The 72,089-nt window shown below is 38.2% G+C and overlaps 1 protein-coding gene across 1 annotated transcript; it reads right to left on the bottom strand.

Moving 5' to 3' along the window:
* Positions 1 to 14,271: 14,271 nt before the first annotated feature.
* On the bottom strand, positions 14,272 to 63,504 carry LOC306880652 (cadherin-2-like). Its single transcript, XM_079434331.1, has 16 exons — positions 63,102 to 63,504; positions 60,124 to 60,232; positions 35,498 to 35,706; positions 31,996 to 32,136; positions 31,684 to 31,839; positions 29,731 to 29,875; positions 29,477 to 29,649; positions 28,517 to 28,654; positions 28,244 to 28,429; positions 27,457 to 27,710; positions 25,406 to 25,548; positions 21,112 to 21,345; positions 20,786 to 21,019; positions 19,478 to 19,617; positions 18,082 to 18,246; positions 14,272 to 16,302 (listed from the first exon to the last, which is right to left on the bottom strand). Exons 1-16 carry the CDS (start codon positions 63,147 to 63,149, stop codon positions 16,096 to 16,098), a joined length of 2,682 nt encoding a protein of 893 aa, XP_079290457.1. The 5' UTR covers positions 63,150 to 63,504; the 3' UTR covers positions 14,272 to 16,095.
* Positions 63,505 to 72,089: the final 8,585 nt, after the last annotated feature.

Genomic DNA, 72,089 nt, shown 5'->3' with positions numbered 1-72,089 from the left:
GGCACTTTTTTAAAGTTTTTCAAAGAATGTTGAAAATATTTAAGGTTGAAAATATAGTGCTAATAATGGCCTGTTAGCTGTGTTTTGCTAATGCTAGCTCGAACAGCTTGCCAATTTTCTTTAAAGCCCTGCTGTGTTGCTGCTTGTTTATTCAAGAGGATTATGTGCAATTTTGGGATGAAATTATATTTATTCATCTGTGTGTGACCGATTGTGCGATTGCGCTAGTCAGGCATTGTGCTCATATAAGTGTATGTTTGGTGTGCGGTGCCCATTAGCTAGATGCAAAGGCCTGGTTATTAGCACTCATCCCATGATGATTTCAGTCTCCTACAGCTTTATTCCCCTTCACTGGCTAAATAAATGCTAAAGCTAAAATCTCTCAATAACACCAGCGCAGTCGTAGCAGTGTCTGCTCACAGGCAACTGTGTTCAATTAGCCTCTCGCAAGGGTTTCTCTTATGGAAGCTAATGACATGCAAAGCTGCTCTCTTAAAAAGTTTTCCCCTGATTAGGGAATGCACAGCAAATGCTTCTTTAATTAGTTTTTGTGGCAGCAATCAATGCTCTCTCCAGTGGTCGAGAAGCTAATGCAAGAGTGCTTGTCTGAGGTTAGCGTTCCCTGATGCATATTTCCAATTGTTTTTATAACTCGGCTCGCTTGTAGCAAGGGGTTACGCAGTCATACACACACAGATCAGCGCATCCCGCTTTCTCGCAATCTTATTTGTTCTCTGAAAAGGTTAGCATCTTCCGCTAGAACCAATTACTCGTGAACGCTGCCGTTAACAGAGGCAATCATTAAAACATAACCTTCTGCATACCAACATGTTTATACATTACGGGCTATTTTCAAATAATGGATCCAAATGTACTGTATTTTTGTGTGTGTGTGTGTGTGTGTGGCGTCTCTGAAATAAAACAGAAACCAGGCACTATACCTCTTTTGGAAGCTCAATATTTACAGTCTTCTAAAAGGAACTGAGATGAAAGCCGGCACTGGCCAAGCTTTCCTCGGGGCAGTATAGCAAATGTGGAAGGATCTGAATGCCCCCAGAGCACATGTGCTTTCAGGACAGCAGTTTGCGTGACAAAGGTCAAAGGTCAAACCCATCTCATTAGAATAACAGTTTGCGCTGTGGGGCAGGATAGGAACTTTCAAAATGCTTTTTTAATAATGAGATATATGCAGTCCCATTGGAGATACTTTTATCTTTAACTCTGCTGATTAGAGATCCGGCACGCCGGTCAGGGTTTGGAAACAGAAGGCGAGAGCGCCTGTGGTCACAGCGACCTTAGAGGAGGTTACACAAGATGAGCACGTGCACTACAAGCACTAGAACACGATTCATTTTTTTAGAGTTACAATTATTTATAAAGGACATCATGTACTGAATCAAACTGGAAGGGGATCTCTGTAATTAGGCCTTTCTTCAAGTTTCTAAACATTGTTTGAAGGTCACATTAAACTTGGCATGAAAATAATGAGAAAATGATGTGCATGGATAAATCATTTATAATAAACACCGCAACATGCTTTAGTGAATCTTTCTATCTTGCTATTATCTTACTATTAAAAATAAACCATTATTTGAGATGTAGTGGAAATGTTCATGACTTTCAGAAAATTAAACGCAAAAAAATAAAAAAAGGTGCAAGAATTAATATATACTATTGACATTATTCAGAATTCAGTTTTTATTACCAAGAGTGTTTGTTGTCTGTAAGTGGGTGCTTTGGAAGGTCAAGTGCTCTGGAAGGTCAAGTGCTCTGGATGCGCGCATCACAAATTTATTTGCAATATAATTATAGTATTATGAATATAATTAACTGAAGGAATTAATTCAGATTTCTTCGAGGAACCCCCAGTTTGCTGAAAAATGTTCTGTAATTAGCTGTGTAATTTTTACCAAGGCTGTGTAAGAAATAAACCTACATCTGCGAAACCCCATATTTAACTGACCTCCTCATGGAAAACTAGTCCCGTCCAAATACGGCTTATGCGAGATAAACACTTCCACCACACCAGGGTTGTGCGCTTTAAGCACTTTAGATGCTCAAACTCACCCACATGCTCAAATAAGCATATATTGACATCCACTTAGTCACTCCAATAACTCATCAGGATATCAAGCAAATGAGTTTGAAACTTTTCCCCCCGCTGTGAAATTTTGTGTGTGGTGCGTCAGATGGTAGCAGAACGGACGTGAATCCTGGACTGGACCCAGATGGCTGCTGGGTCAGGGAGGATACTCTCCAGATGGTCAGGTAAGACAGCACACACACGCTGCAAACTGCAAAATATATGAGGAACAAAACAAGTAACAGTGGCTAATTTCAGGAATTAGGACATTTTTAGATGTATCAAACATCAGGCAATTAGACAGAAGCGAATTTGAGTAGCATATTGTGACGTTAATGCACAGATGCACCATTAAAAACCTATCATCCGTGTCTAGCCCCCGGGCTCCTGTTGTGCTCTTCAGACATACTGTCTCCCAGCAGGAGATCCTCTGCTGTATTCTCCCCACAGCCAGATATCCCATAATCACAATCTGAGCTCCAACCCCCAACACTCTGGCAAATGGTGTTTCACATTACCACAAAACAATACATCAGCTTATGCAATGATCTAGATTAGTGTCAAGACGGTGATTCAAACCTAGTAGTCACTACACTGTGCACGGATCGGAGTGGGAAGCCTAGCATTCTTTCAAAACACAAGAAGCTGCCTTCTAAGACAGCATCCCACAAGTGACTGATTTAGTGTACTTCCTATACACTACCCTTCAAAGGTTTGGGGCCAGTAAGAATTTATTTTTTTTTTTTTGACATTTTTTGGAAGTATTAATAATAAATTAATACTTTTATTCAGCAAGGACACATTAAATTGATCAAAGTGACAGTAAAGACTTCTATTTCCTTTGATCTTTCTATTTATCAAAGACACGTTTCTTGAGCACTAAAATCAGCTTATTAGAATGATTTCTGAAGGATCATGTGACACTGAAGACTGGAGTAATGATGCTGAAAATCCAGCTTTTCATCACAAGAATAAAATGACACATTATTACGGTTTTTACTGTATTTTTGATTAAATAAATACAGCCTTGTTCAGCACAAAGAACTTGTTTCAAAAATATAATCTAACCAATCCCAAACTTTTGAACAATAGTGTAGACAGCAACCTTGCAGTTGGGAGGGATACTTTTAAAATGTAATATACAACAGAACATGAAATGTAATTTGTAACATTTTAGTAATAGAAAAAATAAAATAAAAATAATAACAAGCTTGATTTAAGGGTTTATATATATAGAAGAGCAGCCCATCAGAGAGTATTTGGGCTGGTGTCTCAAACACACAGCAAACTGGGTAAGTGCATAATCAAATTCATGAAAATTAAATGATTTTAACATTTAGAACAAATACTTGGTGACTGATACAATGTTTGTCATAGAACACTGGTTTGTCCACAGAATTCACTGTTTCATTCTTTAAGTTATTATTCAGATCTAAGGTAAATTAATTATTGCTTTCATTATGGCTCACACAAGAATGACATATGAATTCAAACCATTTTTTATGCAATAAAACACATATGCACTGGAGATAATAATTGAGCTGTCAGCCATGAAGTTACAGAAATAAAAACCATTCCAAAAATAGAATCCCCATGTCGTGGCTGGTTAGGAAACAATGTGAGCATTTCTTACATGAACATCCTTTATGTTCTATTCTTGTGAAAATACCCAAGGCCATGTTGAGAACATAGACAAACCATATAATGTTTTGACTGGATTTATACTTCACGCTGTACTAATAGAAACATGCAATTATTCCTCTATGAACTCCTAAACCAATTTGCCTATAGGCCTGGCCATTTGTTTAAAAGCCCACCCAAACGCCCCTAATTTCGTTTTGGTTGGTGATGTGTGAACTTGTGCGAGTGACTGTTGGTGCAGCAGTGGAAGGCAAGCGAGTGATGCTAAAACTAGCAGTGCAGAGAAGTGAAGGTATGCTCAATAATGTATGGTCCACCAACTACCCTCTGGGATTTGCCGCAAGATGGAGTCCAACTTCATTGTCTTCTAACTCAAATCCCAGTTTTCCAAAGCCCACAATCAAAAGGAGAGAAAACCCCTGGGGGCAACAAGAGAGCAGAGATGGATAGTGTGAATGAAATAGAAAAGAGAAGGGAGCGGCAGATGGACAATGAAACATCGAGAGAGCAAATTCTATTAACCAGCGCTAATTAAAAGAGTTATTAGATAGTCGCACTGGTCTGTATTGAAGTATTAAATATTCAATGTCCTGATGTGTAGCTGGCTTGCTTCATATTTTTGCTCATTTCTGTCTTTCATTGTCTATGACAAGCTTCAGGGTGGACTGAATGTGTCCATGTCTAGAGCATGTTTCAGTCCCGAACCTGTAGTTTTGCTGTAGCTAGAGGCTTTTTATAGAAGACAGGGTGGAATGAAAGCAACAAACACTGCGTATAAACCCATAAACGCACATAGGCACACAAATCCAGACAGAAGAAAACTGTAATAATGATTGTAATGTAATGTTGGAGCATTAAGACACTCCTCCCCCGTATCTCAGTGGAATAACGTTATAGATAACATGACTAGAGGCTACACTCTAATAAAGAAAGAGAGAGAGAGACATACACACATTACAGCCAGGCTTTACTGGGCACCATTGTACCTTGAAATGAAGGATGAAGAAAAAGGAAGATTTTCATAAAGCCATGCATTTTCATTAACCGTTCAGGCATTTAGCAGTTCAAAAAATATATTTAGATTCTCTTTTTGGTTCTGCATTAATGGGAATTGCTGAATTAAAAAGTATAGGCAATATGAAAAAATAAATGTTTTGTGGGATGGTGGGCTTTACATAGCATAATGGAGCTGTTATAGTCAACAGGGGCTAACAAACACATGCTATCTAGCTAAACCTTGACCTCTTGGCTTAGCTATTCAGCTATTTAGTTGACAGTAGCATTGACTTCCATAGTATGGAAAAATACTATGGAAGTCAATGACTACTGTTGGATGTTGGTTACTGACATTCTTCAAAATATCTTCTTTTGTGTTTAACAGAAGAAAGAAACTCATACAGGTTTGAAACAAGTGGAGGGTGAGTAAATGATGACAGAAATGTCATTTTTGGGTCAACTATCTCTTCAAGTGGTGTCAGAAAAAAATGTAGGTTGGGGACTTGGTTCTCTCCATCATCTGTTGATTGGTTGGAGGCAGAATGCGAGCTTACAATCGATTGGTAGTGGTGGGGTTTAAACAAACAAAGTAATAGTCAAAAGTCGTGCCTAATTCATCAGAAAGAATATTGAGTTAGTTGACATTTTATCAAAAAAAATAAAATCATGGATGAATAATTCACAACAAGATGACATGCATTTAGAAAATAGATTAAATTTAATTTCATACTGACTTTAAGACTTCAATGTAAACTGCCACTGCAATGATGGTTAACAATTTAACATGGGAAATGATCAACGACCCCTTGATTATGCACATGGAACTGATGTCTTTGGAATAGACTTCCTACAGAAATCAGAACCGCCCTTATACTATACATTTTTAAATCCAGGTTAAAAACGTTTTTATTTGAGCTGGCTTATTATTTGTGATTTGCATTTGCTCTGCCCTGTGTCTTTCAGATTTATCTGTGACCTTGTCTTTGTTTTTAATTCTGTTTGTGGTTACTTACTCTGTAAAGGGCACTGGTCAACAGCAGTTGTGTTTAGTTGTGCTTTATACATAAATTGAAATTGAAAGTCAACAAAGTCAAACCAGTATTCTTTAAATATACATATTTATCATTTATAGACTTTCTATGCTTTCATGATAGAGTCATCACAACATTTATGTTATTATGTTGTCAGGACAAATATATTCAAATGAAATCACAATGTGGGCAATTTCAAAACAAGCCATTTTTTTTTTGCAAAGCGAAAACAATAATGGTCCATTTAGACTGGAGAGTTTTTTGGGGTTCTGAAATATATTGTTTATTTTTATAGCAAAAAGGCCACTTACACTAATAATAATAATAATATTCTTATACTTTATTTTACTATATATTTTATTTATAAGCATTTAAAAGGTTAACAAACCAATTTTATATTGAATATGGACAATAACAGGCAACAAATGTCGATTATAGAGCAAAGTTTTCTGTTTTTTGTAATTATAATTTTTGTAATTTCTGTGATGCAAAATCATTCTAATATGCTGGTTTGCTGCTCAAGGAACATTTCTTATTATTATCAATACTGTGCTGCTTAATTTTATTTTATTTGTTTGTGGAAACTGTGATACTTTTTCAGGATGGGAATACATTTTTTTCAGGACTTTTTCAGTAAGATCATAAATGTTTAACATTATACAGTTTCAATGTAGTGTAGAACGGTAGTGTATGTCAAAATATTATGAAATGTTTGATTTCTCCTGACATGACCTAATCAAATGTTAGAAATATAAACAGTTTTTGACATACACTGATAATTAAAGTGATTAAATGATTAAAGTGCCCCTATTATGCCTTTTTGAATATTACCTTTCATGCAGTCTGTCATGTAGCAGTATGCGAACATAAACTTTCTGCAAAGTTGTGAAGCAGAAAGTGCACGATATATAAAGTTATTGCCTATCAAAAAAACAAACAGTCGGCTCGCAATCGCCTAAACGAGTCGTTACGAATTTGAATCTTATTCTGTTACGGCTATACGTCACAAAGTAACACATTTGCATAATGTCCGCCCATGGGCTGTCATTCGCGCTGTACGCGGTAGACCAATCCCAAAGGACTGCGCCATCTGACCAATCACAGCAGCGAGGACTCACGGAAAGGAGGGGTTTAGAGAGACTGATTGTTTGAACAGCTTCACACGAGTCGTTTAGGAATCATTTAGAAATTAGGTAAAATTAAAGCAATTTTTTAGAAAACTAAAGTGTTTTTTTGACCTTGGATGCATGTAAACTTGTTTTAGGAGACTCATAAAACAATATTAGCAACCTTAAAAATGGCATAACAGGGGCACTTTAAGAAAGCAAACAGAGTACAGCTTTAAAGAGTACACTGTTATAATATAAAGAGGGTCAACAGAGTAGGACAGAGAAGAGGAAAACAACCAAGGAACAGAGAAAAATACATGTCATAGGTAATGAAAAGAGACCATCTCTTAGCTAAAGAAGAGAAATGAGAGGAAAAGGCACTAGGTGTGGGCACCAGCGCACATTAAACATCTCTGGCTGAATTATTCAAACACACAGACAAACAAGCATTGCGAAATGTGTAGAACCACAAACATGCTCTTCAATACACTGTCTTCACCTCAGCTGGAACAATAGCATCTGGGAATCTTTCTTGTTCGAAAACAGAATCTGGCTTTAGAGGCGTAAAGCGGTATTCATGCTTTTGTACCGTGGTATATCCCTTTATAAAAGTCCATTATTCTCTAGGAGTATTCACAGACACAAGGCCTTTATTTCCGCTTGCTAGTTTGATGTAGGTCTGCTTTCTTTCCTTTCACTTGCTTTGGGTCTGCTTAATGTAATACCTCCATTGCTGGATTATATCATTATGAACAGTAAGCCACATTTCCCGACCCAGCGGTTTGTTGTAACATGCACACGCCATAAAATTATTCAGCTGTTCACACACACATTTATATGCGTGATGTGGTCACGGAGAGTAAAATTTTATACTGCTCAGAAGCTCTTTAATAGCTCAGTAAAGTGTAATGCAGTTTTCAGTTTTTAAATGCTTCTCTGAAATTCCTTATGAGGATTAAAAAGACACATATGAGACAATTTTGACATACAAAATGAGTATAAAGATAGATAACTGTCTTAAACAATGTCTTCCAAAACTATCAAGAGAAACACCCGAGTTCATACTGAAACCTAATATTTGATTACAGAATTCAGTATCTCACAAAATCTGAGCACTGTTTGTTAATTTTAAACCGCTGTTGAGTCCATAGTAATGCTTAATCCAGTGAACAAACTCCATCCCCTGTTCTCCTCTGACATCAAAATCCACTGACATTTCTGTTATGGGCTGTTTCGGGTTAATCTGTGCATATTTCTCTCCTAATTTAGATTTTTCACTGGAGAAAGAGGACTCATTTTAGCCAGAGATGTTAATTGATGGACTGGGGCCCGTTCTTCGTACCTCGCTTAATATATCTGAGATGATTTGAAAGATGCCAGATCTTCTAATCGTGATAACTGATCTCCGGCTAATTTGGTTCTTCAATTTGCGGATTTGATTAAAATATCTGGATTAAATTGTCTAAGATTACTGCACGTTCTCATGTTCCCCGAAAAGGGCAGATGTATCAATACTTGAAACCACGATCAGCAATGCAGCGTTTGGCTGGCGGCAAGACAGCAATGTAATGACAACATATAATTAAAAAAGACACCTGACGAAAAAATTGACAAATTTCTGGACTTTTATAAGGAAACGGTATAATAGATAAATGAAATGTGCACTGTTTTTATTTTATTTAATTTATTTACATGATTCCCAATTATTTATATTAACAACTTCTAGTATTTGTACATTTTTCAATGTTGCAATTAGCAATTCATTTAATTTTATCTTTGAAACAGATTTGTTACGTGACAGCATTAATTAAAGTTTCTAAAGGGTCAAGATCAAGTTATCTGCATCTCCTGCGCTCCATCAAGCCACACCCATAATAAAGGTCAACCACTCAAATTAACGCATGGCTCAGATAAACTGTATAGCATGTGTAAGACTCTAATACAATTATAAAGTAATTATTTTATCATGAATGAATATTTCAATGAGTAAAACTGTCTATCTATAGTATTATAGACTACACAACATTATTATATTATTTTTCATTTATTATTATTTTAAATTAATGTCCCTGGACCAGTAGGGTACTCTTGTAATAACGTAGCAGTGGCTGGAACAGATTTTAAGTATCAATTCTGCTTAAAAAGATGCAATCTAATCCTGTTTACATGAAATAAGCCTGCTCCACAGCAGGTTTAAGCTTACAGACCTGTTGCTATGACAGCAACTCCGGGATGAGCTTTGAAGAACCAACCAATCCAAGATCAAGCGAAATCATCAACAAACAAATCTAGCTAACTGAGTCAGCCAGGTATGAAGAACGGACCCCTGGAGCCGTGTGAATTACTTTTGGATTATTGTGATGTTTTTATCAGCTGTTTGGACTCTTATTCTGACGGCACCTATTCACTGCAGAGGATCCACTGGTGAGCGTGTGATGTAATGCTAAATTTCTCTAAATCTGTCCCTAAGAAGAAACAATCTCATCTCTTGGATGGTCGGAGGGTAAATTTTCAGCAAATTTTCATTTTTGTAAACTATTCCTTGAGGAAAGAAAAAAAAAATCATTTTCCTTTCGGTGCCCACAAGCATGCAGTTTAAGATATTCTGATGAAAGACTGATTTCAAGAAGCACCTAAACCACCTGAAAACAGGCGGTATGATATATCATCAGAGGACATTTGTCTAAAGCAGCCTCTTTTTGTGACACAGCATGGCAAAGTGCTCTGATTTACTTGGCATTTCAGCAGACTACATCCAAAACGGGACTGAATGCATTATGTGAATGACTCTCTTCCCCAGAGCTGTGGACAGACCCTAACAGTACAACGATATAGCTGGCCCGATCTCCCTCTCATGTCCACTCACATCAGTACAGACAGGGAGAGAGAAGCTCTTGCTGACTCTTCAGGCCATTTCTGTGGACAACAAACCAAAGTAACGTCCTGCTTCATTCTCTTTGTCATGTGATCTTGAACGTCCGAGTATGGGGAAGTAACATCTATGCTGATATCCAGAAATGTAATCAAATTTGAATTGCAAAATGAAGGGTACATTATGATTTCTAGTACATTATGAATCTACACTTAAGTCCTGGACAGGATGTTTCAATTAATCTGATTCATTAATGTAGCAGATATGTGGGAGTGCTCGATATGTGCCAAAACAAAACATGCTACCCTCCTATACTATAATTACAGGAACAATTCAACCAGCAATGACATTTATTGAAAAGTATATTGCAAGTTATTTCAAACTTATATGGCTTTCTTTCTTCCTTGGATGAACACAACAGGAGAATTTTTGAAAGATTATTGGAATATATTTTACAAGAAAATACTATTTATGTTTAAATACAGGTTTAATTCAATTACTTGCGGTTTCTTTGTAATTATTTGTGAAATTTAATAGCAATTTCTGAGTAAATATTGTTTCTACACCATTTTTCCCCTATGTACTTCCAAATGTCATGTTTAATAATGAATGTTAAGTGATGATTCTTTGTTATTATTTGTGAAATTTACTAGCAATTTTTGAGTGAGAATTGTTTCAACACCAATCTTGTACAACATTTTTTCATGAAAGTGAATGAAGACTGGGCTTGTCAAGCTACAAAAATAACAAAAAGTATAAAATTATCATTAAAATAATCCATATGACTCATGTAGTATATTTTAAGCTTTTGAAGCCATATGACAATTTAAAAAAAGAGAGCTAGTGTTCTTGCTATCTATTTTATGAAGTGGTGATTTTGTATGATTGGGGTGTAAGCAGATCATATGAAAACTGAGACTGTAAAAATTCATGTGAATTAATCACAAGTTCACCAAAACATAAAATAATTTGTGTGGGAGTGAGTTTGACCCTGACAGCAATGGCAAAGCAGGAATGTAAAAGGCAGAGTTAAGACCTCGGGAAAGAAACAGCGAGAAAGAGAGAGAGAGTGAGATGGGGGATGAGAGTTGTTCTCCCTGTATCAGTTGATCAATGTCATCTCCATCCTCCAGCCAGCACTAAGTCCTATTTTTAGAGCCTCAAACTCAAACTCCCCTTCACACACTCGTTCCCTTGCATACACATGCAGTCCTCCCTTTCCCTTTACTGGTCCTTTTGTACAACTATACAGTTGTGCTCATAAATTTACATACCCCTTGCAGAATCCCCTTGTAGGATGGCTAACCTACTTGGTTAAAAATAGGAAAGAACATAGAGTGTTCCTGCACTGCTTTTCAGCACCACGATAAAATAAATCATAGCCTATTTACCTTGCGTTGTGAATGGGAGTTCGCAGTCTGTATACTGTGTGATACAAACACCATCTACCGCAAAATAATTTCAAGAAATGACTTAAGCCCTAAACACACTGCACATTTTCGGCTGTCCCAGATGAAAGATTGGCAGCGTGAAACAATCATGGCGATTTCTGTGATCGTGGCTCCTAATCGTTGATCCTGTGTCGTACAGTGAGAGAGGTTCAAAAAGGCCATTGTCATGGTCTTGAGTCCAAAGATAGCCTACGATACAGCGTGATCATCGCACAGTCGGTTTATTTAATAGTTCAAAATGACGACTTGCCTGTTTAAATCAGTGTAATTAATTATTTTCTGAACTGAATCGATCACAGCGGTCCATCAACTGAATCGACACTTGCTTCACTCACAAGTTTTGTGTGTGGTGCTATATGGGCTTCCAGGGCATAGCCTCGAATTTGTATTACTTTTTTTTGTCAGTCACGTAATTTTTGTCAAGTAAAATAATTTGTAGCAGTACTTGTGTTACAGAAGCAGACTCACACGTGAGATGTAGAAAACAGGTAAAGTTTATTTGGCCGGAGAGCAAAGGCAGGTCAACGTGGCGGTGAGTATCTGATGCCGAGTAGATGGACTATGAGATTGGAATCTTACGGAACCGGGCTGTTTGTTGACAGGAGCTCGTGGATGTTCGGGAACCACACACCTCGATGCTTCGTCGTGAAGCTCCAGAGAAGACAGACGGGGATCCAGGACACGGATGGACACAACACTCGAAGGACACACAAGAGGTAAGTTGACAGGCAGGTAATAACAGGTAGGTCTTTGCGATAACTTTCAGGAGTCCACTTCGCATGAACGAGACTGGACATATGACTGTTGTGAGGTGTGTGGTTATATGGGGTGACTTGATGAGGCGATGATGGAGTGCAGGTGTGCTCATTAGAACTCTGGTGATGGTGCTCGCTCTGATTGGCAGGAGTGAGAGCCTGGTCGATCTGTGACAACTTGCTCTATAATTTACAAGTAACAAAGTATTGCAGATAAAATGAGTAAATGATGCATCGAAGAATAGCCTACTCTGCTAACTTAAGAACAAAGATAAAAATTGTCATAACTAGCATACTGCATTTTTTGTAGTGTTCTAAGACTTGATTGATAAAATGTAAATTCTTACTGTAATTCTTTGCAGATCTAAAATTTCACAACATAATTTTTAAAAATATTTTTTCATAGGCCTATAATATTTAAGTATTTAATCAAAAGATGACTCCCTATGTATCTGCAGAGGTGTGGGCTAAGCCTGTCAGCTAAATACTTTTTTTACACATATCTGTAAAAAAAACAAAAACAAAAAAAAAACACTGCACAAAAAATGTACTGGCCAGAAGCTACATAACTGATGTAAATAAATAATAAGCCTACCAAGGGTTTATGTAAAGTTTTTATCAGCATAATTTGTGTAGGCCTATCTGAATATATCTGTTATGTCAAATAAGTTCCTTAGAGCAGTACTTAAAATTAGATTTTTTTTTGTATGATTCCTCTTATTTAAAACATCCAAACAAAAAGATAAAAATGCTCCTACAATGGGTATGTAAATAACAGAAATGTATATTTCATCCCAAATTTTAAATCTCTTTCCCAGTAAATCCCTGCTGCACTCACTGCACACACACACACACACACACACACACACACACACACACCCCTTTGGCGTAACAAAGGTTCAAGTGTTCTACTGGACTGCCCAGACCATTACTGACAAAACCAAGCACAAAAAATTAAACAAAGGACAGAGAAAGAAGGGGATGGAACATGGAGCATAAAATGAAATGGGAAACTCTAAATATAAATTGCAGGAAGGAGTTTTATATGTACATATATACTGTACGTAGAGAGTGTGGAATGAAGGAGATAGCAGCACAGAGAAAAGCTTATTCCCCCTCCTTCATGTGACCTTAAGTGACAAGACTTCCACTTTTTAGCTCTCTTATTCTCTCAGTCACACACAATGGGACATGGGAGGCCAGGCTTTGATGTTGGCACAATAATCTCAGTCCCCGGAGAACGTTAGATAGAGAAGACGGAGCAAAGGATAGCCCTGAAGGTAGTACAGAAATACACAAGTTGGTGTGTGTGTGTGGACTGTAGACTGACTCAAATGATGGAGGCAGGCACGCACAGACCCAGATAATGACCCATCTGCCAGTAATCACTTTTAAGGTCAAGGTATGCAACAGCATTTCCTTTTTCCATTTAATGGAGCCCATTTAGCATGCATATATACAATTACCTCATTCCAAAACCTTGTGAGCTGCATACGTCGGCAGCATTTTAGGGCATCGCAGACACATTTTAGACAAAGGCTGTTACAAATATCGGCTAGTTAATTAAGATACCTAATTTTATCCAAAGGTAGCAGCAGGTGATCTCATAATGCACTGTGAAAAAATAATTTTGAAATGGTGGATAAGGCGAAATGTTATTTGTAGATTAGTATTTTATTCAGTACTGAAAAATGCTGATAAAAATTTGTCTGTGTAATGAAAAATGCATTATTTTACATGCAATGAATGCATTTATGTTTGTTTCATATGTATTTATCATTGTTATCAGTTTGGTACATTTAATATATCAGGTGATAATTTAAAACAGTTGTAGCAAAATATATTACATTTTTATGTTTTTGTTATATTAGTTATATTTCAGCCTAACAAATATGTTAAACTGCACTAATTTAACATCACCGTTTCAGTCAATAATTTCGGCCTTTCAAAATCATTTCAGCTGAAACCAAAAATGCATTTTTTATTTATTTTATTGCAGTTTCAGATGAAATTGATTTAATTATTATTGTTTTTTTTGTGCTGTTTCAACCAAATATTTAATATTTTTGGGTGCTAAAATTTCAATGCATCTTTAATTTTTATGCTTTTAAGATCATAGGATGAAATTTATTAAGAAAGCTTTTAGCTCAGCAACATACTAACATTGAGTCTCCCACATGGAGCGCTATTTGTGATTTGCTTGTCTAAATTGGTCACTAGTGAGGTCCCATGATGCTTAGATTCCTGCCTTAGAAGCCAACTGACTATCTAGGGACTTGCTAGGTTTTGGAACAGAGCTAAAACACCAATAGAGCAAAAGAAAACCAACAAATCAACATTTCCAAAATTAGACTTTTATTGGTCATTTGGGCTGCAATGGGTCATAATATCAACAAGTAATTGCAAACAGAGCCCACAGAACTCAGGACAGCCATCGTTCATTAAAAAGCTGTTAATCATCTTATGGCTGAGCCTCATGAGTTGACTGGCCTCGTAATTCCATCCTGCTCTTTTAATTGGCCCTCTCTGACGGCATCCAGTGATACACACACGCGCACACACACCAACACAGTTCTCTAACAGGCAGAGACGGTTATGATGAGGGCTTCGGTCCACCTTTACAGTTTAGTTCAAACATGAAGATCCCGAAGGACCGTGCATTTAGGAGTATGGCCTCGAACATCTGCTTATCCATGAGAGTGGCCCAGGGGAGAAGACAATGGAAATGCAGAACGCAGCAGAGAAGAACAAAGGAAGCGGAAGGTCAACATGGAATCCTTGACGAAGGACGTCAAGCCATGAAGTCAAAGAACGAGCAAATGGAAGGTCATTAACTGGGCCAAAAGGCCAAACCAAAAAGGAATGTTACGCATTACGAAAGGGGAGGAATGAAAGCAACGGGTATCTGGACCAAACTTCTCTCACTTATTCGCTTTAGTCTCCATTGAGGTGGGCATTTCTTTATTTGTGTGTAAATAAATTTCAGAAAGACTGTTTTATACGGAAAAGATAAAAACATGCAAAAATCCTTTTGTCTGTAGTCCAAATTATACATATACAAGTTCTTCACGCCCTGTTCTTCTTCGTAGACTACATCAAAAGAGGAGAAACAAAACAAAAAACTATGTACACACCATTTAATTTACAGTGGAGTAAAAAAATGAAAGAATACCAGGCATTAAAGAATACCAGGATGACTAAGGCAGATGACATTTGAAAAAAAATAACTAAACAAAAACAGAATGATTTCATTTGCAACATACTAAATCACTTCAAAAAAAAAAAAAAACTGCAGAGAGAGAGAAAAATAAATGAACAAAACAAAAAGTTCTGCTACCAAATAATAACGCTCGTCTCCCATTTTGCAACCGGCTGCATAAGTTAACGTTTTGGTGGAAAAATGGTGAAAATATATATGCAAAAAAAGAAAACGCATCAAAAACGAGAAACTGAAATCTATTTTCTAGCATACTGTACAAAGCTGTTCTCTGTCTAGACGCTCTCACTCTTCCAAAGTCTTTGTTTTGATACGTGACGTGAACGAACAGCGTGACGGTGAGAAACGCAAACAGCATCAACGTTATAAACAGGCTCACGACAAAAAAACACTCCAAAACTCTGAGCCACCAAAGCCATTGAACAGAAAAACAACATCATCAGATCAAATGAACAAAGACCGAAAAAGAAAGGAAAATGTAAAACCAAAACAAAAAAAAATGTACAAAAAGGCACGTAATATCCCAGTGCTTCTGTACTGTGAGATTCAAGTGTAACTTAGCATTCATTTAACGTTCTTTAAGCGTTCCTTCATATGTTTCATACCGTTGAACCTTCAAACGTAGGGCGAAAAATCCTGGACTGAACCAAAACTAGGCAGATTTCCTTCATTAGACCCCCTCCGTCTACAACAGAGGGCCTCAGAGAGACCAGGTTTTGTTGCCATGGTGATCTTCCTTCCACTTTCTTGTCTCTTCGTTTCTCAGTCTTCATTCTGTCTCTCTAGGGTATATTGGTTTCTTCATTGTTTTGATTCTGCACACTGTCCACGTCCCGCGATTAAAAAAAAAGTGCCACACTGTTTTTTTGATGTTTTTTCTTTTAATTTTCCTCCTCCTCCGGATCCTCCTCTTTCTGTGGTCCAGCGGTGATGGCGTAAGCTAGTCGTCGTTGCCTCCGTACATGTCGGCGAGTTTGCGGAAGCGAGGGCCCCAGTCGTTGAGGTAGTCATAGTCCTGGTCGCCCCCGCTGCTGGAGGAGTGAAGGGAGCTGAGCGATCCGGCCGTGGAGCCGCTGCCCTCGTAGTCGAACACCAGCAGGGAGTCATACGGAGGGGCCGTGGGATCGGTGTCGGCTGCCTTTAGACCCTGGGGGAACATGACGAGAACGGATGTGGTTTTAAAATAGACACATTTCAAACGCTGTCTATTAAAACCATTTAAATTACTCATTTGGTATTGCTGTTTAAGCACAGAGGGGGATGGGATGGAGAAAAAGAAGTAGGAACAAAAGAGGAGGAGGGGAGATGGGAGATGGGAGGAGAGGGAAGCAGAGAAGGATTGGGGTCGCCGTGCAAACAGATGCTGGGCTCTGGAACAGGCTAAAGCGTTTATTTATAAGCGGCTGCATTCTGGAAACGGCACAGCTAAGCACAGTCTGAGCTCGCGCAATTAAACAATGAAACACTGAACGCTCTGTCAGCGCACTGGATGAGAAACAACTAAAGTGAGAAGAGGAAGGAAGGAAGGAGGAAGGAGCGACAATACAACTGAAACCCATTAAGTAAAAGTGTGTGCGTCCTATTTCACACTGTTCTGTACCGTTTTGTAATATATGTGGGCAGGTGAATCTGAAAATTTGAATGAACACAAAGACTGTGTACCGACCATTTCCTAGTCTATTCAAAATGAAAAATTGTGGCTGCAGCTAATGTACGTTTTTTTTTTTTAAACCTCGTTAGAAGTTCCTCTGAAGTTTAATCTTTGAACCTTCTCATGATCAAAATGAAGTTATTAGAATACGGTACTTTTCTAACTTTATAAATGCTTATTTATTAACCACTACTCTCATTTTATTTTATTTTATGCATTTTTTTTTTTTGTGGCGTGCGCTTATTTGTATGTCTTGTCTGTAATAATTATAATAACTATACAAAATATAAAAAAATACAAGCAAAGTGTGCAAATACTGAATTATGTACTTAGCCAAAAAAGCCAATGTGTTGAACACGCAACGGTCATAACAGTCACTTTTCTTACAAAGCTAACAATTATAAAGCCATTTCCTTCCAATTGCAAACGAGTAGTACTAAGTGCAGCATTTCGGACACAAATTTAGATGCGAAACGTCACACACAAACTTTCTGTAGACAAAAACGTATGTACAACATTTATGGGCATGGACAAATTCAAATTTGATTTGCATGTGCCCAGCCGATTTTGGTAGTGAATCGAACGCCCAAGTGTACATTCAATTTGAATGTTTAAAATACCCCTAGTGGCCAAAAATGTGGTCTAGGTAGGCAGCTCACTTGGTTTTCAGAGCCTTCCATACTGTATAAATAAAGTTCTATTCTTGGCATAACACTGTCCAGGCAGAGTGCTAACACAGACTAAACACTGTATAGACGTTCAGTTGACATAATTCTGAATCCCGAAGTCACTTGTCCAAACAAATCTTTCTACAGACATAAAACAGCTATAAACCAAACTCGTAAGTGAAAATTTTTGTTGGAATGCTAAAAAACAGAAAAAAATCCTAACTGCCAGGTTTCTTTAAAACACAGTTTGGTCAAACAGATTGGCAAATGCTGCCGTCTACAAAGCCTGCCTGTCTTTTAATCGAGGCTGATTACATTTAGCAGTAATGTTTAATTCATTACCTGATTTAAGCAGTTTCTTGCTAATCTCACACTGCTTTGAGCGCAGTCACATTGCTTAGAGCCTGTGAGGTCTGCATATGTGCGTGGGAGGGCACACATTCACAGACTTTAGCATGAGATATTGAATCCCTGAGCCTGGCTAATGATCAACAAAACTAAAAGGACCATGGTCCAATTAACCAATCAATCACCATTAAGTCTTATCACTGGTGCCATCGAGCCATTTTATATGGCGCGACTTCGGAAGAGCGGACGCATGGCGTACCTCGTGGATGAACTCTCCTATGTCTCCGGGATGGGGTGCGGCCGAGCGGATGGGATAGTTGGGCTCGGAGTGCATTGGTCGCTCGTCCAGCCGGCGGATTCCGACGGGCTTGATCATGTCTGGCTCCAGAGTATCGGGCTGCTGCAGCTGGCTCAGATCATAGTCCTGAAGAATCACAGATAGAGGGAAGAGACAATCACAAATAGGGTTAGAGGTCTGCTCATAGCCTTTGGTTTTCTGGAAACAACAAAGAACGTTCTGACCTTAGAAATTTAATTTAAGTTTGCTTTGTTGCATATGGAGGACATTCATGTGGGTTTTCTTTTCAGAAGTTAGCTTCCTCGTTGAAAATGTCAGAATGCTGGTCTTTTTTATTTATTCTAAAGTTATTTATTTAATTATTATTTACTTGTTTGTTTCTTTTAGGTAAGCAAGTAGTTAAAATGAGTATAAAATAGTTTTTGTATAAAACAGTCAAACTCTTTCCCAAAAGTATTCTTTGATTTCTGATACATACATATACCTTGTGCAGTTGGGCTGCTGTTTTCAAGAATTAGTTGAAAAAGAAAATGCCAATAAAAATAACCATAGTTGAAGATTAAAACAACATAAATGGATATGAAAGGAGGTGAGAATATACCTGCCTTTTACAAGATTTGTTTAAAAGATGACACATGTCTGTAAGTACTCATTGTTTATGGAGTATTACTTAGAAAATGCTAGAACACTAAACCATGTGCAAGATGTAAAAGCAGGTGGAAAAAACACAGCGTACCCCAGGCTTAAGTACTTTACTAATGTTTTTTTTTTAGATTTAATGTTTTAATGAAAATCTAAAAATGCCAAATGGTTCCTGTGGGAGTTAGTTCATATCGTTAACTCATAAAAACCAAAGAAAAGTCTCCAAACTGATAAAATACAAAACTGAGTGTTTTGTGTGTGTGTGTGTGTGTGTGTCAGTTGTGCAAAAACGACCTAGGTTACGTATGTAACCCAGGTTCCCTGAAGGGAACGAGAGCTGCGTCAAAACGCATATGGGAACGCCATCAGCGTTTTGACGCAGCCCGACGTTGCTGGAAGGGAACTAAAGTTTGGCTCAAATGCAAATCTGTGAGTCTCACACATACTCACACCACCAGGCAAAGCAGGAACTGTTTCATCAATTTAAATTTAGTCACTTTATAATCAGCATTACTTGCAAAATGAATGTTGAAAATTAGTCATCAAGATTTTAAACTGCACCACACAGCTCAAATTAAAATCGTGAACATCTAATGACTGGTTAAAATTAAACTTTTAAAAATGTTTTTATTAAACGAGCTAGATTGTCACGAGTAATTCTGAGCTGGAATAACTGTATGCCCAGCAGCAGCAGCAATAGAGTGAGTGCATGTACCTGGTCTTCCTCTCCACCGCCCTCCTCATCGTATTTGAGTATGTTGTCTCGCACATCGTCCTCTGGATCGATCAGCAGCTGCTTGGCCTGTCTCTCTTTATCCCGTCTCTTCATCCACATCACGAACATCAACACCAGCACTGCAGAGAGAGAAAGAAAGTGAGACATAGATCAATATAAAACGAGCAAAATGACTTGAGATCAGACAGTTAAAGGTGCAGTGTGTATTTTTTAGCACCACAAACCGAAATCGATGTTTCGCTAAGTGCTGCCCCCCTCAGTTACTGTTGCTTGCTCAGACAAGCTATATTATCGTGTAATTTTTAAATAAAATGAGCTCATTAGATAGTAAAAATTTGATTCTATTATTCTGTGATATTATTCATGTCAAAGTATTTCATCTGCTGTTTTTTAAGGTTACTGGTAAATTATGTAAGTAAAGTTATTTAGAACTGCAGAGGCTGCGAAACTGAGTTAATCACAAGCTGTTTCCATCCATATTGCAAATTTAATTTAACAAAAAAACAGGTTTTACATCCCATGTGCTTGAGAGAACAAAACTGTCACTTTCACTGAAGTTTGAGCAAAACAGAAATGGAAGTTGTGGCTATTGGGAAAACTACTGTGGCTCTTTTATTAAATGTAATAAATTACTTTAGAGAGCAGAGACAAAACATTCCGAAAAATGCTGTCGCTAGTGAATGACGACAGAAGCCTCATTTTTTAAGGGGCGACGGTGTGTCAAACTGTTTTGTAAGGTGACAGTAGCCAATCGTTTTGACGACTGGCTTTGGCTACAGTGTTTCTTGAAGACCAGAGACAAATTTATGAAATGATATTGGTCTGAAGTGAATTATTCAATCACATGACTCTAAGCACACGAGGCACAATGCATTTCCATCATAGTTTGTTTATGTCTTCTTGCTGAATAAAACATTCATTCACCTCAAGAGAGTTACACGTTTTTTGTTGTTGTTGTTTCACATTTTAGAAATTGGATTTACCTCTTGGTATTTCCATCCAACATTTTATTAAATAAAATATTAAATATTAAATAAAAATCCATTAATGAAAGCCCGGCTACAGTCAACCCGAAAAGAGAAATGCATTGATTTTAATTCAACAGATAACATTGGTGTAAGTGAACAGAACTGTTTCTGTCCTTTCTACAATAGCCTCACTATAAAATCTTTTGTGACTCTATCGCCTCTACAACCAAAAGCAGATCACATGTGCCCGGCAGAAATGTGACCAACTGATAAGAACTCCACTGCCTGGAAGAAACAATCTCTGTCTAGTGTATCTTACCCAGCAGAATGATGATGCAGATAAGTATGGCGATGATGGCTCCGGTGCCCAGCCCAGCTGCCATGATGCGTTCCATGTCCACGCAGTCGCCGTGATGATCACACTGGCACACTTTGATGCGCAGGTAGGTGGTGTTGGACATGGGCAGGTTACCCGAGTCCGTGATGCTGATGGGCAGCTCGTATATCCCGCTTTCCAGGTAACTAATCTTCAGACTTAACTGAGCATGATCGCCTACAAACCAACCACAAAACACATGAGATAAAGTCTGGCAAGAAGAATTAAGTTATTGTTAATCCCAGAGAAATCTTTTCCATGTGGCGTACCACTGATTCGAGTCAGAGTCCAGTTCCTGCGGATGTCAGAGGGTCGGTTGGGCAATTCGAAAGCATAGGGTCCAGCGTTGGGGTTGATATCTCCATCTACGGCTGTGATATTGATGGCATTGGGTTCGGGGCGCTCGCACACTTCCGTTTCTTGAGGGAAGACTCGAGGTGCGTTATCGTTTATGTCCAGCAGGTAGATCTGCAGAGTGCCTGTCCCACTCGCAGGGGGGACACCTGTCGATGGACAGAAGGAAAAAGGGGAAGTCAATACAAGCATAAGCTGTGTCCCAATTCAGAGGCTGCGTCCTTTGAAGGCTGCATTTGAAGACCAAATGCGTCACCAGTTCCAAACCAATTTGAAGACTCCATCAAATGCAGTCTCAGAATGCGTCCTTTGTTTCCCAGGCCATGAAGGATACAACAGATGGATCATTCATGGCCCAGACTATTGCAAGATTCAATGTACGACAGGATTTGAGAGAAAATGTTGGATTACATTGTAAGCATTGCGTTTCAACAATCAAATATCAAACAAAACTTTAAAGTTTTGTTAACAAAATTTTAAAGCGGTTTAAATGTTGACATATCTTAGCAAAATATGATTTTATAGATTTATACATTATGTACAGTACATAAGTGGACCAAGGTGAACAAATTTACAACTTTTAAATCCAGTAGAAACATTAACGCCACTCATCAACGGCAGCTGTCACAGGCTAGGCCGTCCCATTTAACAACACTCAGTTTTACCTTTGTGGTCTCTGAAGTCAATAAATAGTTGATGACTAATTTTAAAAGTTGATTTTTAAAACGTCAAAACACTATTTTCAACATGTATCCTACAAAATGTATCCTACACGACAAGTTGAGGCTAGAAGGGATACAGATACTGATTTTAAGAGATTTTGGTTCAAAAGACTTTGCCACAGTGTAGGCTGATTAGTTAGCAAGTTGTCTTTTTTAACTGTCCATTTAATTTATTTTTATTTTATTTTTTCTTCCTGTCTATCCGACGAGATTTATACGAGCAATATGCATCATGACCGTGAAGGGTTTGTGGCTGTGACATCTGAGCCCAACACTAATAGTTGAAAACTGACGATACAGACGGACTACAGCAGTAAACGACTTTAGACTCCTCTCTTCTGGGTTGCTGGGCATGCTAACTCGTTTATAAACCATAATGCAGTGTCTATAAGATCCAATCAAGCTGCCCACGTCCATGAAATATCTGCGAACAAGAGCCCCAGCACAGACTGGACCATCACTACTTAGAGCTTAGAGCTTAGTTTCTGTTTCAACAAGAGTAAAAAGACCTTTCGACTTCACTGATCTTTAAACAAAGAACAAGAGACGGGCAGTGCAGTGCGGCAGGCTGATGGAGCGGCGGCTTTCTGTTCTACTTCTGGCATTCACAGCACATTTTTAATCTGTTCCAGCCCTGAAAACCCCTAACTCAAGTACAACTAAGTATCCCTAATTTATTGGATCAGGTGTGCGAATCAGCACTGAACTAAATGCGAAAAGGAAAAGGAAGCCCTGCTACTTGCACACAAAGATTCAACTGAACTGAGACAGGAATTCGCGAAGAATGTTAAGCTAGCGTTGTGTATTTGCACACTCTGTCTGCATTATTTTAGCACTTGATTCAACATAATAATTCAAAAAATTAATTAGCTAGTCAAACTGTAGTAACTTTGTTGTATATTCGCTGTTCAAACCATGTTGGTTCAACAATATAGAACTGTTGATACTAACGTCACAAAGGTAATGGAGTAATAACTGCTATTAAAGAATCACTTTGAGATCGAATTAATGGCAGATTATTGCTGTAAATAATAAACTTGACATCTAAGTACTATGCTAATTTTGTTTTGTATTGTTTTCATTTATTTACACTTGTTTGATTCAATCGCAGGCTCCGTCTTACTCCTCTAGGTTACTAAAAAAATGGTACTTTCACTCAAACTAAAAGACGTAGAATGAAATTTGCATGAATGTGCATAAAAGATATACAGTCATGGCCAAAAATATTGGCAAAAATATTTACCCTTGGTAAATATGAAGACTGTGAAAATTAATCTGCATTGTTAATCCTTTTGAACTTTTATTTTAAAAATTCACAAAAATCTAACCTTTCATTGGATAATAACAATTTAAAATGGGGGGGGGGGGGGGGGGGGAATCATTATGAAATAAATGTTTTTTTCTCAAATACACGTTGGACACAATTATTGACACCCCTAGATATTCTTATGAGTAAAATATCTCTGAAGTATATTCCTATTCATAATCACAATTTTGAGCACTCCAGGGTGATTATGAACATGAAATTATCCAGACATGGCTTCCTGTTTCAAAGAATCATCCATCACAATGATAAAAACCAAAGAATATATTTCTGATGTGCAGCAAAAGATAATCGAGCTTCACAAATTAGTGAAGTGGCTTTAAGAAAAGAGCTAGAGCAGTGAAAATGCCCATTTCCACCATCAGGGCAATAATTAAGAATTTCCAATCAACAGAAAATGTTACGAAACTGCCTGGAAGAGGACATGCGTCTATATTGCAGGTGAGGAAGAGAGTTTGAGTGGCTAAAGACTCTCCAAGGACCACAGCTGGAGAATTGCAGAAAATAGTTGAGTCTCGGGGTCAGAAAACCAAAAAAAAAAAACAGCACCTACATCACCACATGTTGTTTGGGAGGGTTTCAAGAAAAATTCTCCTAGCTCATCCAAAAACAAACTCCAGCATATTCAGTTATCAGACACGACTGGAACTTCAAATGGGACTGACTTCTATGGTCAGATGAAACTAAAAACTGAGCTTTTAAGCAGCAAACACTCAAGATGGGTTTGGTGAACACAGGGATAAAAAGTACCACATGTGTACAATGAAACATACTGCTGTACTTTTGATGTTGTGGGCCTATATTTCTGCTGGAGGTCCTGGACATCTTGTTTAGACACATGGCATCATGGATTCTATCAAATACCAATAGATAACAAATAAATAAGTGACTGATTCTGTTAGAAATCTTATAATGGGCCATGTTTGGATCTTCCAACCGTACAATAATCCAAACACAAAAACAACACAAAAATGGGTCACTGAACACAAAACTAAGCTTCTGCTATGGCCATTCCAGTCCTCTGACCTGAACCCTGTAGAAAATGAGTGGGGTGAACTGAATTATTTATGAATTATTATGAACTGAATGATATTTTTGGCCATGACTGTATATTATATTGCATGTTAGCTTGCTTATTTAGCTCAAGAGCATAATCTAGTCTATATGTTGTACTACCAAGAAACTAATCACAGAACTATGGGTTCGGGAAACACTGAATTATTGAACTACATTGGTAACAACGGAATTTGCAACCATAGTTGGCCAATAATTATGTGTGTTTGGTTGTGGTGGATGCAGCAGACGACTGCAATATGAAATACTTTTTAGTAACTGTACAGCATCACTCCACCACTGCAATCCAGACACCTTTTAAATGTAGAAAGTGGACTTGACTGCACCACACAGCTGGATATAACACTAATCTTCATCAATTCACAAATTGCAGCTGCAATTCTCACCGGAAAATTTACATAAACAACCCTTTCAATAAACTATTTATTTATTTATTTTTAAATTAAAATTGCTAAATAAAATTACCCCCTGCTTTCCAGCACAATGATAACTGGCCATGCAGATAGCGTTGAGTTTGCGCAATCTAAGAATGCTGAACTATAACAAACATAAATTACATATAAAAGTGTATTTGTGCTAAAAAGAATGACCATGACTTAATTTACACACATTGCTTTGCTATTTAAGTGGATTTAGTGTCTGGATAAACTGGATTACAGGTAGGTTTTTCTGCTGAAATACCGCGTACAAAAATGGTACAACAGTTTAGTGTTTCTGGAGACAAGCTTTCAAATTTACAGCTTGTGTGTGTGAGAGGGGGTTTGTTTCACAGCGCTGATGCAACGAGAATGTTAAACACCACAGCAGAATAGGGTCTAGCAGACTTCTGTAGACTCTTTCACACAGTGGGTATAGTGTATGTGCATATGTGTATGGTTCAAAGAAAAAACCCAGAGAAAGTGAAGGTATAGATATTCAGAATGAGTTTGCAGTGTTGTTGGTGTGATCATTAACATGGATGTGTGGGCATGTATATATCTCAGTTGCAGTTTGTTCAGGCTGCAATTCCTCCCTAGAGCTAAAATCAATGGAATCACTCAATCTCAACTGCTTCTGCATACATACACATTCAAACACAGTTACTCCTACCGTTATCAGCGGCCATGAATGTGGCGTTGTAGAGGTTGTTTTTGACATATGGAGACTCTCGGTCCAGGACAGCAATGGTGGAAATTCGTCCGTTGTTGGGGTCGATCTCTAGCCAGTTGGCGGGGTCAAACAATTTAGAGTACCTTTAAAACACACCATACAAAGATGGTTAACATTTACTTCATTTGTCAAAATAAAAGGGGTACAACAACTAGGGAATCCCAAAATGCAAACTTGACCTTACATTTCCAGTTATTATTGGTAGAACTATAACTAATATAATGTTTTTGGTAATTCAAAAAATACAAAACCTCTGTATATACAGAAGTTTGAAACTGAGATAAGTTTAAGCTGAAGTAATGAAATTACTAAAGCTGAAACAAAAATAAAGACATAGAAATATTAAAAAAGCACATAAAATAACAAACTTAAATAAATAAAATTTCAATTAAAACCTAACACATACAAATAAAAATAATTAATTTAAAATGATTAAAAAATTACTACAATAATATATAAATAATACTAAAATAACAATCAGTAAGATGCATCAATCAGAAATATTATCCATTTTAACATTTTATTTTAAACTATTTTATTTGACAGCACTGCCAAATGGCACTTTTAGATTAAATTTTATCAATATTTGATAAAAAAAAGCTTATCAATGTTTTTTTTGTGTTTGTGAATAGTCGAAGATTCGATGCTTCAATAGGAGGAGCCTGATTCGACTACCTGTCTCACAGTCGAATATCATGATTATGCCATTTTGGTGCTCAAATGTCTGATTTCACATAGAACTACTGGTTTTCCCCAATAAGTTAATATACAGCATATTAAGATAATGCTGTAAATAAGAATCTGAAAAGGAAGTAGCTTTACTAATATAAATCCAACCACCCCTATAGATTTAAGTTTCACTTAAGTTTCATAATCCGTGACCGACAGAGGAGCATCTTGGCAGCAGGGATTTAAATCTTTAACAAGACTCAAATTGACACAGGTAGAGTAAAAGACTGGATTTTTTCGATCAGTGATTTCAACACATTTCAGCCGGTTTATATATATTGTGTATATATTATTTATCTTGTATAAGATGCATTTTGTTGAATTGCGCTGCAGTAAAGCGCTTCATTGTAGTACTACGGTGATTATCTCATCAAACAACAATGCAGAATATTAATAACTATGACTGGGACTGTCATATACATAACATTATAATGAGAACACTATTATAATAAACGCTGTACATTTTTAGAGTTTAGTTGCCGTGTTTCTGCACGTTGTTGCGTGAAGAATGCGTCCATGAAAAGAGTTCATTCAGAGACGTTCATGTGCATTCAGGGCATTTTGTGCAAATACCCTACAAGTCGTAATATTAACGTTATGTTGTATAAATAATGAAGAGTATTCTATATGGGATAAATGATGAGGTAAATCCTACTGATTAAAAACCTGCTTTCATATGCTTCATTCCACTGGTCAGAACATTAATAATTACTGTCATATACATAACTTTATAATGAGAGCACAACTGTAAAAAATGTTGTGAATTCTTAGGAATTCTGCGAGGCGTCTGTTACACATTTTCCCTGTGTGTTAACGTCAGTGATGACTGTCGAATGTCTGACTTGAATCTTGGTAATGTAAACATTTGATTCGACTATCGGCAAGATTCGAAAATTCCGATTCGACTAAAAAATTTAGTACAGTAGTGTTCAAACATTTATCATTGCATAATGCCTAATATTTTCCTATTGTTTTTAAAAATACTAGCAAGTATACAATTTATACTATACAATATTCAGTAAGCAGTAAGCTAGTGTTCCTCTAGACATTAACAATTAATTTTACATGACTATTTTGCAACCTTTTTTTTTGCTACTGCATTTTTCAGCTTAGTTTCCATAAATGTTCTGGCTGGATTAGCAAGAAAGCTCTGCTTTGGTCTACACAGTGCATCAAACACTTGCTATTTCAAAAAATAATTTCCAAAAATGCATAAATAAAAGCTGGCATATAAATGTACATGCATGTGTGTGTTTAAATACCTAATAGTCTGCTGCATGTATCTGTCTGGATCATGAGCTGTAAAAGTCGCCAGCATCGACCACTGTGGAAGTCCCTCCTCCAGTTTGACCTGTTTGGGGTTGGGTTCAAAATTTGGGCTTTCGTTCACGTCGATGACACGTATGGACACGGTGGATGTAGACTGGCGGGTGCGATGGATCCCACTCGCCAACGGGACCTCATTTTCAGCGACAACCGTCAGCATGAATGATCGATTCATCTCAAAATCAATTGGCTGTACACAAGGACACACAAACAATCAAGTTAACATAGTGTCATAATCTATTCAAAATGATACAATGCATCAAAAATAATACAATGAATGGATTGTGTTGCAATTAAATACACAGAGGAGAAATATTTGAATAGTAATTAATGAATGACTCATTCTCAATTAAGAGACATAAACCATTAACTCCGCTGAACAGCAGGTGGAAGCTGTTTCCATGGAGACCGTCTTTTGCTCCGTATTTGAACCTGTGCCTGAGGGACTCTAGTAAGATTCTAGCGAATAGCAGTGCAACCCAATTACAGCATTTATACAACAATTAGCTCCGGTCCATGAATCTGATTGGTTGAGCAGAGTCCTGGGACTTTTGGCTGTTTGTATCACTCCGCTTCTCTGTTTATGACATTCCAGTATGTAAGCGGAGTACAGTGATTTTCTGCTGCGCCAAGTTCTCTCAAGAAGTGGAACCACTTACGTACTCTGTTCCAGACCATTTGTCAGTATGTTCATTTCTTAATAAGTTTTGTTGTGAGTGTTACCTTGACGACGGTGACGAGGCCTTCGTTGGTAACGGGATCAGTAGGGATGGAGAAGCGTCCGGTTGGATCCCCTGATATGATCCGGTACACTGCATTCCAAGCAGGAGTCCCCGGTTCATCTTTGTCGGTCACGGTGAGATTCGTCACTATCACATTCACACGGTTCTCTGGGACCTCACCGTGGAACTACAGAGACAGGCAGAGAGAGATAATTTTCAGCAAAGATGTCTTTGGCGAGACGCGTGTTTAAGTGTCTGTGTGTGTGTCACTCACAGTCTCTCGGGTGAACTCTGGAGCGTTGTCATTGACATCCAGCAGGCGTATGACAGCAGTGGCTGTGTTGGACAGACCATACATGGGGTTTCCCTCCATGTCGGTAGCCTGAATGATCAGGGTGTACTGAGGCACCTTCTGCTCGGCACCAAAAATGAAACAAGATAAGTTAGGTTGAAAACGCAAGACATAAATGGTTTACAGCAGTGGTCGACAGGATGAGGGAACTGGGAAACATTATGTTTGCATCTTATTACTTCACCCTATCAAAACAGACTGGTGGCACTCCAACTCAACATTTGATAACAGTTTTTTATTGTCAATAACAAAAATGAAATGAAATTTAAATAAAATGGTAATTAAAAGAAATCTGAAATAATACAAAACACATTAAATGAAAAAAGTACACGAAAACAAAAATACGAAATGTTGTTTTAGCAACTAACTGACATAAAATAAGTTGAATTACTAAAACTGATATAAAAATACATAAAAGATAAATAGAAAAAAAATCACATTAATAAATAAAACTTAAACTAAAATGAATAACTAAAAACTGAAAATAAAAAAATAAAATGTAGTTCAAAAATAAAATTAAATGAAAAAAATAATAAACACTATAATAGTATATTAATAATACTAAAATCCAAACCCGTTCACACCAGCTAATAATCACTCTAATTCTATGGCAACGATAAAGACACAGAGAAACAATATTGTTGGAATCACTCTCAAAACAACTTTTTGAACAATTAAATACATTGACAGCCAATCAGAATCCACCTGAGCTCAAGAAATTAAAGCAACCGACAAAGTAACTGCACCTCAGAGTTTTCGTCTATTAGTGTGAACACTAATAGTTATTATTATAGTTATTGCTCTTGGTGTTAACATTGGTTGAGTACCTCTGGTTTACAGTATTGTTGTATATTGTTGATATTAGCACACACATCGTCGTACCTCACGATCTAGACCTGCAGCTACAGTGATGATTTTGCCGGTCTTGTTGTTGATAGTGAACATGTTGGAGGAGGGGCTCTCTGGGGTCTGGGAGAGGATTTTGTATCTGAGCATCCCATTGGCTGTATTTGGGTCATCCTTATCCTGGGAGGTCACTGTCATTACAAATGTACCTAGAGGGCCGAGCAAGAAATGTCAGTTTTCCCTTCATTATAACCACCATTATATCCACATAAATGTGAAGACAGGTGTACCAGGTTTGGCACCCTCATCCACGGTTCCATTCCAGATCTGGTGAGTGAACTCGGGCCGGTTGTCGTTCATATCGATGACATTGATGATGATGTCGATGGGGTTCTCCATCTGGTTCCCATTGATGTCTACAGCATGAGCACGTAGCTGTGAACGCAAGAAGTCAAAAGTTTCAAAATTCTAAAGTTTACGGTCAAACATTTCAACAGCAAGTTTCTTATAGTCAACAAGGCTGCATAATTTGATCAAAATACAGTAAAAACAATAGAATCATTCTAAAATGCAGATTTGGTGCTCAAGAATCATTTCATATTATTAATGTTAAAAATAGTTGTGCTGCTTAATATTTTTGTGGAGTAAAAGGATTTTTTTTTTATAACATTGTAGACGTCTTTACTCTAATTCTTTGATCAGTTTAATGCTTGCTGAATAGAAGCTTTAATTTATCTAAAGAATGTGTGAAGTAAGTTTTGGAGTCCACAGTATTTTTTCCAGTGTCTTTATGCCAGTGCAACATTCAGAAGTTATGACGAATAAATTGTAAAACTGTAACTGCAGTACTGACACACTGTCAGCAGAAAAGAGGCTCTTAACCACACTCATTTACAGCGGTTATTCGCGTTAAGCAGCTGCTGCAGCTGACTTTTTGGTTGCAGTTTGCATGCTAGAGCAGTCTTAGGTCTGCTGCATATATGCATGAGCTGACAGAAAGTAGCCTGATGCTCCACCTTTGGCACCATTAGGAAGCAAATCATTTCATATTCATGTAATCTCTGTATAATTTGAATCTGAATGTGGATTAGGTGGACACTGAGGGAGGTTAACAGCCTCTTGGGTCCAGTAGTGAAGTAAAAGGGTATTGAACCTACCTGGTAAAAGGGTACCAGGCAGGAAAAGTTTGCAACTACTTCCAGGGGAGATTGAGGATTGTTCTTACTTAGGAAAAGCCAGATTTAGGGAATGCCCCCCTGCGAGCACAATGAATGAATGTGTGTGTGTGTGACTTAGTGTTAGGATAAGCTCCTCCGAGTTTAATTTTGTCTGCTCTTCTCCTCATGGTACAGTGGATTAAAGGGATGTCAAAGGTCACATTCTCAGACTGGCTGCCATAGTAACCCTGACACACGTAATTTATTGGGAGTGTTAGAGAGTTTCTCTCTATCCTGGATGGAATGCATGGATCTAAAGAGCAAAGGTCTGATCTTTAAACAATGTGTGCGCTCAAAACGGGCACTGGAAAGTGCATACACCATTTTACACATACATTATTATAAAATAAACTTTAAATTAAATTTAAATAATAAATCAACACTTTTACTGGGTGATTTGGTGACTCTAGTGGCCAAACAATGAACTGAACAATACAAAACTCTTTTCACCTTCATACACCACTTTTAGAATATAAATGCCACTTTTATACTTTTATCATCAAGCAGGACATAAAAATAACATTAATTTTATATAATTACTTGAAAATGCTTTAAAACACAATCTGTAAAAAGGAAAATGTTTTAAAAATACGTTTTAATAAAAATGTACTAAGAAAAATATATTTTTGCCAAGTATAACACATATATTGTCTTGCAAGTATAATACAGACATGCATTGCATTACATATCTGCATGTCAATATGCATATGGAAATTATATGCAGATGAGGTCATGCATAGTAAAACATATGGTATAGTCATTGGGGAATCTTCCACTAAAACTGAATTCTTATGCAGATATTCATGTGGTTTCATATAAAAATGGATCTTGTTTTGAGGATATTTTCTGGAAAGTAACTAAGAATATACTGTATATATATTATTTTAAAAGAAATACCTTACGCATAAACCGACATTCAATTCAAAGGTTTCATAAATCTGAAAAATGTTGCAAACATAAATATTTCTGGATGAAATCTCCAATAAAGTTTTACAACTCAGGATGTGGAGTCATAAACACACTTACATGGAAATTTGGGATGTGTTCTCTGTCCAGCGGTTTGGTGACGGACAGTAGTCCTGAAATGGGGTCGATGATAAACAGGCCGGTGGGGTTCTGGTCGGCTCCTGGTCCGGTCACGCTATAGCGCAGAGTGTTACTCTTGTCCTTATCTGACTGGATCTGAAACACACACATTTTGCAGGGTAAACATAAAAGTGAGTTACTCTGCACTCAAATAACAACCCCATGAATGAATTACCATTTATTTTTATCGTACGTTTTCGAATACACTTCACATGATGAACCAGTGTTGTATTTCTTTGTGTACACACTCACTTTCACAAGCTCTTCAGGGAATTGTTTTCTGGAGTTCTCAAGCACGTTGACAGGAGGAATGACCCAGTCTCTTTTCACGCGATTCACACTGCCGTCGCCCTTGACAACCACACTGTGCCACGGAAACAGTATCTCTGGCACCTGGTAAACCAAAAAAACAGCGAAAAGAACAACAGTTACATTCACAAACACCCACACATTCAATGTACATTAATGAATGCACGCACTTTCAACACATCTGCCCCGGCCCCAAATAATTACAGAATTAATTTTACCCTCTGTAATGGGGTCATAAATATCACTGCAGCTCCATCGTTAAATCCCTCAGCAGTAACACCCACATAGTGAATGTGAGAGTGTGTGTGTCGAGTTTGCAGTATTTTTCCATTTTCTTTCTCCCTGAGCCTTGTTATTCCTGCGCCAAAGGCAGAGAGATATGCTTGACCAGACATTTGCCCTGCTCTTAGTGTTATAGAGAACAAAACCCCTCTGAGTGTTCAGTTAAGAGTTCATGTCCAGCTACCAACCTGTGATAATTTCGTCGACGAAGACGAAAAATATTCGTCAACAATATTTTTTCTGTGACTAAGACGAGACGTTGACGAGCTAAAACTAATATCTGATGATAAAAACTCTGACGAAATTTATGCCACGTCTTCGTTAACAAGACGAGACGGGACTAAAATGTTATTTGAGGACTACCGGACATTCAGAATACATCCTAGGCTAAGTTAACTGTCTTGTCTTTCAAAATGTGCGTCTCTGTCATTGGATAAGGGGCGTTTGCATATGTAGTCTCAGTATGGCAGCCGCAGTGGACGGAAAGGCTACCAAAACGTGAACTAGCGATCAGACAATGGCCTCAGCACCCAAAGGGTTAGGGACTGGGTGACCAGACGTCCCGTTTTTCCCGGGAGTCACAATTTGTTGTCGATTAACTTAAAGTTAGTGAAGGTGCGATAGGCGGAATCGCGCTGATAGAAGTGCTCTCTCTCGCGCACGCTCCACTTCTTCAGTTCTCAGCGCTCAAATACACACACAGCAGTCCACATGTCTATCGTGTAGAGTCAGAGTATCTCACGTAAATACAGTCGGTTATGGCTTAAGTGAGCATAAACAGGTGGGTGAAAACTGAATGTGTGTCAGTATTACCTTCCGTCTTAAATGGACAGCATTCCTAATTATCTGTGTCATCAATGTTAACCAACAAAAGATGTTAAATAAATGTATACTTAAGTAAACCTACTGTATCTGAAAAATGAGTTTAATTTGTATGAAAATGTATTCCAGTTTTTCCTAAATTTAATCCTTGATTCAAATTTCTTATAAGCTTAATTGATTTGGTCTAAAGAGAAGAATTGATGACTATTTTTGTTTGAATACTACATATAAAATAGCTACCAAAATAAATGTTGGTAACTGCAGTTTGACTAAAAGTAATGACTAAAAGTTGACAAAAATGCAATGACTTTTCGTCGACTAAAACTATGAAAGACTCAAATGACTAAAACGTGACTAAGACTATTAAGCATTTTCGTCTCAAATTAAAGACTAAGACTAAATCAAAATTGCCTACCAAAATGAACACTGCTACCAACACGATACAAAGACTTAAATCTTTATGCAAGTGAAGAATCCGTTTATAAGGTGATTCAATATTTCCTCTGAGTTGATATCAACTAAGCGTCCCTTTCTCCTGACCCATCTTCTCTCTCTTCCTCTCGGTGGTGAAATATTGCTGGTATGACAGACACATGGGGGTGGGCGGCAGTTCAGTTCAGCGAGGTAGATACACTCGTTTTTCTCTCTCACTGTTGTGACTCAGGTGATGAGCTAACTCATTACCCCTGTACCTTCTCACAGTCGCACCATCTCTCCAAATGAACTCATCGACAACATAAACATCGACTGAATAGATGGAAAAACATCTTTCACCTCTGTTCCTTCTCCTTAACTTTTCACATCTCACATTTCTCTCTCATTCCACATTTCCCGCCTCTCTCTTTATTGTTATCTCTAGTTGTACAAAACAAGGCTGGGCTTTTAATGATAGCCAATATATACATTCAGAATGTTAAAACAAAAAAAATTACTCTTCAGTCAGGGCAAGGCATTTTTTTCACTATATAAATCCATGAAAGGGTTCCCATACATTCTGGTCAACACATTTCTTTGATATATCCTAGAATTAGTCATTTGTGATTACTTGACAATAATCTTTTATAGAGTTTACACCTTATAAAGTCATCTGTATCTAAAGAGATACTTGATCTTAACTAGAAATATTTAGATTGTCTATGGACCATGACCTTTTAAAATTGTATCATCTTCCATGGAAAGCACACTTTTGATTTTTACAGAACATTGAATTCCCTGATGTTTTTCAAGATCATGATAACCCTGAATGTAATAATTTGCATTCATATGCACCAATAAATCAATACATAATAATAAAAAGTTATATTTATCTACACTACTCTTCAAAGGTTTAGAGTGCAATTTTTTTAAATAATTTAATACTTTTATCCAGCAAGAATGCATTCAACTTATCAAAAGTGACAGTAAAGATGGCAAATATATTGCAATATTACTTTTTTTTTCTTCTTTCAAAAACATTTAAAAAATCTTACCGATCTTTTCAACTTTTGAACAGTAGTGTACATATATTTTACTTAAGTTTAATACACAAAAACATTTAAATCATGACGAATCATTAACTGATTCATTAAAACACGCATTAATCAAACATACCCATTTTAACGTGGCTTTTGCTACTTTAAATCACAGACGCAGTTAAATCTCACAAGAGAAGGAAGGAGACCGTTTGCAAAGCTAGTCTAATGACACGTTCTTTAGAAAACTTAATGGCCAAATTAAAAGCTCATTAAAATCGCAGTGATATTCCCAGTGTTGCTTGGTTTGAATACTGCAGCAAACTCATCGGGAATGCATAAACTCTTCACCCTCTCCTCCTTCCCACCCCCGACCATCTCAGTCTTTATCTCGCCCTTATCTGCTCTCTCCCCCGCTGGCTCCTCTCGTCCTCCTTCCCCTTGGCGGCAGTGTGTGGGCATGTGTGTATCAGTAATAAAGAGTAAATTCTCCTTGTCTCCGAGCAGAAGGCAGGGCTATGAGACATATGCTTAGTGTTCCCAAGCTGAGGGTCCAGATCTCCGCTGTCTAATGTATCCTCCTGCCTTAATGTCTCTTTAGCATCGTTAAACATTAATTACAGCCCTACTATCAACGTGTTAGTACTCTGCTAATTTTCTAATATAGTTTTATTAGAGCTTTGGCTTTGTCACAGAGGGCCTACGGATGAAGAGAGACATTTTTGTGAGCTCACATTCTCACAATGGCTGTTTGATGGTGTAATTGCAGCGTGAGGCTAGTTTAGAAACGCCATGCGCCGTTAGCGATCTGACACAGTTATAATTAGTGCGAATTCGCAGTCACGCAGCCACCGTTCACTGTTAACGTGTGAGAGCGCATGACTTCCTACCTGCTTGGGTTGGGTGAAGTTGACGTGCACCAGCCATTCCTCTTGAGACTTCACGTCCTTGGCCTTAATCTCCAAGCTCTGCCCCTTCCTGTAAGATAGCTGCAGGGTTCGCGCTGCGAAAACCGTCCCGTCGGCCTCTATCCGGAAATCTGCAGGGTCTCCGCTCTCGAAACGCAAGCCAGAACCTCTGCCACAGTCAACGAAATCCACTGCAAAAGAGAGAGAGAGAGAGTGGACTGAGTGCAGGCCTGCTTTGGTATTTAAACTGCAAACATCTTTTTTTTTTTTACAAAAAAACAAGTACACATGAAATCACATTCTGCTCCTCCGCAAGGGAATAACGGTTTTACTTGAAAAGTCAGGACAAGGAGAGCGAGAGATGGAAAGTATGCACTGACAGAGAGAAAGAGAGAGAGATCGTAGGAAAGGAGAGCAGGTACAACTTCTGAGGCTCTCCTGCATTATTCATGCTGAGACATCCCCTGCAGGCCCCCAGGTGTGCTGAGGAACGGAGGAACAGGAGGACGAGGAGACAAAGAGAGAGAGGGATGAGGGGAGGGAAAAAGAGAGAAAACTGAGAAAAAGCCGAGTTGAGAGGTATCTGCAGCACAGCACTGGGGGGAATCGCATTAGAAGTGCAGACATAAACAAATGAATATGCTTTATTTATTATGCCGCAATTAGAGAACACAGACAGACAATTACACGCCCAGAATTGAGAGAGACGCCGGGACGCTCTCCTATCAGGACGCATTTGTTTGTGAGGAGCCTCATATTGACTGGGCTCATTTGTCTGACATTTTTCATCTTTCAAGCAGAACGCCAGCTCTCATTATCTAGCCCAGGTGGACGGCGCACGTGATATCTCGCAGAGCGTTAACGTGACACAGGATAGACGTACGATTACTGACAGGGATTCATTTTACCATTCATCAGTCCTGTCAGGACATGAACTATTAATATAAACACCTGTAAGCACACTAAGGCGGGTTTGATCCTTAAATTTTGGCCGCCTTTATGTAAACAATAAACATGCATAGACCGCTAAATATGTATGATCAATTTGCATATCATTTAACAAGAACGTTTACAAGACTAATCATTGAAATATACATGAAATCTGTCATGTGCAAGCAGATACGAGTCATCCTGCAGGGTTAATTAGCTATTAATAGCGTGTAAAATTTGTAAACAAATGATCATCACAAGACTCATTGCAGTAAATTTTCCAAATTCTCCAAATAAATTTTCTCAGATAATAACATTTAACTTTTCACAAACTTTTAGGGCTGCAGTCCTTGCGTGTTGCATGCAAAAACACTCACAGAAGTTGACCAATGTAGTCCAATTTACAAACGACTCTTATGAACTGAATTTTATTAGTGAATCAAAAATACACAGTGTGACCAGTGAAGTCTGATACCCCAAATTAAAACTCTTATCAGCTGAATCTTTTTCAAACAGACAAATTTCAGATTTAATCAGTCTGAAATACAATACAACAATTATATAAGTATATTTTACAGCATTTTCTTTTATATGTCAGACAAAAATACATCCAAATGAATTGGCATCAAATTGAATCATTGGAATTGAATCGGTATATCTGTATCGATACAAAGCTCTACAAACGACACAATTGGGCCTCAGCCTAGCAGTAACACATTGAATCCTCATGCTCATACAGGAAAGGCTGAGCTCATGTCACTCCCTGAACATTTCCGGCTTTTCTCTACTATCAGTGTCAATAAAAATGGTGCAAAAGCCCATTTTCTATCTCCATGGAAATTTCCATCCTTTCTCTCACAAGGAAACACACATCAGCGAGGACAGGCTACATTTCCTCCTCACAGATGAATTTCACTCTCATAGGTGGCTTTCAACCCATCTGCTTTCAGTGTGTGTATGTGTTGTGTTGTTTTTACAAGTGCGATTCCTCTCACGTATATATGCGAGGTACAATGCTGATATTTGCCGTATAGCAATTAGGGAGGTCCGTAGGTAAATTACAGCTTTCACTCTTGTTAATCACCATTTATTATGTGAGGACCTCTCAGGGAATTACAGTAGGCTAAAATAATCGCTCACTATTATTAGACAAGGCAACCAATGAGACCTTATTACTGATTATTAGATAAAGACCTGATGAAGGGGGTGAGCAATTATTACGTTTATCTGATTGTTAATATTGTTAGTCCCATCGTCCTTGCGTGTTACTTGCGTAAAGCGCCTCCTAATGTTGTTTAATTTTGGATCTACAAAATTAAAAGACTCCTCTTCGTGGCCCCTGGCGCAATGGTACCCATCACGGAGTAATGCGTTTAATGTAACGCGATTGCCCTGATGGCACAAGATGTGCTGCTCGGCAGGTGTGAGGTAGGTGCTTGTGGTGTGTGTGTGTCAGTCTAGCTTGACGAAGTGCACCGAGTACGTTTTATTAGATGGCTGCACCAGTTTCGCCTGCAGCTGCATTTTCTTGTGCAGTTTTCATGAGGACGGGGGGAGGGTGTTGTCGAGCGCTATATGTCTACCGCGCTGTCTCCTTCCATTACAGCGCTGCTCTTCTCACGGATGAAAAAGGGAGAGCAGTGTCTTTGAGTCTTTCTTCTCATCGCAATCTCTTTACGCGTCCCTGCAAACTCGGCTTAATGCGGCGCGTAAAAGCCACATTACTCATCGCATCTCGCAAGTAAACACAGCTACTACGAAAACAGTGGAAAGTGATTTAATTATAAGGGTGATTTAATGTAAGACAGAGCTTGCTTAAAATAATTCATTCATTTACGTCTGAGGTAGCTTGCATGTGTTTTCTCAAAGCCCTCAGCAAATGAGCGTATATATGGGTCTTCAAACCGCAAATTGATTCGGATAAATAGATTTTATTCTACAAACCAGGTTTCTTCAGCTACATTTAATGTGAACCTGAAAAATATTCATCAACCTTGTCCATACTGAAGCATGAAGTGGTGTTATTTGTTAAGTATTGATGTACGACATAAAACATCCAATCCTTTAGCTACAAAATCATGGGGCACACAAGGTCTTGATTTATCTGTAATGAACTGATACACTCTAAATAAGAGGCAATTAAAGAAAAAACATCCATTTTCTGTCACCTTGACCAATGAGATGGAAAATAATTTGTCAAAGTGCTAAATAGAAACAAGGAGGCTTGATATGCGCACGCATGCGTGTCTAAGAATGTGCGAGAAGGTGATCAGACACCACAGACGTGTTTGAGAAGCAAGACAAGAGTTGCTTGCCCTTCACTATGTCTCTTCAAAATCACTTGAATGATTTTTAAGAGGCCGATTGAAGGGGAAGTGAGAATTTATAGCAATTCTGCTATTATTTACTTACATTTACATTTATGCATTTAGCAGACGCTTTTATCCAAAGCGACTTACATTCAAGTTTTTTTTTTTTTTTTACATTTTATCAGCTCTTACCCATCATGTCGTTTCAAATCTGTATGCTGTTATTTCTTCTGAGGAGCACTAAAGTACAAATCTTTGAAGAACTGTTACGCAATTCTTGTCCACTGTATCTTAACCAGAGGCTGTCAAGCTCCAAAAAGGACAAAGTACAATAAAAAGTATCATCCATATGACTTGTGTACTATATTCAACTGTTCTGATGAAACACAACAGCTTTATGTGATGAACAGACTGAAAAGTCGTTATTCAGTCATTTCCCTGAAGCTCTCAACTAGCCAACTTTGTGGACATGGACACAACACAAGACTTTCAGTGAATAATTGGACTGGAACTACTTTTTTGGAAAGTGTTTTTTCCTTTTTGGGGGGTTTGAAAGCCTCTAAACTGGTGCAGTATGACAAGAGCTGCATAAATGTCTATTTTGTGCTTGACAGAAGAAGAAAAAAAGTTTGAAACGACATAAGACATGGTGAATGTTATGTTTTGTTTCCAAAAAAGCACAAATGAAGACCTGGCCACGCGTACACATTGAAGCTGAAGTGCTGATTTGGTGAGCTAGCAGAGGTGTGATGTGCTCCGTAAGCAATCTCTATTTCCCATTAGCATTTAGCATTCAGCACCAACATCACATTTTTACCGCTCAAAACGTCCCCGCTATTCCCTCCCAATGGGACTCTTAGTTCATTTTAATAAGAGCCGGCTTCAACTGGTACAAGCTTTTAGTAACAGCAAGACGATGGGAAATGAGGGAAGTAATGGAAAAATAGTTTTGTTTAGCCCACCACCCCCATGAGAGAGCGTAAAATAGCTGTCTTAATGTCGTCGTTTGGGGTTTCATGGTCTCCGAGACATACTGAGCCTTCCTGTGAAAGAATTCAGATGGATGTGGCACTTAGGACCCCACTCCGAACCGAGCAAAGCTGTCTTTTGTACCGCCTGCCTATAATTGCCCTTTTTCCATGACTTTTCAAAGGGTGAGCTTCCTCTAATGTCCGCATCGCTCAGGCACATCCCTCGGTGGACATGGCAACTTAGGTTTAACTCGTATACACTTCCCTCGCCAAAAATACACACACACACACACACACACACACACACACAAAGACAAACACACCTAAACACAGACTGAGAAAATGCACCAATGGGAATTAAATCAATTCGAAAACCAAAGTGCGCATTAAACTGTTAGAGCTTTTCAGCTCATAAAGGGATTCATTATCTCTTTTGGAAACCAGCACAATATGTAGCTCCTATAATGAGCCAATGGCTATTGATTAGTTGCCAAAATGTTATAATGGTGAGTAACAGCTGCTTTTATGTGTTTCTCTGTTAATGTGAATCATCTGAGTCTTTGATCCAAAAGTACAACTACCAACATTACGTATCTACTCGCCTCGTGCTGTTTCCCCTCAAACAAAGCGAGTAAAACATAGGAAGGGAATATGACATTCCCTCTTAAAACATCCTCTCGTCTCTTTCTTCATTTGTTCAGATTTATACTTTAGATCAAAAGAACATGGTGAACCTCACACTTGATTAAGCTCAATCTCAACCTGTTAAATGACTTGATCACATGCAAAAGCATGCGCACTCAGATAAATACATGTAGAGAGAACAGCCACATTACACTCATTTTCTGCCTCGTACCTTTTTCTCATACTAATGTTATGTCAGTGTAACAGAAGGCTTTATTTAAATCATCCACAGGACTGGGTGATCTGTAGTGTATATAAATGCCACTAACAAAAATAACATTCATTGGCAGCTCAACAGTGAGTTTTCATCATTTTTTTTTACCAGATTTTTTTTTTTCACTAGCTCCACTATTAAAATACACATTTTATTTAATTTTTTGCAATAATGCTGTCATTAAAATATTTGCTGTCATAAAAACTATTGTTAGCAATAACAATAGTTATATTGTATATTTTGTATATTATATGTGACCCTGGACCACAAAGCCATCAATAAGTAGCACGGGTAAATTTTTAGCAATAGCCAACAATACATCGTACGGGTCAAAATTATCAATTTTTCTTTTATTTCAAAAATCATTAGGATATTAAGTAAACATCATGTTCCATGAAGATATTTTGTAAATTTCCTACCGTAAATATATCAAAACTTAATTTTTGATCAGTAAAATGCATTGCTAAGAACTTCATTTGGACAACTTTAAATGTGATTGTCTCAATATTTACATTTTTTGCACCCTCAGATTCCAGATTTTCAAATAATTGTATCTCAGCAAAATATTGTCCTATCCTTACTTTTCATACATCAATGGAAAGGTATTTTATTCAGCTTTTAAATGTTGTATATAAATCTCAGCTTCAAAAAGATGGACCCTTGTGACTGGTTTAGTGGTCCAGGGTCACATACAACTTTAATTGATATGGACACATTCTTACAGATGCTTCTAACTCATTCTTCTCATTCTGGAGCCATGTACCATGTTATTAATGTGTGTTTTTTAAGTACTCTGCAGTACTTGAGGTTAATCTAATGAGTGCCATGTGAATAACATATGGTAATCCAATTACCATCTACCATCACCGCACCATGGTCGCACCACAGTATATTTCTGGACGGGTCATTTGGTTACTCCCTGCTAACAAGTCTTATGTCATCATTTGAATATTTTGGGTTTACATGCAAATGCTATGTTTCCACAAATGCTTTGCTCTAGAAGAAGGTGTGTAGTAATGTTTTGTACAAAACGTAGATGCTAAACATGCCAACAAAACCCAGAATACAACTATACCCCACATTTCACATGCACAGCACTTGTCAGCTTATAACCATAAATGGCAATACAGCAGACACCTCCAAAATAGACACAAATAAAATGTGCGATACTGAATGCTGTGAGGAGAAAAATCATTTTCTAGCATTCAGTGGATAATCCCTGTCACAGACAAACTCAATTATTCATTCTGCATCATAATAGCACTAAGGGCCTCTAGGTTACTTTTTCAATCATAAATTTTTAGTGCGACATTCCAGTTTTGCATGTGTGTTTGTGTATGTACGCATGCTTGTGATGTCATTTTAACCTCTGACCTCGCTAGATTGGTGGTGTCTGCGAGGATTTAGGATTTATGACCGTGCGCAGAGCCACACACACATACACACATGCTAAAGCACACACACACATGCAGCATATGGCAGGGGCGCCACGCCAGCCCGATCCTGAGGACCTAAAACGGGCAGCGCATTCCTTTGCTGTCTGTCTTCACACACTGTTGTTTTACAAAATATACGAACAAAAACTGATGTGTAAGACCTCTGACTAATTGTCAAGCACATGTTGGGCCTTTACAAATGCAAACTCAATATTCCTGCAAGCACATTTCAACACCCTCACCAGAAATTGTGTCTAACACATCAGACCATGTTATAGCAAATGGCTTCATCTTTTCTGAACGAATTCAAACATTAGGCAAATTAATTGCAATAGTATCCATTACAGACTACATAATTCCTATTACATGTTGTTTGAGACTTTCATTCCGTATTTACTCATATAATTGCACTATAACATGGAGCCTATTATAATGTGTGACCAAATGTCCATAACAATTACTATTATTTGGGTTTGAAACCCCAGAAAATTGCATTTATGACAACGCTGCCTGTGGGGACGCTGACTGGGTCACGAAATTTGCCGCGTCGATGAACAGACATTACAGTTGCAACCTTCTTCCCCTGCCTCCTGTACGTTATCATGTCTCCTACACGTGCTTAAAGCACTCGCATTTAATACAGCATGAAAATGTGAGAAATATGTCTTCTTATTAGGGATTCAGAAAAGCATACTTAAAGATAACATAAAACGGTATTCACAACTCATTTAAGTGCGGTAATGAGGGTATTTCAGGGTGAAACAGAACATTCAGCAGGCAATAATGTAGAGCAGGATTATATCTCTTAGTATTTGATTGGGTCATGCAAAGTGAAAACATGATTATGATATTAATATTATTTTGCACCTGGACTTGCGTAGGTTTCAAAGGTAGAAAAGGCCTATAATTTGATCAATGCGCACATTTCTTTTCAACACTGATGTGAAAAATGACTAAGGGACATTTATTAATAAACTAAATTTTGTTTTGATTTCAAGTTGTCTTTAAATAATCTCTTTGCTGCTGTTTCTTAAATGTGGTCGGGTTACTGTAGTTTGATCTGAAGCAAGGATGGTTCATTGAAAATCATATTGATCTGAATATCAATATGTCCCTCTCAATGCATATGGCGGTCACAGCCCTGATTCTGTTTAAGGATCAGAAACACAACGAGAGAGCCATGTCTGACAGTGACACGACAGAAAAACCCTTATCTGCTGCATTATAGCAGAACAAAGCACTACAGTATCATGAATGGACATCGTTACAAAGACAGGACTAGTACAGTAATTCAGGGAGAAGTTCTTTTATTATTGTTCAGCAACAAAGGATAAAATAAATAAATGGAGGGGGGGGGGGATGACATGTTGACTTAAAGCACAAGAATAACACAGACAAGCCCCCCCCCCCTTTGACTAATGAATTTCCATGACATTTCACTGACCTTTACCATATGGATTCACACATTAACAAATTATTTAGACTACTTAGATTTTAAATAAATAAATAAATTCACTCAAATCTGCTAAAAAGTTTTACTGAATATCTAGCTGAAAAGTATATATATATATATTACATTTATTTTATTGCTACAATTATTATTTATTACATTTTAAGGCCTGTAAAACACAATAACAATTGTGATATTTCAAATTTACAGCCTTTAAAAAAGGAATTATATTAATAATTTAAAGGCTAGCATTTTCTGGGACGTTGTGAACCTGCACACACGCTCTCAAGTGTTCAGAGTTTGATATAAAATGGATGGTAAGCCACAGGAATCATTAATTGGAGGTTGATGGAGGGAGGAGGGGATTATACAGGCTTCAGATTATGAGTGAGTGATTGAAGACTCCCTCGGGTCAGTAACGCTGACCACTGTAATCGCTCTTCATTGTGTTTCACAAAGACTGACAGGAAATAACAAACTGCAAATAATTGCAACCATCTGCACTCCCTCTCACAGCACTGAACGCAGATGATACTGTAATTTACCAAGATTTTGAAACAGCAGTGTGTATGTCAACATATCTGCATGCCTGAGGTAAAAACAGTCACTTTAATCTACGACACATTTTATAATCTGCCTGTTCTACAAAACATGCCAGTATTTGTGTATGTACCTGCATGCCCCGAGTGTTTTCACGGCTTCTTTTAATCTGTATTTAGAAAGCACAGATTGAAAAAGCAAACTGCAAACAAACGAAGACAAAAGCAGGATTAGACTTCCTCAAATCTTGAGTTCCCGGGAAAATAATAGTGATTTGAGCTCAAGCCCTGATTAAATTTATAGTGCGTGCGTGCCGTGTGTGCTGGCATCCTGGCGTTATTTGTTTAAGAGGTTCTTCCTCTTTGATCTCTTTATCTGACACAGTGCAGCTGAGGACGAGGGTGATAAAACCGCCTGTGTCAATAAAGGTACGTTCACACAGACAAAAGCAAAAACACAAACCGCAACACAAAACCAAAAAACACTGTTGTATAAAATCACGGTGAAACCCTTAGGGAACTATATTTTTGTATCTGCATAGCGTCTCCGACGAGGCCCAAATCCGATGCAAACGAAATTGTGAACGAACCACTTTTACTATTTCGCACACTCGGATGTGGTTGAGGGTGCAGAATTGCGGATATTGATTTTTTCGGCTAGCAGAAATCCATAACCTCCTGTTCATAACAGATGCCCGTTAGATCCTGCAGTTCAGAGGGAAACATCCCTATGGCCAATAAAAAACAGAGCTAAAATGTTTTTGAACAGGGTGTGTGAGAAAGTGAAGTACCTGTCCTCAGGTGCGTCAGTGATACAGGCAGACTGTGTGAAACACGACTCCAGCGAGCCTACAGAGGTTTCAGATACGCTCATAGCGCAAAAATGAGCAGTGGAGATCGTCTTTCATTATCGACGCTCCTCTGCGAGACACTCGATACCTTTTTAAAGGCAAAGGGAGGGTGTATACCTACTACAAATGCTAAAAGCAAATCGAATCCCATGCAGTTAAAAAGTAATGCGTGTGCCTGAGGTCTTGTTTCTAATACTGGGTCAGAACTACATTACCCATAATACATCAGGATGGCAGACTGGAGTGTAATGAGATTTGTACAGGCACTGACCCAGATAACTAAACCCGCAGTGGAGGAGCGTGTGTGAGCGTGAACGCATTTGCAAGTACAAAAAAGCAAATGTCTGGAATAAAGTTACATGTGCTTCTGTTTTAGCGGACTTTGACGCATCCGTTGCGAGCAGAAGAACAAACGCTTTCAGTGTCTGTTAGCATAAGTGTGTCAGCTTCTGTGTGTGAACGGTGACAGCTGGGGAGACAGTGGGATACAGTATTGCGGACAAGGGCGGACTTAGTACTTTGATATGTGTGCCGGGAGGTGTGTGTGTGTGTGAGGATTATCGCCAACTGAGCAGAAGAAAAATAAGCAAGAGATATATTTCAAAATTCTCAAATTACATAACTATGTGCAGATGTAACACGCAGATAAAACTATCAAACATCCCTCCCGGACAAGCATACGCTTTTGATTTGTAGTGGACGTCAAAGATTCCTCTGGCTGTGCGGTCACGTTTGCGCCTGGCTAGTTTTCTGTTGACTCAGGAACAATAGTCCCTGCGCAACCGAGCTCAGCTAAATGGGACGAATTAGGCCAGGTTGCCTAGCTCCGTGCTGGTCGCCCCTGACAACCCCAAGGCCTCCAGCTTGGATGGTTTTTTTGCAAAGGGGCGGAATAGAGTTTCAATCGGCCACAAAACACCTCCCCCCAGGCTTGCAAAACAATGTCGGCTGTGTCAAATCAATCGGCAACGCCCAAGGACATCAATATGGGGCCAATAAATCTCACTCGAGGGAAGCCCACTCTCTCACCTCTCCGGCCATATGGGAAACATTGCAATAACGTAGCCGCAATGCTCAGCCAGCGCAGATATGCCAGTTGAAACATTGCAGCACATGGGCGGTGCCTTATTAACCGTGGCATTAGCACAGGTGATAGAGTATCGTGAAAAAAAAAGACGGAAAGGTGATAAAAGTGGGGCTCAGAAAAGGGGCGACAGAGAACGTAACAAAAGGCACAAAAGCTCGTCTCCTTTGAGGAACGGCTGAGTGTAAAAACCGCGAGAGCGTACACTAGTAAACTATGCTTCAAAGGAAAGGGTGAGACAATCCAACACAAAGACGGGAATATCAGGATGAGACAGACAGGGGTGAGTGAGAAAGAGAGAGAGAGAGAGAGAGAGAGCGACACGGCGATCAAGGCAGAGGGAGACAGACCGACATGACGTCAGCGCTGTAAGTTTTGAGATGGCCCCTTAGAGGAAAGCTAGATTCAGGTCCAAGCTGTTCTTTTTCATACAGTGAAAGTCAATGGTGATTTATAATGCCAAAAACCATAAGAGTAAGTCTTTTTTTGAAAAATTCTGTAAGAAATTTGCAGCTCACAAATTAAATAAGTCAGTTCACTTGGCGGCCATCTTGGAAACCTCAACAAGAATATGTTTATAGTAATTACAGTGATTGTTATGTGACATATTTCAAATCAAGTATGAAAATCTAAAAACAGTGTTTTTTCTAAAATATAACTTTTTGAGTGTTCATCACAGAAAGATATTGTACTGGATATAAACAGATAAAGGGGAAACATGTGAACGTAGGGAACATGTAGAACAGTTATTAATGAATGCAAAAAAAGGCAATAAAATACAGGAAGATAGTGATTAATCACAATAAGTGATTATATTATGGGATTATTAAAAATAGCAGAAAAACAGAACAAAATAATAAGGGTGGTTTTTAAATATTTACAAAATACACAAGAAATTCAAAGTCATGAGGCCACATACTTCATTATTGTAGGTCCATTCATAAAAATCATGGCACATGGCATTAACTATTTGAATAATTTGATTTTAATTACATAATCATATTTTCAAAATACATTTATTCAGATGCAGCATACATTTGTTGGTTGTGAAAATTTAATTTATTCACTTAAAAAGTATAAACAGTTCAAATATGGCTTGCTGTGGAACAAGCAAGAATTATATAGTAAAAATGTATAAGACTGAAGTTAAATGTATTGATGATAAATTCAAACATGGTTACTCTGTATGTGAAGCACATGCACTTTATTAGTACTATTTCAGAAATTAAAACTGTTTCTTATCTGTTGGACGTATGACTGCCAAATATGAATCGAGTTTATTAGATTGTTTATGTTAAAATTGTAATCCAATTTTATATGCAATTCAAATATGTCAGTCTTAAATTTAGGCTGTGGCAACATCCACCCTTTAATGCTGGATGTAACCAGACATAAAACTAAGAAGATATTAAATGATTTCAGAAATTATACAGAATACAGAACACAATTAGTATTAAACTGTATGATCCTTTTCTGATATTTTTGTGCTTTTCAATGTTTGACATTACAAACCACCATCCACTTTCATTGTAAAGAGCTACTGCTTGTCCATTCTGCTTAACATCTCCATTTGCATTTTCACTTTTGTGTTTCACAACGCAGTTTTGGACTGTCACCAGACTAACTAAATGATTTTTGGGTGAACTACTGCTTTAAGCTGGAGAACAGAAGTCACATGAGCCGGTCCAATTATCACCTTCTGCACCCGCTAACTCCTGTGCCAGCTATGTCTTTTCTCATTAAACACCAGAGAAATCATATTTAATCGCCATTCCTTCCTCTCCTGTTGTGAGTGTGTGCGTTTAAAAAAGCAGACCCATATCGGGCACAGCTGCGATCCATTGTCCTGTATTAAGGTCATGCTAGCTTTACCCCGATCCAAATATATCCCTCCATCTTACGGGAAAACACAAGAATTCCACTTCACACTCTCTCCCCTCGCTTAGCTGCTGACACACATAAATCGGTGAGCGAGCTGATAGCAGAAGCAGAGGTGTGAGGAGAACGGGAATGAGAGGAAGAGTGTATTAATGATGGGATGAGAGCATTCGTATTGAAGTGGAGATGGACACATGCCAGTCCAGCTGTCCCCTCTCAGATGTAGGCTATCCTAACTCCTGTAAAAACACACTTAGACGGAGGGGGAAAAAATGACGCATTTGTCTGAGACATACCAATCTAGGCTTATCCTGATTGTCGGGGGGCTTGAGGGTAGGGGGTACTTACAGCTGTCAACCGGTGGGCTCTGATGGCATTATACATCCAGATATATACACACACACACATAAATGCAAAACGGAAATCCAGTGTTGATGTCAGATGCCATTGGGACGGGATTAACCCGTCGTTTACCATTATCAAATAATAGCTCCCACACTCATGTACAATTACGTCTACGTCTGTAACCCTTTATGGATGAAGATTAGAATAACACAAATACCAGCCAGATTAGGGGTGAGGGGGAGGGTGTTTTGGATGGGCGGCGAGACGGAGACGGGGTAACGTCTGCTGGGTTCGCTGGAATGTGTGTGTATTTGAAGTGCGTCGCCACAAGTCAAGGCAACATAAACACTAATACAGCATTAAAAGAGCTCCTGCCAGGCATTTTAAACCATCCAACACACACACAAACACACAATTGTACACTAAAAGTGTGTGTCCCGTATCTTCCCTCTGCAGGATGGGAGAGGGAGAGATTTGGCAGAGCATGAAATAGACCACGGCCATAGGAGCGCATCTATACACACACACACAGGGAGAAAAGCATCGCTCCATTCAGTGGGCTGTTTTAGCACTGTGGTGTTTTGTTTATGAGTACTGTGAATCATTGGGATGGTATTGATGACATCATAATTGGGCTTTCCATGTAACTGCGACACACTAACAGGATTCAGGAATGATTCATAAATTCACGACCACCATCTAAAATGAACAAGAAAAACATTAAATCCAGTCATTTGTCTCGGTCCAGTTTTTCTGTCTGAACTGTTTTCTTTCTTTTAACTAAAAATGTGGAAAATAACCTATTAAAAATAGTTAACTAGTTAAAAACAAAATTGTTAAAAAACTTGGTTCACTAGGTAAGTAATTGATAGTATACTTTATACTATGCTACATATGTATATGTGACCCTCTCTTTGAAATCCTATCTAAAGTCTCAAAATCTAAGATAATTATGATAACAAGTATCAAAATTTGATTTCAACCATTCATTTCATTATGATTTAAATCTTTGACATGGTCTTACTCTGTCAATATTAAATATATCAAGGTTGTTGTTGTTAAGATACCTTGTTGTTTCTTTACCTTATGAAGGATGATTTTATGTAGAAAACAGTAAATCACCAAAAAATTACTTCAGCAGGGTTTTCACCATAGACTGTAAAAAAAGATGGACGACGCGCCTCCACTTCCTTCCACTATAGAAAAGTGAAGCCAAAGCATCTTAATATGGCCGCTGTCATCGTGAGTAAATGACGTCCTTTGGAGCCAGAGTCTGCGCAGTAGAGATTCGTTTGGAGCCAGAGTCTGCGCAGTAGAGATTCGTTTGGAGCCAGAGTCTGCGCAGTAGAGATTTGTTTGGAGCCAGAGTCTGCGCAGTAGAGATTTGTTTGGAGCCAGAGTCTGCGCAGTAGAGATTCGTTTGGAGCCAGAGTCTGCGCAGTAGAGATTCGTTTGGAGCCAGAGTCTGCGCAGTAGAGATTTGTTTGGAGCCAGAGTCTGCGCAGTAGAGATTTGTTTGGAGCCAGAGTCTGCGCAGTAGAGATTTGTTTGGAGCCAGAGTCTGCGCAGTAGTGTCGCGAGGTGGAGTCGCGGAATCAAATTCCCACCCAAACTCCCGCAGACCCAATCAACCACAACGACACAAATTACTAGCTAAAATTAAACTTTAACAAAAATTAACAATTGAACATATATCAGCATGATAACAACTACCTTAAATTATCAAAACCTTATTTCGGAAAATTGTATTGGAAGTGTAATAATAGTTTTTTTTTTTTTTTTTTTTACTCAAGTTCCATTTGTTTACATGGAGAGGGCGGGGTTTATGACCTGTACTGCAGCCAGCCACCAGGGGGCGATCAAAGAGCCCGCAGCTTCACTTTTCAGGAAGTGTGAGGCACACCTGGTTTTCACAGCCAGGGTCACACAAACACACACATATATATTTAATTATTTCTATAATTATTTATAATATATAATTATTTGCTTTGCATTGCATTCATTGGACATATGCAAACTAAATCCTAAACACATAAAAAACATTAAAACCTTTAAAACTATATAAATCAAACTATAGATAGATATAAAGATATATAAACTATATAGAGAGATACATAGATTGTGTGAGGAATAATAATAATTATTATTATTATTTGTTATATATATCCTTGTCACCAATGTCAATATCAAACTAATACAAGCCTTTAAATAACATAAAAAATCTCAAGCTCACTGAAAATACAATAAACTACAATAAATAAGAAACGCTACATACATTGTGTAAATTAATTAGTCTTCACTGTGTTATTTATATCTATCTGTCTATCTATGATATATATAATTAACGTGTATTAAATATAGATTCTATACATATATAAATATCATTAATATTATTTAATATTATAATATTATTTTTTATTTCTTCTTATTAAAGTTACAAAAGTGATTTAGTCAAGAGCAGTGAGAGATTTTCTAGCAATGTGCTATGATTAATATGAATGGCAGACAGAACGAATATTGGACAGCTTCCCCTTTAAGACCGAAGTCTGGATCCAATATACTGTTGCATATGCGTTTTCTCTTTCAGCTGTTTACTCTTTCTTAAGACCTTAGCAAATCGCAACGTCTCAAATCGCGATTCGATTTCGATTAATCGCACAGCCCTAGCGCCCGGTGATCGCGTGGAGCTCACGTCTCTGAAATCGGCAAAGCACATTTTCAAATAGGTGCTGTTTTTATAAATACACCGCAGATTTGAGTTTTAAACAACTACATTCTCGGCTGAAATACACGCGTCCAGTGTAGGCAGACTTTAGCTGTAGCGTCGCGGCACGTCCGGTGTAGATACGGTGTTACACACCTATCAAGAAGAAACAAAGCAACCTCGGCGTCCGATCGAAGGCCTTCTGCTCCTTGAGTTCTCTCCAGCACTGGAAAGCTGATCCGATATTTACACGGGTCCTACTTCTTACCTTATCGTTCCGCAGTCGTTTTCCTCTTTTTGTTTTTTGTCCGCCATCTCTATCTTTCTGTCGCTTGGCTTGGCTGTTCACTGAACGCTCTCTCCTCCATATCATGAGTAGACACACCCCTTACTGCTGATTGGCTACACGGTTGTTTTGGTACTCGGCCCCGGCTCAGTTTTCTAAAGCGTTTTTGAAAAATTACATACCCTGGCTTTAAAATCAGTTGTTTTAAAACTGCAGTGCTTAAAAACGCGTGCCCATGCTACAGATGTAGTCCCTCGATTAGGAACGAACTCCTTGTTTTGTTCTGGCTGGTCGTTCTCCACCTGGTTCTGTCTCCCATTCACGCCCCATGGTGGCGTGTAAAGGTCGCAGTCATCCAAATGATGAAAAAGTATTATCGTAAACAATGTATTTTGTGACACCACAAAATAAACGATAGACCATAATATGAAACGATAGACTTTTTATTTCGTCCATCCGATATATATATCGTCATATCACACAGCCCTACTATATATATATATATACACACACACATACATATATATCATTTTGTAATTATTCATAAATAATAATGATAATTATTATTATTTTATTATGTTTCATCATTCAAATCAATTATTATTTAGATTTATTAATCAATTAAAATTGTTATTATTATTATTATTATTATATGAACAAAATATATTGTATACTTTATTATTATTATCATTACTATTATTATCTGAATAATAGATATTGTATACGTATATAAAACTAATAAATACATTCTTCTTCTTCTTAATACTAGCAATAATAAAGGAGAAAACCATCTGGATGAACTAGTCCTCACTAACTGACTGGTTGGTTCTTGGACTAATTGACCATCTTGTAACATGTTGTAAACCCTGACTGTGTTCTCCATTCCACAAACCTTCATATCTCTCAATCATCCTCTCCCCCAAAAGCCCCTGCCTCGGCCTGATGATTGAAACCAGACTTCAGTGTAGTTCAGCCACCCCCGCATTCTCCCAGCACTGCAGCACGCAGTCACCCCGGCATGCACCCAACCGCAAACTCCAGGCACGTAGAGGTCAGTGGCGCTGACCAGTGTGTGTGTGTGGGAGTGATCGTGAGCAGTGGGCTTCTGAACCGCGGGCTCTGTTTAGCAGCGGTCAGCCTACGATGACACAAAAACAGCCTTTTACAGCCAGTGCTGCATAAACACGCTCAGAAACAGAGTGAGAGTCGCGATTCGATAGGGATCTCTTAGTCTCACCGCGTAACCACGCTATGATTAGCATACACGCCACAAAATTACCCGTTTTCTGCGGTTAAACACCATTAATGCGTAAATGATGTCTAAAATGCCTTCTGTTCAACAATCAATAATCCGCTGAGTATGAAAACTCAAACCACACCCATGTTTCCTCTCTTTCTCCTCTGTTTCTCTCCTCTCCTCTCTCCACCCCTCCCCTCGATCCAATATGGTCAGCACAGTGGGAAGGAATCCATCATTACTACGGAAACTAGGGCATCCCGTATGAACTTGTGTAGTGCATTAGAAAGCATGTGTGTGAGAAATAAAGTCGTGCACAAATTTAGAGACAACAGGGTTTTTGGGTCACCTGACCTCTGACAACAAAAAGCCTGAGAGAATGGAATCAGACAGTTGCCATGACACCAAAGCACCCAATAATAATCCCCAACAGTCAAAAGGGGCTTACGTGTGCACGTGAGAGAGAGAGAGACAGAGAAGGACAGACTGACTTGTGATTGCGTTTGCTTAGTGTTCCAACACCCTCAAGCAGTCTTGAAAAAATGGTTCAAAAACAAAGACGGCCCTTGGCCCAGTGGGAGAGAATTTGGGCCAGTTGACAGGACAGTCGCTTGCTCTGTTGGCCAACTGTTACACTGTCACTACGTATTACGTTCGTTATTCAGGTGTTTTTATTTATTTATTTTTTTCTGATGTACTGAACATGATTGTTGAATTTTATTTAATATAAATATATGTAAAATGATCATACATTTTATATACTGTTTTATATTAGCATTAATATTATTATATAAAATGTATTATATTTATAAATATTCACATTAATACATTTATTTATTTTAAGTATAATATATTGAATTTTATAATAATATTTTTCTGACACATTTAAATATGTCACCAAGGTAATGCTATTGCTTATGATAAACATTATAAACAAATCAGTAATATTTTGTATTAACTATATTGTTGAATGAAATTAAAAATATTTAACAAAAATATTATAATATTAAATATTTACATTTATATTTCATACTCATAATTTATGGTTGATTAATATTTAATTCTAATAAATTATATTTATTTAATATAAATATATTAACCTTTTATATTTAAATGTATACTTAATATCATATTTTATAGTATATTTACATTTAATTATAATAAATTGTATATTTTAAATTCATGTTTTCTAGCACATTTAAATACGTTGGTAGGTAATGGTACGCCTTGTGACAACTTTTTCTATGTCTTTAAAATTATTTTATTAAAAATTAAACCATTTATTTTTGTTGCTCATTATCTATTAAATATAATATTTTTATATTATATACATTTTTACTTATAATACATTTAGTTTCTTTTACTATTTTTTTAATACTGTTATTTTTAAACATGCTAAAAACAGAAATCTTATTTGTGATGGAGCCTTGCGAAAATGTTGGCAGGGCGAGTGCAAATCTGATCTACTGGCCAGACTGAGCCATGAGAAAAAAATCCTTATTGTTGATCCCTGCTTAAGCTTTGCAAAAACTACAATCCAGCTCCATAAGCAGCCAATGATAAGCATCGAACACAGCTTGAAATGTGTCTGATGTCATTTTTTACTCTTTGAAAATACAGCTTATGTGTTAGAGCAAAGCACTTCTCTAAAAATATCTGTGGAAAAGGCTGATGTCACATTGGATGGGTTCCACGCCTCCCCCCGCCGCACCAAACCTTGAGACCAGCTGACTAAAGAAACATTCTGGTGCTGAAACTGAGATTTTTACAGCGATTTAAAGCAACATTAACAGGTGCACATACACACAGATGCTAATGAGAGAGCGCCGGATCTCGTGGTCCACAGTAATCCTGGTATGTCTGGTACAGACCACCCCAATTTATATTGAACTGTAACCTCCAAAGGTCTATTTTTTGTCTTTCTCAGGTTCACTACCCAAGGATTAATCCTTTCTTTCTTTTGTTTCTCACATGCATCAGCTCTCTCATATATGCATGCTCTGATCACTACTCTTAGGGTCTTTGTTTTGCCAGATCGATTTAGGGTAATGAAGTCCATGTGGCCAAATCCTACAGGGAGAGAGAGCGAATGTCAAGCCCAGAGGTTTGACCGTATGTGGATCAGAGCTGAGGCTTTAGAGAGGTCACGTTCTACTCTCATCCGTTTTACTTTGCCTCTTTAACACAGACTACCTCTCCATACGGCCATTAATTAAGCACGTCCCGTCCTCCTGTTGCATTTAACGAATTGTGAAAATGGTTTGTGCATATTTTTTCCAGTCTTAAAGGGACAGCTTACATAAAAATTGAAAACTGTCATCCTAAATCTGTATGACTTTTATCCTTCTGCAGACAACATTGGACCCTACTGACTTTCAATGTATATATATATAACAAAAGTCATTCAAGCTCAGAACAACATGAGGATGAGTAAAAGATGACAGCATTTTCATTTTTGGGTGAACTACTACTTTAAATGAAGATCAAAAGTACAGTCATTGGTTTTTGGATTTAACTGAGTTCTGAGACTCAAGTTTGTTCAGAATTGTTCAAAATGTTCAAATTCCTCCAAAAATTAAACATCCGTTTTTGTTTACTCATGTTAATGATGTTCCATGGGCCAGACTTTCATTCTACCATTGGACGGCATTGAATTAATTATATATTTTTTTCTAAACATTTTTCTTCTTTTGTGTTCCACAGGGAAAACAAAGTCACAGAAGCTTGGAATGACATGAGGGTGAATAAATGGTTTCATTTTTAATTTTTGGATGAACTATAGCTTTAAATGTAGATGAAACTCAAATTGCGACCAAAAACATTGAAACTTCTGTCCTTATTTAGTCACCTTCATATTTTTCCAAACCTGTATGACTTTCATTCATACATACAAACATTGAACCCCATTCCCTCCCATTCACTTTCAATAAACAGACAAAAAAAAAAACACAGAGACATTTTTTTTTTTTTCACAGGAAAATGAAAGTCACACAAGTTTGGAACGACATGAGGTTGATTTTTCATTTTTGGCTGAACTATAGCTTTAAATGAAGATCGAAAGCGTAGTCGTTGGCGACGTGATCTTTAAAAACTATGACAGCAAAGGCCAAACTGGGTAACCCGCGCTGTCACTCAAATAAACAGGCGAATTAGGACTGAATTGAACTCTGTGACTCAAATTTTGATAGTGAACTGAGTAGAGAACAATCCACTCCTGCAAAACTTCTTCTCACTCGGGGTTTTTATGCTTCTTTTTTGGTTAATTAAAAATGTCAGCTCATTATCACATGTATATGCACAAAATAAATAATTTGGGTGCCTGAACAATTAAGACAATAGCATGCTTGGTAATCTTTAGACAGCTCATTAGGTACTTCATATTAAATTTAAAAACACTGAAGGGACAAAGCACCAGGAGTACCCACCCCCCAAATCTACCTCTCTCTTTCTCTCAGTGTTTTGTTTCTCAAACGCTCCCTTTTCTCTCTGTATTCCCGTAACCGTTCTTTAATTCCACCTCAGTCAGCCCATTGAGGGGCAGTGAACCGCATGCTGATGACCTTACAGCCGTGTTCTGATTGGACAAACTCAGTGACCAACAGCCCCCGCATGGGCCAGACAAAAAAGCCACTCTGTCTCTGTCACTCTCTCCCCCCTCCCTGTGTTGACTCGTTATTGTTTTTCGGCTCTTTACTTGTTCAGAAAAACAGGCAGAGCTGAAAGTTGGCTCTGATCGGAAGTGATCAAAAACAAACACCGCCTTCCGGCGCGGAGCGATGTGTGCAATACGGTAATCACCTCTCACCTACTGCATCTTCCTCTGATCATTTGCTCTCTCCTGTTTTAAAACAGATCAAACGTGGTAAAAACAGGTTCCTGTGAACACAAGGAGGACACGGAGAGAGAGAGAAATTCGTGGAGTGCACATTCTCAGTGGTTAAAAGAGGCTTGAGTAAGGTATTTCGTGGGAAAAAAGTTACAAAATGACTCCTCTAGTAAAACAAGTTTGTCTTAAAACTTCAAAGCAGTATCTCTGTTCAGAAGAGATGGGAGAATTATATGAGGAAAAGAAAAACAGATGAAAGCTGGAGAAGAGGCTTAGGAGGCCTAAAAGGGGAAAAAATGGTTTATTGGCATGTAGGGCTGTACATACCATGAATATTCATGATATGTTTCAGATGGTTTTTCTGGCAAAATCAAACTAAGCAACTTGGAAAACACAATGATTTTAACATGCTTTTTTTTGGCCATTAGGTTTCCATAAAGGATGTGAGACTAAACTCTTCATCTGAAGGTCTCAGATTTAAACTTTAAACGAACAAATGTATACATATATATATATATATATACACACACACACACACACCACAGTTCTGTTAAGCAGTGAAACTGTTTTTAACAATAATAACAATAAATGATTCTCAGGGCTCGCAAAATCGCTAGCCCGACGTCCCAGGGCTATTGCGTCTTCCAGTCGGGCTACCAAAATAGATACAGCTTTGATGAGCAAAAGAAACTTCTTTAAAAAACTTTATTGATCCAAACTTTTGAACTGCAGTGTATTGTACAGTAAAATGTTTTCTCAGGTAACCTAAAATGTACATCATTTAGTTACATCAAGGGTCAAATCAAATATAAATAGCACATTAAAGTTAAAAGTTACACACTTTTTGTGTGCATGCTGTACAGGTCTGGTATAAAGAATGCTTTTGCTCAGGTGCCCGAAATGTCCGCCCAATAGAGAAAAGTTTTGCTCAGCAAGAACAAAAATGAGAGGGAACATTGCTCCCACGGGTCCTTAAATTTGATACAACTAAACTGAAGAGTTAAGGTTTTTAAATACATTAAAAAAAAAGTAAAGTAAAGTCGTGACGTATTGTCAAGTATGGTGACCCATACTCGAAATTGGTGCTCTGCGTTTAACCCATCCAAGTGCACACACACAGCAGTGAGTAGTGAACAAATCCACACACACACACACACACACACACCGTGAACACACACCCGGAGCAGTGGGCAGCCATGCTGCAGCGCCCGGGGAGCAATTGGGGGTTCGGTGCCTTGCTCAAGGGCACCTCAGTCGTGGTATTGAGGGTGGAGAGAGCGCTGGACATTCCCTCCCCCCACCTACAATCCCTGCCGGCCGGGGGCTCGAACTCGCAACCTTTCGATTACGAGTCCGACTCTCTAACCATTAGGCCACGACTTTCCCCTATTAAATGGTATAAGAAATAATTTTTCAAATTGCCTTAAATGAAGAATTCTGCAGATACCTTGTAAATAGTAAAATAAAACTCTTTCCTTTATTCGTTGATATTTGTATATTGAAAATGTTTTTGATTGACATTTATGGTCTTTATTTTATGTGGGCTAGTTAAATTAATTTTCGGGGTACCAAAATCTGAAGAGTTTAAAACCAGGGATTTAGAAATTTTGGGAGCCCTGATTCTTGATCACCAAATGAGGATATTAGAATGATTTCTGAAGGAACATACAGCAAAACTAAAAACATTAAATGTTTATTTATTTAAATACTGCTGTTTACTTGTATGTATGTATATTAATGCATAAAAATGAAATTGAGCAACTATTAAAAATAAGATGCTTTGATTTTTTTTCCACTACGTTTACTGTATTTTATTTCTTACATTACTCTTTTTAAATCTGCTTAGCAAACAATGGCTGTTGTCAATTGATATACAAATATCAAAATACAATAGACAGTCAGAAGACAAAAAAAGCCATGTTTTTCACTTTCTATCTACACCTTCCAGACCCACAGAAAACAAATTAAAATCCTTTAAAGCAGCAAAAACTGCATAAGCACATTCTTTGGGTAGGAATCACCGAGTGGGCTCAGTGAGAGAGCACTAACTGTACATTCCTCTGTCCTACTTAAAAAGAAAAGGAGGGACCGAGGGGGAGAGAGAGTGAAAGAGAGGCTGCAGGGGAGAAGAGAAAGTCTTCATCCCTAAGTCATTTGCCTAAAAAGGATGTGATGAATGAATGTCAGCGACACAAAACATCCACCTCATGTTTAACAAGAGACTCCCCCAGTCCTCTGTCAGGAGGGGGAGATGGAGAAAGAGTTAAGGGGGAGGGAGGAGGATGATGGGAAGCAAATTTTTGTGTCTTTTGGCAAAAGGCACTGTGCGTAACAGAGTTCACATTGACTTGCTAACCGTACAGGCTGAAATAGTAATGAAACGAGAGCCGCTTTTGTGTTCATGTGACCACTGCGATACAGCTCATCTTTCTACAGAAAAGGACATAGGAAGTGAATCACTGAGTCAAATGTGAGATCAAATGACCAGTCTTTGTGAGCACAATACAACTCGACCATCAGCTGTTCCTGACTCACACACACACTTGGGAAATTCCTATCAGGGTGTGACATGTTGACTCTTAGTGTGAAATTTAAAGCAAGTGTTATAACTTTTATTGTAATTGTCACAGGTGTGTGTGTGTGTTTGTTTGTGAGTGTGTGTGTGTGTGTGTCCCACAGTTCGCAAATAGACCTCAAGAGGCACAAAGCTACAGCTTGCGACCGTCTGTTCGTATTCCACGACTCTCTCTTCCACAGTAACCCATGAATAAGTCAACGATATGGAAATGTAAAAATATGTCGCTTGTTAGAAGTCGCGTAACACTTTTAGACAAGAAAAAGAACAACTCCGAGGCTCTCCGGGACAAAAATATTTTGCTTAGTGACGCACAACCAAAACATATTCCGCCGAAACAGCAAAAAAAGCAGTTTTGCTTTCAAACTAAATAGTTTTGAGCTTTAAAAATCATTTGACTGAAACAATGATTTAATTAGCATGGTAAAACATGTCAGCAGTGTGGATGCATTTCTCTGTAACCAAAAATAATGGTACAGTTGTAAAGTTAAGTTAATTTTCAGTCTTTCTACTTCAAAATGTAATGTTTCAATGTGTTACTAGTTATTTCTTAGTAATTATTTGTGAAATTGACTAAAACTAAAGCTTTTAGCTAAATAAAAACTATTATTAATGTTTCAGCTCAAAATTGCATTTTGGTGCATCAGTCATTTTCCAATAATGTATTTCGACTGAATCACAAGTCATGGGTGTATCTGGTGGTTTAGTTTTGTTTATCTACTACAAATGTAAAACACATAGTTATGCTCTTTTCACTCGGTTGTAATTAGACGTGACGCACGGATGTTACAAGGCCTCCAAAGTTTACAACCGCAGCACAAATGTGGCCCCTGCCGGATTGACTGAATATATTGAGATGGCTGACTGGGATCTGTGCCATCGACTGACTGTATGGATACGGGCTGGTCTAATCAATGCTATTGATCACAACAGGGGGGTTTCGAGCACGGTGGGGATGGCGATTCAGCCCCCCTAATATTTCACACTCTGGCCCTTCAAATCACATTCCACCAAAACACTGAGCTGTTCTCCTCCTCCTGCTTTCTCTCACACACATATCACCCTTTATAAACACCCCCCTCTAAAGCAACCCTAACACTTAATCCCCTCCCCCCATCTCGTTCTTTAACATACACACATAAAGCCCACCCTTCCCCCATCCTCCCTTCTCTCTCTCTTTCTTTTCCCAACAGTATAAGGGTGGAAACCAAAGCCTGGTGAGGGAGCGTTTTGCCGCACCGGTTTGATTGGCGTTTATTAGGAAAATAAATGCAAACATCTCTGTTTACCTTTGAGGAGAACTTGTCCCTCGGTGATGACGTCGGCGGTCATAACATTGTACTCGTTCTCAGTGAAACCCAGCTGACACGGCATCGCCCCCATGCCCTGGACCGCCACCTGCCAAAAACACAAAAGCACCAGACAAATTAATCCCCTGATTAATAGTGATTAATAAACAGCACGGGCCAACCTACACCACAGCAAGAGCCAAATATCCAGAATCCCGAGAGGAATCGATGGACATAACGATCACGCTCTTTCACCATAAACAGAGGAAATGAGGCAGAACTCTGCTCAAGAAAAGCACTGTGATAAGACTTTCCAAAGCCGCCAAGTCCATTGATCAGGCTCCAAATGAACTCTTTGAATTAGCAATGCTATTGTATTTTTCACCGATTACTCGCTAATTTGCAGCAGATCGGTGAAATTAAATAAGGCTCATTGCATGGCGATTTACTGCATTGTTCCATTTCTCTTTATTCAAGGATAGCGAGGGGTTTCTAACTCACCTCCTCCCCCTCCGGCGCTGGGGCATCTGTTATTTTGAGGTGGGTGTAATTAGACTGATGAGGTCAGGAGGGCGAGACGTTAAAAAAGCAGAGCTGACCAGGCTACGCACACTCTACCTTGAATGGCATGGTCTGGTGGAGCACTTATCACATAAAAACACAAACACACACTCGCAGCTGGCGAAAGCACTCTGGCGACAAGTCACAAACCCCCCTTTATGGTTTACGCTTAAAACAGGCGCGCACACCTAGCGTTTGATGCTAAGGACAAAGCTTTATTCATACTTGCCTTGACTTACAAGAAAAATAAACGAGCAGCTTTGAGTCATTCCATCTTAATAACATCTGATATGACACACAAAGTCAGGCTCTCAGTGTAGGCAAATAGGTGAATTTGGTTTTTAAAAGAGGCTCGAGATGATCAAAGGTGACGTCCACTGTGAAACAGCCTCTTTGTGTTGGAATAAGATCAGAGGCTGTGTTTGTTAATGGCCCCATAGTCAATTTATCAAACATGTTAATTGCTTGTTAGCTTGGTGGATGCTGACTTAATGTCCTACACACAACGACCCATCAAACATTTGCTTTTGTGCTAACAAAGATCATCATCAACCAAGAGCTGATCAGGATTTTGATGTCGTCATCTCCAGCTGCCTTGCTGATGATATATCTGCAGAACGCCTATATAAAGCTGGCATAACAGGGGTGTGTTTGAAAACCTGACTTTAAACTGTCCTGTCAGCAATTGCTTAGCAATATGCTGCCTCTGCACATCCACACAGAGCGAATGATTCTAGATGGAGCCGCACCAGCGGCCCTGCTGACATGAAGAATCAGAGGCAGAAAGAGGCATTTAAAGCCGCTATGTCACAATGGCGTTATAGTGCCTGAGATAAATTACAGTGAGATTTGGGTTTATAAATCAAAATTAAACCCATTTAAAAATGCAGTAATTGTTTTTTGCAAACAGGTCACTTGAAATAATCTTTTTTTTATTAATCTTTTACATCACCACTAATTACGTCATCACTTGATTTTTGACATTATGGTGTTGTATATAGCATGCTCTAAATATTCTATTAATTACATTTTTAGCAAATAGTCTGTTTATTATAATTACACGTGTTTCAGTTCAGTTTGTTGCAGTCATGATTCAGTTCATAAAAACATATAGAACGCAAATATAATTTGTATTTACATGAAACAATATAAAAATCATTCGTATCTCTTGAATGAAAGCGTATAACAATATTTTTAAACAGCTCTGTATTTTAATCTTTTTTTCCAGCATGTTTAATTTTTAACAGGCTCGTTCAGAATCGGATGATTCTCGGTTCAATGAATCAGAGAGTTGAACCACTCAGCCCGATTCGCTCACATAACCAGTTCTAATGATTCACTGGAAAGATTCGACTCCAAAGAATGACTCGTTCACCAATCTCACGTCGCTATCAAACAGCAGCGGGTTTTTAAACATGTGGAACCGTTATATCAGTAGTAAAACGCGACATTAATGTTACACTTTAAAAACATGCCGCAATAAGACATTTACGAGGTCAGGACTGCAACTTCAGACCACAAACACAATAAACACATTGAAACCAAATGGCCGATGGCCAAATGTTAACTTTATTGCCATGAAGATTTTCACACGTTTGGTTCCATCACAACATAACAATTTGCTCGCAATTTCTCATCTGAGAAGACTGATGGAAACATAGCATGACTGCTCCCTGCGTTCAAATGTTAATTCTGCTGGACTCTGCATTTCCAGCGATTCAGAGGGCAGCGGACCCTAAACCTGACAGCACGATTCATTTCTCCGACCGCTGATCCGGGTCAGAGTGATTTGTCATATCTGGGTTACTCACAGAGCCGTTGTTCGCCGTGAGATCTCGCATTTGAACATCTAAAAGAGACAGTCAGCGGAAGAGGGCACCTCAATGAGCTGTTCATTAACTGATTATTGTTACATTTGTTTCATCAGTCGGAAAGGGACCATTGTGACCTAATCACCTCCCCGAGGGCAACTTCTCCATCTCGTGCCAAAAGAAGCGAGAACGCGTTAGAAAACCCGCATTCATCTGCGACTGGCTCCGGTTCAGCACGGGACGGTTTAAACGGGGCAGCTAGGACACAATCTAACGGCTACACAACATAAAGCCATCGCACACGGAGTCCAAACCTCTTATGAATAACTATGAAGCAAGAATAATAAAATCAAGACTCTCTAGAATTGCACAGCAAGCAAAACAGATGCGACATGAAGTCGAGACAAACCGAAAAACCTATAATACTGAATTTGATCTATCGCCCTATTTAAATATTCTGCCACTAAGCAAAATCGTTTATTTGTATTCTGCACACCAATAATTTCTCCAGTTGACAAACACCACAGCAAATACGCCAAAGCTCAAACATAAAGCAGCATCGAGCGCACATCGCATGTCGGACCCTCGAATTTAACGTTAACGTACCTGCAGAGCGGCGAGAAGCCCCAGCATCACGCCTCCCGAAAGGTACATTGTATAAATTCCGTCCTTTATGAAGAAACCGATTGAGTTGGCCGTTTTCCGCTGCGCTATAATGTTCCGTGCGGTAGCGGCGGCATGTAGCGACAGAATCGTTCCTCCGTCTCTCTCTGGCACCGATCCGTGCTGCTCTCGGTCTGGTACTGACGCTCCGCTCGCTCGCTCGCGCAGTTCTACGGCAGAGCAGCACTCTCCGCGGCGCCCTCTAGCCGCGCTCAGTGGTACTGCGCCGGCTCCTTTCCTTATGTCACCCCTTTCAGCCTCCGGAAGTCACAGAGAAGAAGACAAGACCGCGCCTTCTTCACTACAACAAAAGGAAGATCTTCTTTCTTTAACCCCACCCAACCCCACGAATCGGCAAGAGGGACTGAGAATACCTAGATTTTAAGTGCATGTCTCATGCTGGTGGGCTACTTTGAAAATCTAATGTTTTGATAGTAATTCTGAAAGCATAGTTAACGACCTCATGTGAGGGGTAACGCACAGTCAGCGGGTCATTACTGCTAAATAAACACGAAAGGGTGATCAGGACCCTCGAGAAGTTCATCTGCTAATAAAATAAATAAATATATGCACCTGAAATTGGAGTTCAAATTATTGTATTATGTGAGGGGAGACTGAGAAGTGTTAAAACAAATGGCAGACGAGTTGGGAGTATATTTTGCCATAATGACTGTAACTTACTTTTACTTACTCCAGGAATATTTTTTTAAATAAATGCATGGATGTGAAAATGTATTTGTAGTAAACTAAGCATATATGCTCTTAACAATAATGGTTAAATTTTTTTAAACACTTTTAAAAATATGTTTCAATATTTCAAAAATAGGTTTTCATGTTGATGCCACAAATAACCTTTTTTGTTGTTGTTTGTTTCCACAACGAATCCTTCGGTGAAAAATGTGTAGAAATTGTAATAATAAATAACCTGTCTCTACTATAAAGAACCTTATGTGGAATGGAAAGTTCCCTGGAACCACCAATGCCAATAAGCTAACTTTATTTTGAAGAGTGTAGTATAGAAGAAGAAACATTTGTGTGTTCCTCAAAGAACCATTCTTTTTTTTTTTTTTTTTTACAACTGTAAACAACTATTGAGTTTTATTTTGTGGAACAGTAGTACAAAACAAAAATCAGCTGTACAAATTTAAAACCCATCCCACCCCTTGGTAGACTTAAAAAAATACTAATTAAATCAAATGAATACATAATAATAATAAAAACGTATTAATATTAATAGATAAACAGAGATTTTTTTACAGAGATTTTAGAAAAGAAGACACAACATTAAAAGCTGAATGCCATGAATTAACAGTTTTGACGTTAGATCCATGTATATGAGAAGTAGAGAGTTCCATTGAGATAATGTCCAACAATAACACAGTCCAGGTTCGTCTGTCCATTGTGTGAGGAGGATTCCAACGGTTGACCAGCAATTGTTTTGCTGCTGTGAGTGAGAGCAGCTAACAGTAAAGATCTTTGTTGGACGGACAAGGTGAAGTCCCAAAAGTCATTCATGAAAAAATGGCGCGGAGTCAAGCATATCTCAGTAACCAAACAAATATGATAGGTCCTGTGAGAGCTGAGTCCAAAAAGGTGAGAGAGAGGGGCACTCCCAAAAAAATGCAAAAACGTGCCTAAAACTCCTTGGGAACAGAGATTACACTTAGGAGAAGACGACAGATTCATATAAAAACATGTCATTGGAGTCAAGTAAACCCTATGCAGTAATTTCCAATGAATCATTTGGTGATTAGGGTTTTTAGAAGACAATTTAAACATACCCCATACCTGATCGGAAAATAAAACATGCACATCCTCATTAAGATCCTTAACCCAAACAGTTGTAATAGATAAAGGTTTGTATGAATGCTCAAGAAGAAAGAGATAGATGACTGAAGCAGAGGAGGGAGATTCTTCAGAAGGAAGGATTAGTTTGTGCAAAGGGTGAACAGGCAGTTGAGAGTTCCAAGGCACCCCATACGCCCGCAGGGCCAATCTAATGCTCAAATACATAAAAAAGGAGGTGCCTGGCATATTATATTGAGTTTTAAGATTCTGGGAGGATTTTAAACCACTATCATCATAGATATCTCCAAGAGTGTTTACTTTATTATGAGTCCATTGCGGACAATGAAACGGAGTACTGCCTGACAAAAGGTTATTATTGTGGAAAATAGGCGAATGCTTATGCCATTCTGTAACTAGTTGTGAACGTCTTTCAACATCCCTCCATGTGGAGAGGAGATGGGTTACAATGGGACCAAACCGAGATTTACACTGCCTAAGCGGAACTCCTGAAAAAACAAGATGGATCAATTTATACGGATAAACAATAGATTCCTCAATTGCTCTCCAAGACACAGAAGCGTCAGGATCAAACCAAACTGCTAAAGGGCGGAGGGAGAAGGCTTGAGCATACAGTCTAAAATTAGGGAAAGAAAGACCTCCATGTAATCTACGTACATCGTTGTAAGGTAGTCAGTTAATTAATACAAGGACGTTTCCCATATACCGTGAAACACATGCATCTAATTTATTCCAGTAGCCGACCGGTGGAGCGAGAGGAATCATGGAAGAAAACAAAATTAATACGTGGGGCAACATTCATTTTAATTACAGATATAGGGCCTGAAAAGAAGTAGGAAGACGAGACCAATTTTCCAAATCTGAGGATACTTTGGCTGGAATACCATTATAGTTTTTTGAGACGATTTCCTGCAGGGAAGGAAAAACATCTATCCCCAAGAACTTAAAGTTTTGAACCAATGGAATACCAAAGCGACATGGAATCAATTTTAGAATTGAGGGGAAGTAAACATGACTTACTCAAATTCATTGTAAACCCAGAGAGAAAATGGTCAAATAAATTCAGCACATGAGGAATAGAATGTGACGGTTTCTCCAAAAACAATAAGATAGCATCAGCAAACAAAGAATTATGATGATGAGTATTCCGTATATTTATGGGAGAAATAGTTTCAGATTGTCAGATCGCTAGAGTTAAGGGTTCCAAGGATAGGGCAAATAACAGAGGAGAAAGCGGGCAATCCTGACGAGTACCTCAATGTATAAAGAATGGGTTAGAGTGAACAGCACCTGTGAGAACAGTGGCTGCTGGATTGGCATACAGCACTTTTATGAAACTCAATCCCAGACCCATATGTTGTAGAACCGCCCATAAATAGTTCCATTCTAGCTGGTCCAAAGCTTTCATCGCATCTAGAGATAATACTGAGCAAGGAGAGGACAAACTATTCTTTGAATGAATAATATGATACAACCTGCGTAAGTTATCCGAAGCTGAGCGAGATTTAATGAATCCTGTTTGGTCATGATGAACTAGCCTATTCATAAATTTCTCTAGATGACGAGATAGTACTTTAGCATATAATTTAACATCAGTCCCTATCAAAGAAAGTGGCCGGTAACTAGAACAGGAAGTCAGATCTTTATCTATTTTAACAAGAGAGAAATAACAGCTATATTAATACATGGGTGAAATGAGCCTTGAGTAACTGAAAAATGTATCATATCTAACATGAGGGGCCTAAATCCGACCAAAAAGTAGTATACAATTCAACTAGAATGCCATCTATGCCTGGGGGTTTCCCCTTGTTTATTGATCGAATTGCTGACTCCAGCTCCTGAAGAGAGATCGGTTCAGCCAGGTATTCCGAATCTGAATCTGACAGCCTGGGTAAATCAAGGTTGGACAGAAAAGATGCAAAAGGGTCAGGGTCACTATCAGCAGAAGAAGTATAGAGGTTAGAGTAAAAATAGTGAAAGGCGATATTAATGTCTTTTGGGTCTGTCATAATGAGCCCAGATTGGAACTTCACTGCTCAAATATTAGCAAACTTTTCATTGTTGCGTAATCTTAGGGCTAAAAGGTGGCTTGGTCTACTCCCTTGAAAATAGTAATTCTGCCTGAATCTTTGGATCAGGAATTCTGCCCTGGATCTCAGTAATGAATTGAGTTCAGACCTAACCGCCATGATTTTACTGAGTGTATTGTCTGAGAAACAACGCTGATTATCTCTAGTCAGATTCTAGAACTGTGATTCCAGTTCAACTATCTTTTTGTGTCGGTTTTTCTGAAGGAAAGAGGCATATGAAATTGAGTTATTCCTTATAAACCCTTTAACTGCATTCTAACGTGTTCGAGGATCATCCACTGAACCTTGGTTAATTTCAATAAACTCAGCAAATTTATTTCTGAATTGACAGCAAAAATGTCAACAGATATCGGCATCACGAACAGCTGAAGATAAGGAAGTAGAAATTAAAATATAGTCAATTCGCGAATAGAATTTATGAGTAAGTGAAAGACTTAGTAGAAGGGTTTAATAAATGCCAACTATCCACCAACGAGGATGAGCTTACATATTGCCGAAGTTTGTCAGAACACAAAGCTTGAGAGTGTGATTCCTTTGGTCTAGATCTATCTAGAATATGCAACATTACAGAATTCATATCTGCACTCAATACAATTTCAAAATCTGAAAACTTCAAGAGATAGGTTGACAAAACAGAGAAAAAAGTAGGGTCAGGAGTACAAGTGGAATAATCTGAGAGAAATACAATATTCCTATTCTCCACTATTGTTTTTATATGTGTTATTCTACCATCTGTATCACAACCTTTATCTAAAATAGTCATATTTAAAGTCCTCCGCACCAATATTAGGACACCCTTGGTTTTAGTATCCGAAGATGAGTGAGATACCACTTCATAAAACTTATTGTTATACCTGTGTATATCCTCCTTTTTCAAATGGGATTCTTGAACTAACACTATATGAATCTTTCTTCTTCGCAAAAAATCCAGAAAACCAGTACATTTGTGAGGGCCATTTAGCCCATTAATATTACAAATCAGAATATTAAGGTCAGTCATAGGTATCAAACAAAATTACTGCATAATAAGACAAAATACAAGTTTGAAAATAAAACCAGTTGAGTCTACCATTAAAACACCCCCCTCCCTCCCCGTTACCATTCAAAAAAACAAACATATTCCCATGAACTATGACAGATCAAACCAAGAGCAAACCTTGATCTGCCAGCACCCCTTAATATGGTCCGTGGCGTCAACAAAGCCCTGCACATTACTGTAGCACCAACATTTGGCCCCATAGTCACATATTGACTAGGTAGTATTCTATTTAAAAAAAAAAAAAAATATATAGAATACAACTAAGATAAAGAATACAACTAAAACAAATAAAATATCATAATCAGTAAGCGATACTATATGCACAATGAAATATGAATTAAGAAGTGAACATTAAAGTGAACAGTGAAAGACACAGTCACCTAACCATTTAGAGCATCTCTTCTCCGATTAGACAGCAAATGTCCAGCTGAAGCTCACTGAGAGTTGGTGGATGAAAGGGATCTGAGAAAAACTCTTGCTTCTTCTGGGGAGTGTAGCATTTTAGGTTCACCTTGATTGAGAATGACATTCAGCGTTGCAGGATAAAGGAGAAAATTCTGGATGCCAGCGTCTCTCATCTCCTTCCTAATTGGTGCAAATAAACTTCTTCTTTTTGCGGTGACCAGAGAAAAATCGGGAAAGAAAGACAGCGTTGCTCCGTCTGAAGTTTTCACCGGGGCATGATGTCCGGCGGCCCGCCGAATGAGCTCCCTGTCCGTGTACCACAGCAGTTTAAAGATGAAAACCTGAGGACCGATCTGAGGAGAGCCTTGTGTACATTCGATGCGCTCGCATCTTGTCCATCATATCGCTTCAGTTCAGTGACTTGAATTTCTTCTTAATCGGAGAAGCCGACGGAGACAACTCCTGATGTTTACGACTGCATGCCATCAGGTAGAGCACAACCGATGAATAAAACTTAAAACAAAATGAAAAAAATCTACAAAAAGAATCCAAACGTACGGAGCTCTACTCAAGTGCAACTAGGTTCATGAGCACGTCACGTGACTCCCTCCTCAAAGAAGCATTCTTAAAGTGTCATGAAACCCCCCTGTTTCAGCACTGGTCCTTCACACCTTAGGTCTGAAAAAGACTCCAGAAATGGGTGTGTAAAGGGAAGTCGTGGCCTATTGGTCAGAGAGTTGGACTTGTACAGGGCTCTCTCCACCCTCAATACCACAACTGAGGTGCCCTTGAGCAAGGCACTGAACCTCCAACTGCTCCCCAGGCTCCACAGCATAAATGGCTGCCCACTGCTCCGGGTGTGTGTGTTCACTGCTGTGTGTGTGCACTTTGGATGGGTTAAATGCAGAGCATGAATTCCGAGTATGGGTCACCATACTAGGCCGTATGTCACGTCACTTTCACTTTTAAAACGGTGGAAAAGTGGGAGTGTAGAGGGTGGAAAGGGGAGAAAACAACCAATAAAGGCAGTTACATCATGTTTACTCTTCTGTGGATTTTCAGTCTGCAAACTTTTTTCACTTAGTGTAAAGAATACTTTAATAATCTAACAATAAAATAATATTTTAATCATCTAAATAACCTTTTTCCTGATATGAAGGACCCTTTAAAAATAAAGGTAATTTATATATATATATATATATATATATATTTTTTTTTTTTTGCAGCGATGCAATCCAAATTCTTCCTGTAAAAATAGACGCAGCCATTTGTAAATTTTATGGGTCTTGGGTCATTAGCTTCCAGCTATTTTTAGCTAGCTCATTTTGCTTGCTTGATAGTGCAAATTTGTGTCTTACCATATTATTTTAATGTATTATCTTAATTATGAGTACACCGGTTTGTAGTACAAACCGTTTTACCATTGACTGTACGTTGTTATTCTTCTCGTTATTTCCCTATAGTGGCTAAGGAACTGGAAGTTTCGCCCATCGGCTTATTTCCACGTTTAGGAATAAGGTGGATAGAAAAAACATTTTGGATTTCCTGAAGAACCTTTCAGTGAACAGTTTTTAAAAGAACAACCTTTTCTTAGTGTGAAGAACATTTTAATAAAAAAAAAACAAAAAAAAAAAACATTCCACTTTAAGAACCTTCGTCCAATGGGTTCTATTATATGGGTTCCAATGTACTATTATAGATCATAGATGCCGATAAAGAATCTTTATTTTTAAGAGTGTACAATAAAAAGTTTCCATGGATGTTAAAGGTTCTTTATGGAACCATCAATACCAAGAACCTTTATTTATACATGTTAACATTAGTTTTCGAGATGAATGGTCAGAATCAGAATCAAGTATTCCAGTAATCTCTGTAATAAATTCAGATAAAGTAATTCAATATAGGCCAATTTGGTTTTAGTTACGCCACAAATCTCATGAGTATCAGATGGGGGAAATTATGCTTGTCTTATGCTGTGAATTTTAAATAGTGTGAATTGACAATGTAAATGGGTTTTATGACAGTGCTGAAACTTGATTAGGGAATTTGCTCAGGTGATGTCTTATTCCACTGCTGTCTTGTGGGCATGACTGCATCTCTCGTCGTGACAGGCAAGGACAGGGACGGGGAAACTGGCACTTGGAGTGCCTGTGACAGCAGCGAATGTCTACGGAGCAGATGTCCTGTGCGCTCTGAGAGAGTCTCCGGTCATCAGCGCGCACCACCATCTGCTCATCATTACCGGTCCGGCCGAAACACACAAGCACGAACCGTGGAGCCGCCGGTCTGTCTGAGTAACGTCAGAGAGGTTGGCCTTGATAGAGAGCGAGAGTGATAAGCGATAAAGAGAGAGGAACAAAGGGGAACCTGTAGTCATGCCATGCATTTTTAAAAGGGTAGTTCACCAAAAAAATAAAAAAAATAAAAGATAATTGGACCATTTACTCATTCACAACCCACATGCATTTATTTCTTCAGTGGAACAGGTTGAATTTCTGAAGAATAATAACTAAATTTCAGTCAGGTTATAGACTTTTATTACTTACTGTTCTTTACCTGTTCTTTACTTTCATTATGAAAAAGTGAAGATATTCACCTAAAAATGTGCCTTTTTGGTTCCACTGAAGAAAGAAAGAAATACAGGTTTGGAATGACATGAGGTTGAGTAAATGATGACAGAATTTTCAAAAACTGTATTCACAAAGCCTATCTTTGTACATTGGTGTTACCTGGGAATTTCATCACATTCGTATGTTTCATGATTGTGTCTTCAGCAGTGTTATTTTTCTCTGAATTTATTTTTGACCAGTATACTAACAGAACTGGACAAGTGATACCTTGTGTTCTTTATAAGATGGCTTAAGGAAGGTTTTAAAGTTACCTGGACTACAAACCAAAAATTTGTTTTAATATTACCTTCCATCTTATTAAGGAAACTGAAACTGCTTCATGAACCCTTATTACATTATATCAGCTCATTACCTGATACAAATTTATACTGAAATAAAGAAGTGCTACCTTGCAGGATTAGGCAAAATTCAGAATGAACTGGTCCTCATTCATATGAGTGTGAATTTGAATTCAATTGGTTTTTACAATTAATTTTGTTGAATTGTAATTTGAATAGGCATGACAAGAAAATGAATTTTCTCTGTTGTTATTCGAAGGAATTTAACACAGTCACAAAACAAATGAATACACCCTCAGTTTACTGCAAATATATTTCCTGGTAGGTCGAAAACATTTTTTTTTAATCCATTTCTTTAGACTACAGTAAATACTGGCCTATAACTATAGTAACTAGTACAGTAAATAAAAAATAAAAACTATAGTAAACAAAACTATACTATATAGTAAATGTAACTATAGTAAAGAAAAAAGATACAAGTAAAATCCTTTCAAAGTGTACAATATGTGCTTTTGTGTGCTACACACACACACAAACACTTTATTCCACTCACTATTATTGTAGATACTACTGTAATTTTAGTAACATCTTTAATAAAATAATTGTATTTTTATAATTTATATTTTCATTTTAATTTGAGTTATATTTAGACATTTTTTAGACAGTTTTTTTATTGTCTATAT

Source organism: Barbus barbus (genome assembly GCF_936440315.1).
Source record: "Barbus barbus genome assembly, chromosome: 14".
NCBI lineage: Eukaryota > Metazoa > Chordata > Actinopteri > Cypriniformes > Cyprinidae > Barbus > Barbus barbus.
The sequence above is the reverse complement of the archived record's forward strand: the minus strand, read 5'-3'. Positions and strand labels throughout refer to the sequence as shown.

What these genes read in the sequence shown, in the direction of transcription:
- LOC306880652 (XM_079434331.1), bottom strand. Translation starts at nt 63,149, where the DNA reads ATGTACCTTTCGGGAGGCGTGATGCTGGGGCTTCTCGCCGCTCTGCAG. An exon ending in ACTTCACCCAACCCAAGCAG is followed by an intron (nt 32,137 to 35,497) that starts GTAGGAAGTCAT and finishes TTGGTTTACCAG; the next exon opens with GTGCCAGAGATACTGTTTCC. An exon ending in CTGCAGGTCTAGATCGTGAG is followed by an intron (nt 28,655 to 29,476) that starts GTACGACGATGT and finishes GGTGCCGAGCAG; the next exon opens with AAGGTGCCTCAGTACACCCT.